Source organism: Thalia democratica, chromosome 8 (assembly GCF_965202585.1).
Source record: "Thalia democratica chromosome 8, ktThaDemo2.hap1.1, whole genome shotgun sequence".
Taxonomy (NCBI): Eukaryota; Metazoa; Chordata; class Thaliacea; order Salpida; family Salpidae; genus Thalia; species Thalia democratica.
Genome location: NC_139172.1, coordinates 20301339 through 20373427, shown reverse-complemented (window position 1 = coordinate 20373427; position 72089 = coordinate 20301339). Strand labels below are relative to the sequence as shown.

At 26.5% G+C, this 72089-nt stretch overlaps 2 protein-coding genes across 3 annotated transcripts in view; both read right to left on the bottom strand.

The window, feature by feature from the left end:
- Positions 1-735, bottom strand: part of LOC145842977 (peroxisomal leader peptide-processing protease-like) — a 1234-nt gene extending 499 nt beyond the window's left edge. Inside the window, exon 1 of the mRNA XM_082950448.1 lies at positions 1-735. This exon is cut by the window's left edge and continues 499 nt beyond it. Within this exon, the coding sequence (XP_082806574.1) occupies positions 1-608 (608 nt within the window). The 5' untranslated portion in view covers positions 609-735.
- Positions 736-36601: 35866 nt separating this feature from the next.
- On the bottom strand, positions 36602-62048 carry LOC145841877 (ubiquitin-like modifier-activating enzyme 1). Of its 2 annotated transcripts, none has more exons than XM_082949168.1 (22): positions 61996-62048; positions 51088-51214; positions 50818-50867; positions 48276-48444; positions 47537-47671; positions 46972-47172; positions 46751-46837; positions 45998-46144; positions 44495-44644; positions 43475-43651; positions 43084-43182; positions 42452-42709; positions 41785-41950; positions 40981-41177; positions 40174-40380; positions 39785-39913; positions 39559-39706; positions 39239-39375; positions 37965-38144; positions 37604-37708; positions 37314-37531; positions 36602-37027 (listed from the first exon to the last, which is right to left on the bottom strand). In XM_082949168.1, the coding sequence occupies exons 2-22, from the start codon at positions 51199-51201 to the stop codon at positions 36889-36891; spliced, it is 3213 nt and encodes a 1070-aa protein (XP_082805294.1). In that variant the 5' UTR covers positions 51202-51214; positions 61996-62048; the 3' UTR covers positions 36602-36888. The 2 variants fall into 2 exon arrangements, with proteins under 2 accessions (XP_082805294.1, XP_082805296.1); XM_082949170.1 differs by having other exon boundaries at positions 51088-51204; positions 61996-62010.
- Between the last annotated feature and the right edge of the window lie 10041 nt (positions 62049-72089).

Here is a 72089-nt window from a genome sequence, read left to right as displayed (position 1 = left end):
GATAGAATATATTTCCCTTTGGTTACAGGTAGCCTGAAATGCAATACTGCTAAATCAAAGTACTTACTTTTAGACTTGTAAATAACAGTAGCAACAGAAGATATGACTGTATTGTTTTCAGATGTAAAAAAACATCCTAAAGTTTTGTCTAAATCAGTGTTTATAACAACATGATTACACGTAACAACATAAATAATACTTTGGTTTTCATCAAACTTTATGCCACAAACAACACCAGTACCTAAAGTCGAGCCTGTTTTTATTTTTACTACCATTGGTCCAGTTTCTCTTACACTAGGGCTTAAATTATTGTACAAAGACTGTTTTTTACTTAAACTATTTACATTTATTTCTGCATCTAAACACTTAAAAACTTCATATCCAGTACATCCTATAGAAAAACCACTTAGTTGTCCCGACTCAACATAGAGTGGGGAAATTACTATGCCGAAAAATTCCTTGTCTTTATAAATCAAACCACCTTCAGAACCTGGTAAACACCTAGCATCAGTGACAATCAAAGCGTTATCAATTAAGTTACTCACAATGCCTTTGCTACAACAACCTTGAAACACTTTAGTATGGTCAGATCCAAATGGAAAAGACATTGTTTTTACAGTTTTACCAGTGTACAAATTATTACTTAAACTTTTTGAACTACCAAAACTAAAGGAATCTAAACTACAGCTTTCAGCAGTTAATTTAATGATAACAAACCAACAAAAAAATCTAAGATACGATTCATCAAAACAGCTATTTTTTTGATCATCCAACATACTCATGTTTTCTTTAAGAATATTCTCTAGTCTCAAACTCTTAAATAAAATTGAAAAATCATTGTAAACAACCATACTAGATATTAGTTTAGATTTGTTTTTATTATCTTCTTGATTTAGTGTTGTGATACTAGTTTTGAGTCGTAGTAAATTGGCAGGTAAACTATTGGTGCTACTGTCATCTAAAGCACTGAGCTGTTGTGTTGTAAGAAGGCTTGTTAAAGGATGAAAAGTTGTCAACAAATACAATTCCTTTTCTTTAGCAATAATGATTCCACTCAATGTAACATTTTTCTCAGTTTTTAAGTTTTCAAAACTAACAGTACAAGCATGAAATTTAGAACTTGTCATAGCAATTATTTTTCCTGGAGTTTCATGTGATTAGTCATTAAAACTTTCAGCTCAAATGTACTAAACCTTTTTAATCAGCTTTTTTTAAATGTATTGTACAAACAATATATTTACTACTATTAATAGCTTCTACTTTATAGAAAAACTGCAATTAAATTAACAATATTTAGGTTAAACTAAAATATATAAAAAAAAACAACTTAAAGAAAAGCATATTACTTAATTATTTATAGTTAAAAAGTATAATCCACTTCACAAACTTAATAGTAATACAACAACAATGTTCTTAAAAATAATGTATTCATCATAATTTAATCTGGATGACCAATTTATAGTTAAATCATCAATTATTCTAAAATAATATTCAATATGCAAAAAAAAAGTTCTTAACTAATTTGAACTAGTTTCCAAAACTGATTTAAAAGATGTATTTAATCAATAAAACTAATAAACTACCTAGGTACATTTTTTTTGTGTTATTAACAACAATGCTCAATTTTATAAGTACAAGTCATTTATGCAGTTACAAAAAATTTATTTCAACAATTTAATTACTATTATATAAACAAGTTTAACTTTTTATCTAAAAAAAAAAAAGATGAAGTTCATTTTCTAAACATAAAAAAAAGAAAAAAACAAACAAAAATTAAAAACAAAAAAAGCTATCAAAGATACAAAAACCGTAAAAAGATAAATAGATCAGTTTTGGAAAAAAATATTTTAGAACAAGCTAAAACAACAATAATCAATAAATCTAATTATAATCTAAACAATAACCATAAAACTTTACTAATGCATGGTTTAAATTTTGTACCTACACCTAAATGGAATAACAATATTAAAGATAAAGAATGGCTTAGATTTATGAGACATATTAGATCTGTTGAATGGCAAAATGTTTTAAGTAAAGATAACCAAGAAATTGACTTAAACTATACTCACTTACCTGAAAAATTAAAAATGGAAAAATCTAATCGACCCATAAATGCTCTAGTTGATGAAAAAATTAAAACTTATTGCAGTATAACTAAAAATAAAATAAGAAACTTAAAAGTACAAGTTAAAGAACAATACATTAAAAGAAACAATTTAAATATTAAACTCAAAATAGCACTAACTGAATTAAATGAACAAGTAAGAAACAAAAATATAGTAATATGTAGATCAGATAAAGATGGTAAATTAGTAGTTCTGAACTTTAATGACTACAAAAAAATAATGGGTCGAAAGCTTGAAATGTTTAAAAAGTTAGACACACTAAATGAAAATAATATTAAAAAGCATTTTGAAAACATACGAGAAAAATTTAATGACTCGATTATAAATTTACATAAACTAAATTGCATAGATGATAAAATTTTAAAACATACAATCGGAATAAAACATAAAAATGGTATTTACTCAAAACTAAAAGGAACAATGGCCAACCACTTTCACTGTAACGAACCTGCATATGCTTACCCACTGTTTAAAACACATAAATTAAATAACTCACAAGTTTTGAATACAAACATTTTTGAAATACCAACTCGACTAGTACAATATGCAGGTAACATAACCACTTCAAGAGTTACAAGCTTTTTAGAAATGTTATTTAAACCAATAGATATTAAATTTTGTAAATATGATGTAAATGAATACTGTAAAGACAGCAAAAGTTATTTAGAAGATTTAGATTTATAGAAAAAAAGTCTACCACAAAATTATTTAAATAAACAAAAAATATTTTTAGTCGCTGCAGATGTACAAGGCTTATACCCTAACATAAGTCGAGAATTAGTTGAAATTAGTTTGTCAAATGCAATCGAAAAGTGCACAAACTATTCAAAACAAGTAAATAAAACTTTAGTCGATCTTACAATGTTTTGTTTAGAAAATGTAGTAGTGCAAAACGGAACATCATTCTATTTGCAAGTAAACGGAATTGTTACCGGAGTAACAATTCTGTTTCAATTGCCAATATTGCACTACATCATATAATATTACAAGTTAAAACAACTTTAAAAACATCAATATTTTTCAAGCGCTATATCGATGACATTATCTTTTTTACCCAAGCAAAAACAACCACAGATAATATCAAAGACAAACTTAAATTTGTGTTTCAAAAGTATGATTTAAAACTTATTTTTAGAGAAATTTCTCACCAAAGTAAAAACAAAGAGTTGGAGTTTTTAGATGTCAATCACATCATAGATGAAGGATAAAAAGGTGGGTTTTATGTAAGATATTACATAAAGCCTACCCCTATCAATAGGGTTTACATCAATGGAAGATCTTATCATCCTTGCTCAATTTACAAATCTATTGTATTTAGCAATCTATAAGATTAAGAAGATTGTGTGAACGGGATTGTGACTATTTAGAAGCTTTGAAACTATTAAAAGATAAGTGCATAAAATCATACTTTTGCGAGGGTTTAGTTGTAGACATGCTGGAAAAAACAGAAAAATGGAAAGATCGGTTCAGACCACCAACAAAAAGAAAAGAGGAAAGTAACAAAAACATAAGCATTTGGACTACAATCTTTCCAAACTTGCTTAAATTAAGAGAAAGAGAAAAACAACTGAATCAAAACGTGATGATAACATACAAACGACCGCAGACTATTGCAACTTTACTATCTAACTACAAGAATTTAGCTCATGAAGTTAATAATGAAGAAGGAATTTCATCCCCTTGTGGTAAATGTTTGCTTTGCAAAGATACAATGGTAAAGAAAACAAGCTTAGTAAAGTTAAAAAACAGAAAAACGATAAAATTGAAAAAAAACTTAAATTGCAAAAATTTTGGGATATATGCGGCAAAATGTAGTGAATGCGAAGAGTTCTATGTCGGCCAGACAATCACGTCCTTTTCGCAAAGATGGTGCTCTCACAGACACATCTGGAAGAGTACAACCACAGATGATGTTAGTGATAGAGCAGCACTTAAAATACATTACGCCATAAAACACAAAACATCAATAAAAGATTTAAAAGAAGATTTTTCAATTATCTTTGTGGACACCACTAAAAATTATTCAGACTTAGATTTTTTAGAAAGTAAATGGATCAATAAACTCGAAGCAACAATAAATATAAACAAAACTATATTACCACTTTACAGATAATTGACTAGGTTACTATTATTTAACATGTTTTAATGTTTATAAAGTTTTTTGATTATACATTTCTAAATAACTTAACAAGTTAAGGTTATACGCACTACTACTTTTATCGACTTATTTATTATGATTATTTACTCTATTTATTTTTGATTTTTTAACTTCAACCAACAATAAGCTCGATTACTATTTTTATTTTGATTTTACATTTAAAAGTATTATAAAACATTAAATCAAACACATCAAAGTTTAACAATTTAATTTAATTTAGTCCTTTGTCTTTGATTTGATTTTATTTTTTTTTTTTTTTTTTTATATTATTTCATTTAGTTTTTGCAAGTTTAAACTAGAGATACTAATAAGATTTACTATTTGAAAAACTTTTAAAAGACAGACTTTTAAAACAAAGTTTACCTTAAAACTTGATTTATAGTTACGTAATAATATCGTTTTTTAAACTTTTATATGCAAGAAAATTTTGAATTAATCAGTTCTAATTGCCTACTGAAGAAGAATTTGAAAGTACTTTAGGCAATATAACAAATACTAATAAGTTTGTAGATTTTTTTGTTAAATAAAAAAAACTTTTTTATTTAAAACGATCGATAAAGAAAAAAATTCACGAAGAACATCACACAACCAAGGGAAGATTTGAGACAGTTAAAACTAAAATATTCTTACTGTATTACTATTAGTATAACAAAGCTGCTATGCATTTTTTGTAAAAGATTGTTATTTTTTCAGTCATTTTGAATTATTCAAAATATTTATAAATATTCTATTTTATTCTTTTTTGTTGTAAAATTAAACTTAAGAAAGAAAAAAAGGTTTCAAAATATTGTTTATTTTTTATATTTTGAGTTCCTTTAAACATTTTTACAACATCTTCAATAATTACATCATAGTTGTTTTGTTTTGTGTATAACTTTTGTATTATTGTTTAGCAAAGTGCAATTCTATCAAACCTATAGCTGATGACTAAAAACCATTTTATTATTTTTTATGAACCGTATTTTAAGTTATTTTTTAACTCAAATTTTCTCAAAAAACTAATCATAAGCCCTCCAAGTAGGCTATGTGGAAATTGGTTCTGTTTATACAATCACATTATTTTCTACAGCATATATATAACTTAAGATTAGTTAATTTGTATTGCAAATAATAAATTAATTGATAATGAAAAATATATTAATTGTTTTTAATCATTCAAATCATCATAAAAATTTGTTATTTCACAAAGTAGTTCAAAACTCCAGGTTCAAAACGACCACCAAACATTACAGCAGCCAAAAAAAAAGTTAGCCTAAAGATTCAACAACACACGACCTAGCATGAAATTTATAAAAACAATAAAAACTAGCAGAGTTAGCCTCAGTAGTCTGAGTGTGTGACAACCCTGTAAACTTTTTTTGGCTATAGTTGTATGTGAGAGTTACTGATTAAAATAACAATTTCTCATTTATTATTAAGCTTACAGAATAATGTCAAACAGGTTTGCTGACTTTTGCTGGCACTTTAACAAACCCCCTAGTCGACAAAGATTTGCAAGAATAATATCAAACAACACTAATGTTTTTAACTGTACAGAAAATTGAGAAATTTTATGATTTAAGCCTGCATTTTTAGACTTTTCTAGACAAAAACAAACATGTTAAATCATGCACTAGTTTCAACTTTTATTAAATAAATAAAAAACAGATACTGTCTTTTAACACATTTACATTATAAAACAACAATTATATTGCATATAGTGTAGCCTAACACCATAAGAGGCTAATTGCAGCTTTTAAACTATATGAGCTAAGTTGAATTGCAAGATCAATACCCGTGGTTGACACATATACAAAAAACAAAAAATAGGTTAACAAAATGATTAATTTGTATGTACTAATTTTTTTTTGTTGACAGCTCAACAGCTTTATATAAAAGAATTTTAGTATTTATGTTAAAGTTAATAACTTAAAATATTAAATTCTACAACACAATGATTGTTAATAAGATTGTAAAGCTACCCTTGAACACAACATATACTACACTCAACTCTGAGTAATACCCTAGTATCAAACCAAAATTAGTTTTCAAAGGCTCATTTGAACTAAAGTTGTGTGAAGTTTTAGTTTTAATTCACAACCACAGCCAGCAACGGTACTTCTGTTAGATTTTACTACATAATGAAACTAAAATATACAAATACAAAAGAATGATTAAAAATTTTGGAGTGTCATGTTGCATGACATTTGTTGACATTTTATTTTAAAACAGGTATTGAAGCATTAATCAGTATTAATAGCAATGTTATCAAAAATGTAAAACCTTCGTATATATTAGCTCAAATGTAGCACATCATTAAACCAGAAATCAACGATTAAATTGATATGGCGTCAGGCACATTTGCTCGTCTGACTGCAAGTGATTGAGATAACTAAAAGTTTAGAATTCTCACAAATGTTAACGTTTATTTTGTTTGTATAAGCAGTCCTCTGCTTTACGATAGCTAAATTAATTATTGAACAACGTTAAGTGCTCAAAATATTTAGTGTAAGGAGCTGGAGTACAAAAAACTATTTTTATTCGATTCATACACCACGGTTACAGTATAATGTCTTGACCAGGACCAATGTAATGCCAAACGTGGACGTTTTCTGGCGTGAATAAGAATAAAATTAAAACTTTCCACTTACAACGCTTCTATCGTATCAAACAAGTTAGATGGCGACAAAAAATTACCAATGAGAAAACTTTGAGACATACTGGTCTCATCACTCTGTATTTATCCCTTAGACATCACAGGCTTTCCTAGCTTGGTCATATTCTAAAGATTGGCAAAAATTGAATCAGAAAGAATCTGTTGTACAGTAAATTGAATGTTGGCCGGCTTCTGTAGACAAATACTAAATTATGAAAGGTTCTAGAGTTTTACATTTTTTTAAAACTTTAATGTTTTGTACAATTCCTGAGTATTTGCAGTGTACGCAATTAAACAGGGCTCAAATATTGCCCTTATTATTTTTTACAAAAATCTGCCGTTCTTCGAAAAACTTATTTCGATGTCTCTTATACAAGAATCCGACATTAACAATTTTTTAGAGTTATGAAACGATGTTAAAAGAGTGAACTTTGCTGCACCGTAAAATCGATGAAAGTTAAATACTCAAGTTAGATCTGTTAGTGAAGGAACACTACTTTTAAAACTATTTATTAATAGACTTATTTTTACCAAATTTTCTTCAGTTTGATCCAGAATTTTGTTTTGTTTAAATCTTACGTCATAACATCTTGAATGTATAGTATAAACTATTCGCTCAGTAGCTAGTTGCCAAAGTTTTATTTAGCTGACTTTCAAAACAAAACAATGTTTCACTCTAGGTAACAAAAGGCGAATAAGTAAGACTAAAAATAACTTTAGTCTTTTTTTCACAAACAAATAATTTAGAGCACATTTATTTTATCGATATACAATGGAGTCCCATAAGGTGGTGTAATTGGTCCCCATCTTTTTACATTGATGTTAAAAGTGATATGAGTATATTAGCAGATGATACAAAAAATTTTAGTGAGTCAAACATCACTTTACAATCAAATAACTAAGATTTTAAAAAAACTCGATACTGTAAAATTCTAGCAATTAAGAAAAACAATCCGTTTGATCCGATTGACCTATTATTAAATAGCACTAAGATACCAAAAGTTAAAGTTTTTAAGTATTTAGCAGTATGTATTTCTGAAAATTTAAAACCGAAGGAACACATTAATTATTTATTTAATGTTGCACAAGTTTTATCCTATCAAATACCAAAAAGTTGTGAAACTAACTCAGCTAAAACTATTTGAAAAATAAGTTCGTTCTAAGCTTGAATACAATATCCAAATTTGGTCACTATATTTAAAAAATAATGATCAAAATTGAGTCTATGCTAAGAAATTTTAAACTTCTTATATGTAGTCGTTGTAACATATCCAATAAATCATATAATAATAGATTGGTTAAAATTTGGTTTAAGTCTCTAGAATATAGATGATTGGAATTTGAATTATTAACGCTTTATAAAATTAGTCAAATAGAAGGTTTTTTCAGTCAATTTTTCAGTTTTTTCCGTAATAAATACTAGTTAAGAGGAAATAATACAAAAGTAAAATGTAAACATAAATTTGACAACAGTCAGTGGCAAGGTTCATTTTTTCACAGAGCAATGATAATGTGGAACAAGTTATCACAGGATGTGGTATCGTGTGTGAGAGGGTAAAACATTTTCGCTTAAAACTAAAAATATTAAATTTAATTAGTATAAATATCAGTAAAAATCAGTAAACTTCCACAAAAAAAAAGAAAAAAATAAACTAATATATTTTTTATGATATTTGTCCCATCTAATTATACTACTGATTTCTTCATTTTTCAATTTGTAATATTAATTCGTTTTATTTTTCTACACCTCCCCCCTAAAATACTATTAATTTACTTTATTAATTTTGTACAAATGTCGTACAAAGTTATTGCCTTTTATATCAAGTAAATCAGTTTAAACTTCTAATTAACATCTTGTATAGTTTTAACTTTATTTAATTTGTTTAATGAACAATAAAAAACGCTCAAAAAGTTTGGTCTAATGGTTTGGTTTTAAAGAAACTTTTCGGTTGTTGAGTTGTACACAACATGCTTTTAAAATTTCTTTCGAGCTATTACACTTAGTTTTTTTTTATCATCTAAATGTTTAAACCTTTAGTAATAAAACAATCAGTTAAACGAAATTAAAGAAAAAACAGACCTAATTCATAAAGATTAGCGTTTCTTAAACTTTTTTTATGTTTTACCTCTTTTTGGAAAGTTACTAAAAAATCTATTCATTTTTAGTAGGTAATTACCAAATTTACATTCAATTTATAGAAAAGTGTATTATTTTGAAGAAGAAAACAAGATTTTTTTAATCTTAAGCTTAACAAATGTAAAAATTGTAAAATTTGAAGAGTTTACTTAACTTTAAAAAAATTACAGTTAAAAACCAACTTATAGAATAAATAAAATAAACAAAATTAATTGAATATTGTATTGAAAAATGTACTTAAAAAATTGTCTAATAACATATGTATATAACTTTAAACTAACTTATAGAAGGAGATAATCAATACAAATAGGAAACATTTGAAAACTTAGGTGATAAATTACAACTTCTTTAAAGAAGGTAAAAATTTAGTATGCTGAAATATTTTTACGTAAAATTTTATCAGTATTTTGTGCTAAAAGTGTTTTTTTTTATTGTTCAATAGTTTTACTTAAACAGTAAAATATTTTACATTCAAATAGATAAATAAACTATTGTTTAATTTTCTAATATTTTTAAAGAAGAGAATTCTACCAGAACTAAACTTAATTTTTATAAATGAAAATATAAAGATAATTACTGTAAAATTTATGCACTTCATAAGAAAAAAAAAAACAATTTTAATTGAAAATGGTAATAACTGCAAAAAAATTTCTTGATATAAAAGTATTCTTTTTTATATTTTAAATATTTGTCCTAATTTTAAAATTGTAATAAAAGAAATCAAACAATTTTTGCAAACATAAAAATGAAAAACTTTTTTTTTTAAATGCCTTTAAAAAAAGATCTTTAACATAAGTCTGCACAGTTATCTCAGCTCAGTATTTAAATACTTAATTTTTTGTTAAAGTGTATACATCTATAAAAATTTTTTTTATATCGGCGTGCTAGAAAAAAAAAAAAAAAAGTTTGTTGTTATTCTGAACTTGATTCATAACATTAATGGTAAAAAAACAATCTAAATAATAATCAGATAGAAACTACTGCAGTCTAGACTAAACCACTGTTTTTGTAACCAAAAAAATCAACTTTTAAACAAAACAAAATGTTGGGTATTAAATGACAAATACTATTATAACCTTAAACGAAAGTAAATAGATGAGTAGCAATGATCACTATTGACTTTGATAATCACTATTTAATAAAAAACTTTCAAGTAAGTACTGGAACTTTTCAAAATGTATTATATTTTTTGATAACAATAGTAGCTTATACCATAAATTACTTTCTTGGTAGAATAGCGATCTATTATCTATTTGCTGTAGAATCTAGGTAAGAAAAAACTGTTTCTGAAGACTTCGTATGATAATTATGGACAATTTTTACACTTTTATAGTAATTATTAAAGTTAGCTGATAACAAATTATTGTTAAACTCAACATAAATAGACCTAATTCATAAAAAGATCAGCGTTTCTTAACCTTTTTTTCATGTTTTACCCCTTTTTGGATAGTTATTACCAAATTTATTCATTTTTAGTAGGTAATTACCAAGTTATAAAAAAAGTGTTTAGTTTTGACGAAGAAAACTAGATTTTCCAACCTTAAGCTTAATAAATGTGAAGAATCGTAAAACTTAAAGAGTTTACTTAATTTAAAAAAAATTACAGTTTACCAACTTATAAACTAAAAAGACAATTGATAAATATTAATTTTCACAACTTGTAATTAAGAACAATTTTCCCCCTAAAACAAGTGAATTTACCTCAGGTTAAGAATCGCTGATGTAGATACAGATTTTTTACACCTAATATTATTTTCTGAGTTTTAAATTCTCTTACACTATAATCATATTTCTTATAATGTTTGCACCTAAGTGCTTAGTTTATGAGAATATTAATATCATTTATACACTTATTTTTGCACTTCCCCACCACAACAAGCCATACCTAACATTGCTCATAAGCAAAGAATTGAAAATCAAATATAATGATTTATCATTTAAAAGTGTCTCGTTTTATTTAATACACCCAATGTTTTTTGTAGTTTTGTTTTTATAACTTCTATGTGTTCTGACCATTTTAAATTTCTGTCTATAACTATTCCCAAATATTTATAGCTTTTGGTGTTTTTTATTACTGTTTTATCTATTTTTACATTAAGGTCAAAATTTTTTCAAAAAAATATTTGATTCATGTAGAACCATGCTTCTGGTTTTATAAAGGTTTAGTTTAAGTTTGTATCCCATAAGCCAACCTGATACCTTTTTTAGTTCTGTGTTAAAAATCTTATTATTATTTTAATATGTGTTTTTTGTGAATGTTTTGTATAGTATTTTATCATCTGCAAAGAAGTTGAGGACGGTAAGACTAGTGTTATTCTGTAAGTAATTTATATGTATTTGGAATAATAACGGCTCTAACACTGAGCTTTGTGGTACCCCAACTATATTTTTTTCACAGGTTGACTCATATCCTCCAAAGCTAACGAATTGTTTCTTTCCATCTAAATATGAGCTTATTAGTAGATGTATATTTCATCTCGCATCATAAAATTCCAATTTCCTTAGTATGATAGTTCTACCTACGCTATCAATTCCTTGTTGATCCAAAAAGACTGCACAAACTGCCATTCCTTTATTTAAGTTAGACAGAACCCCTTTAACAAATTCTGACAGAGCAAAGTAGTGGAACAACCCTCATTTTAACCAAACTGAGAATTATTTAAAACTTTATTTTTAGAAAAAAACTGTACCGGCGACCATAGATGACTTTTACAATTATTTTATTTTAATTAGATAGAAGTAAAATGGGTTTATACTTTCCTGGTAATGTTTTTAATCCTGATTTAAAAATTGGTATTACTTTTGCTCGTTTTAGGCTAATTGGATAAAAAACTTCATAAAATGTCGGTTAATTAATTTGCTTAGTACTTGGGATATAAAATACCAGTTATGTAGTATTGGAATTTTTTATAGTTTTATATAAAAAGTATTTGGTCATAAATATTTTTTAAAATGTTAAAAATGTTTGTTCACATACTTATAAACTAGTAAGTGATTTGCTTTTGAAACATTTAATTAAAACTTGAACATTACAACTATAGACAAAATTACCAATAAGCATTACCTTTTTAAACTAAACAAAGGTTAATTTATAAGATATATCAAAAATATAAACACATCGAAGAAATACATTTAGAAAACTTTATTTAAAACATATAATAAAAATAAAAAACGACAAGAAAAGAAAATTTCTGATATAAATATGCTACAAGTTTGACCTAGCGGGGGGACGTTTGCCTTGATTTAGAAGGTCCTTTAAAATCATGTAAACTTTTGGCTCGAGTGTGCAACCCGGGTAAACGAAAGTTTTCAAACTCAGCTGGACTGGACTCGGACATGGAACAGCAAACATTATTGTTGGTTGCAAAATTAATGCGCATAGAAAACCCAAAGTGTACGTTTTCTTTGGTCAGTTCTTCCAACGGAAAAGAAGTGTCTAATTCAAACTCTTCGATCTTACCAGATCTATCTGGGTACAACGGGGGCGAAGCTTCATGGTGAGATTTCCTAAAAAAAAGTAAGAATTTAGAACTTTTTTTAAAGTAAAGTATCAAGCTAAATATAAGATTGTATTTAGCTTGTCATGTAAATGAAAAACATGAATCAAACCATTGAAATATTTTTTAGCATAAACAATCGAAAACAGTCTTGCAACATGCGTATTAAAGTTACTGAATGAATTCTAAAACTTTTTGTATAAATCTCGTGAAACTCTTGCAAAACATGACTAACCACCAAGGCAACCTTGTACCAGTAGCACCTTCAAAACACGTTTTCTTGTTAGATGTATTCTCTTGATGTAATTTCAACTTCTCTCCACTTATCCATTCTTTCAACCACACGCCAACATCTGTGCGCACAACTTTTTTGTAGCCGTTATCAAAGTTGTTGATGACTGGAAACGTCAGTTCTGGGTTGTGGTAAGGAGTCTCACGCATGAAAATGTTCCACTTACGCCCGGAATACTTTTTCTTACTCCCTTGCCAATAATTGTAATACTTTTGTTCTCCAAACGTGCATTTTGCGTATCTGGATACATCTTGTATGACTTGCTTGTACGCCGCCTTTCCAGCCTCTTTCGGAGACCTTTTGATCTTGCAGCAAAGCTTATTTCCATTCAACATAGTGCTGTTGCCGTCTTCGAGTGTGAGCATCAGCCCCGCGCGGTCATTTCTGTTCAACGAATGGAAATTTGTTTGGAAGTTAAGATGGAGTCTCCAGTCCTGATCGTTGATCACTTTTTTTTCTCTAATGCTGACGATGGCCGCCGTATGAAAATCGGACCACCTTTGAAAATTTAGTTTTTTATCAAAATTTTTGTTGTTTTTTTTTTTTAAATGTCTTAAGTTAAACTAATTAAAAACCAAGGCAAACTCGAACCTTCGTTTCCTGCAGACCGTGTTTCCGTTATCATCCCTCGCTCTCTTGTACACGTCAATTCTCATTTTGCCCGGGTAGGCCGGCACGTTGACCAGGTTGGCGCGACCGAAGATATTCCTGTATCTGTCCTGGTGGAGGTAAATGCTACCGTGGCCTGGAACCTCGCATTCGCCCCACAACGGCGCCGTTTCTATCGCTTTGAACCTGTGGAAACCTCTGGAAGATTCGGTCTTCTCGATTGTGCAGCAGTGCTTTTCGCCGTCGTCAGTCGTCAGCAGCAGGCCCTTACCGATCATTTCCGTCAGCGACATTTCCGCGTCAACTTTCCAGTCCAAGTGCCTGAGATGGACGCCGTACTCTCGGCGGAGATTGGCGACCGTCTTCACTACTTTGGACGTGCTGTTTTTTTTGTTTACATTTTTTTTCGGGTAGAATAGTTCTTTTTAATCTTTAAGTTTTCTTAGTTTAATCTTTTTTGAATATTAAAAGACTTAATAAACTTAAATTTTACTCAAACTCAGTCTAGTTTTACGTTTAAAGTTGTAAAGTAAACAAAAACACTTAAAGAAAAACTAACAACTTTTCGGCTTCACATTCGTAAAACTTGGGATCTTGAAGCACTTCAGGATTATTTCCGCGGTAATCTTTGTAAAAGTTGTACAGTGGGGGCGCTCTCCCCACCAACTCCACTTTAACGGTGCCTGTCATCCTCATTCTAGGGGTGAATTCCCACCACAATTCGGCGCGCCCGATTTTGTGCTTCAAATAGTTTTCGCTGAGATGCAAACTGCCGTGCTTGGGTACGTGGCAGTCGGCGTACAGATTTTTTTCTTTTGCTTCCAATGTACAAAAACACAAAACAAAAGCGAAAGCGGACAGCTTCAGAGAAAGACTGCGCATTGTATCGGTTTAAACTTTGTTACAACCTGGAATATTATTTTTATATTACGGTCAATAAAAACAGACAAGTTTCTCAACAAATGTTTTAGTTTTAAAAACTTGTTTTCAGTGTACAATATTCATTTTAGATGGCTCTTATATACAGATCAAACAATGAACAGCGATTTTAAGTTACAATTAAAGTAATGCTTTTTTTTAATTTGGGATTAGCAACAAAAGTATACGAGCATTCAAATTACTATTTTCAAAATTAGTTATGCAGTCAAATTTTTTGTATTTTAAAAAGTTTGCTGTTGCTAATCCTTAAACTGCAGAAGAAAACACTTATTATTATAAAATAGTATTAATAAGCTACTTTTGCATAATATATTAATAATGAGTAAAAATAACTAAACCAAACACAATGAAAATTCAAGAAAGTTAGATTCTTCAAAGCATTTAATTAGTATATGAATTTATATTACTAATATAGTTATGCAACAAAAACTATTGTATGTAACATAACAGCGTTTTCACTAAACCATAATCTCAACAATAAAAAAAAACTTTTGTCCAGATAGTCTGTGACTGATAAAAAATAATGATACAATGATTTGACTAAACTAGCTATACAATAAAATTGTATGCTTAATATAGATTGTTGGTAATAGTATACAGCTAATACACACAGTTAATGAGCATAATTTAGACCATTGTCTAATTAGTATATATAGATTGAGCTAGCAAATGTTTTTCAAGAATCGTTTAATGACTTTATACAGGTTTAAACTTTATTTGTTTTTAAAACTTGAGTACTTGTATATTGATAAGTGTTTTGGAATATTTTGTTTCAGTATGTATTGAACTGTTAACTTTAATAGGCTTAAAATAAAATTTAATAAGAAAAAAAAAGCAATTAAAATTAAAAACAATTACACAATGCTCAATAGCAGTTGCTTTTTAATATAAACAGCTGACAAAATAACCTTTGACAGCAAAATGACCATGAAAACGAGCCGTGTTTTGCTGATGCTCGGCTTTTTCGCGCTCGTTTTGAGCGGACCAGCGACAGCGAAGAACTTATACGCGAAATGCATGCAGCCTGCTCCAGAAGGTTATGACGATCCATTCCTCATGCGAATTTTTTTGAGAGAAGACGACAACGGAGTAAAGGTTGGCAGAATCAAAACTAGGTGGACTTACGCGCCCACGGGCAAAACGAAGTTGCATTTGTTTGAAAAGGGACAACACATGCCTGTTAGACAAGTCGAACCCTTTTACGCCGGCTGTTTGGAACCGAGGTAAAGCAAAAATTAAAGAGTAAAAAAGTATTTTATAAACGTTTAAAACTGTTTTACTTGATTAAGTGACAACTGTTTAACCAAACATAACCAAAACAATACTTTATTTTCAAATAGCAAGCTACGCTGTGTTACCTTTTCCAGTTACATGATAAAATAAAGTTACTCAAGTTTTAACTATAGATATATTGTAAGTGAAAACAACTCTCATAATTTTTTCAGAGTGCCTCAACGTGAACACATCGCCACTGTAAACACTCGTTATTTTATAGTTACACAAGACATAGATTTTCCCGTCGACACTGAAAGATCTTTACAGTCGATGATGAACAAACACATTTTGTTGACAACAGAAGACGGCAGCAGCATGATGTGGCATGATACAAGTCATCGATATTGTTGCACAATTGAACCGGCCACAAAAGAAGAATTTGATGACCTGGAAATTTACTCGACTCCGGCATCGAAGTGCGAGTTCAAAGGGTACGAAGACAAGTTAACTCTTCGGATCAAGGGGTTTCCTTATCATTCCAGTTTGAACAAGCTCAATTTGCCCGACGTTGGACCTCACTTTGACACTGGCTATACCAGAATCGTAACATCGAACAAGTACATAAAAAAAGAGTTCAGAGATGCTATTAGAAATTCTACACTTAAGCTGTACAGACGCGGGTTTCCAGAACGAGGGTGCCCAGAAGACATTGATTAGTAAGAACATTTACATTAGTTTATTTTAGAAAACGTTGTTTAATTAAAAATTTCTTTTTTATTGTTTACTTATTAATAGTTAAACACTAGCTAATTTTTTTTATTTTAATTAAGTACGAGAAACGAAAAATGTTTGAGTTGTTATTATAATTTCTATTTAATAATGGCTAAAAAGTATTGCTAGTTAACTAAACCTTATTTTATATTTGCAGTCTAAATTATGCCATTCTAAGCGATCCGATCACATTCAATAAACATAACGCGATTAAAGAATTGGTGACAAAAACATCTGTGAAAGTTTATGATTTCAACGACGAAAATTTTAATAGAGGCATATCACTCACAGTGAATAAACACGGTAGACGCTATGAAATGTGCTGTAAATTCACGGATAAAATAGCTTTTTAGACTCGTATTGGATGCTGACTTTAACGTCCTCTCCCAACAACGTTCTATTTTTTCTTTTACTTTCAAAAGTGTTGTAGTAATAATAAATAAGTTGTAATTAAACATATCATTTTGTTGTCTTTCTTTTTTAGTTTTGTTAGTAGATAGTTGTTTGATTTTAAAATGGTATGTAGGTGGGAACGGGTTAGAATAGCACGGCGTCACTTTAGCACGGAAGTGGTTTTGCATTGTTATTTTCTTATGCACGTATAAGATTTTTACGACTATGTTTAAGTTTATAGAAACGAAGTATGCAAATTATTAAACTAAAAGTTAACAAATGTCGCTAACCGGGCTTCCACTTATACAGTATTATTGGCCTGGTTTATAACGCAACGTGCGCTCTAGCTTGTATAGTAATGCTCCAAGATAACGCTTAAATTATAATTGATTTAATTAAACTAATATGCCTTACTTACTATTTACTAAAGGTTTAATAAATCAGTTACTTATACTAATTTAAGCGTAGTTCAAATCTGTTATAAAGATTATATTTACAATGAAATTGCGACACGAAAAGATGATAAAATACTGCACAACATAAAATAATAAATCGAATTATCATTTCTTTTAAAAGACGACAATGCTTGAAAGAAGCTAAAAACTAAACGTTTAAACCAAACTCAAAAAGTGTACTAAAATCGAAATAAACTCGACAAACGAGATTGAAACCATTCACAACTTAAGTGCAGCGAAAAGCCGCACTGACTTCAGTTTGCTGCAACGCAGCAGATACTAAAAGCCAAAATTATGCGCTATACTCTTAATTTATACTACGCTTAAAGGAAAAAAAAAGAATGTAAATAAGAGACAATTACCACGAGAGTGGCACACAAGCATTAAAAGAGTTACTAGTCCTAGCTTCAACTAAAACTTCGTGTTTAAGTTATACTAATATTTATTTTAAATCAAATCTTAACATTTTGTTGTTAAGAAAAAATAAACTTATAAGTTTTATTAAATTCATTTAACTATAAAAGTTTAAAAAGAATATTTTGATATATACTTTTTTTTCAATATAAAACCTTTTTTTTGGTATAGCAATACATACGAGCTATAGTTTTTATCAAACTTTTGTGGTAAGCTGAAAAATAGTCTAAACTTTTTTTATTACGTTAAATTTTAAGCATAAAATAATAAGAAGTAAAAAATATTTTTATTAGTAAATACCCCTAATCAGTTTATCTTTATTTTTTAAAAACTCTAAAAAAATTATATATTGTTAAAAATAAGTTTATTTTATTTTTAAATACGTTAGCTTTTAATATCGCATTTCAAAAACATGTTAAGTATCTCTTAATTCTACCTGCACGCGTATCGCAATTTTTTTTTTTGGTTATATTTGGTTAATAAACTTTATAATAAACTTAATAATAATAAATATTTATAATGTTGTAATATAATAATGAATAGTAATAATAATAATAAAATTTATAATAAACTTATTCCAAAGATTTTTTTGTTTAATTAAATTTTTACTGTTTAAAAAATATATATATAACTTAGTTTGTTAGTCTTACTAACAAAAACTTTATTTAGAACATTATTTTGAATACAGCAACTTTAATTTTTTTTTATGGTTTATTAACGGTACCTTTCATTTTAATTTATTTACTAGTTTTTACTATACTGATCAAAGCTTTAGTTGTACCTTGAAAAATATAAAATTGCGATAAATTTGCATTAAGTCTTATATAAATGTCTGAAAATGATTATTGTTAAAAATTATAAAAATATAAAAAATGCTGCTTATTTCTTAAAATCTGGAGTCTAAACACATAACAAATTGTTGAAAATATTTTATACTTATTGACGAAGTAAAACTTTATAATTAATTTTAAACATTTTTTAAAATATAATCTTGTTTTTATTAATCTTAAAGTATTTTTCGTGCTTAAGTAAAGCTAAAAGCAAAAGTGACTTTCCATGCTAAAGTGTCGCTGTACGATTCTGATTCCTACTTTTAGTATCATTTAAAATTAAGAAACTTACCTTTTTTTTTTTACTTTAGCTGATATAAAATATAGAATTAAAAAAGTCTTTAGTAAGAAAAAATCTTTTAAGTTTAAAAAAATTTCACTTACAGAAAGCAACTTAATCATCAAAAGTCTTTTTTTCATTTTTTAAATTGAGTGTTTTAATAATAGTTCAATTTTTTTTTATTAGACAATAATTCACACAAATTTTGTTCACAAAAGCAAGGTAGTTTTTAAATGAACGATATTTATACTTAACTTTTAATTAACTTTTCATGAGCCATAAAGGTACAATCTGCTGTGTTAGAGCATTTACTAATAAAACTAAAGTTAATATAATCAACGTTCTCAGAAGTGAAGAACTTTGGTGAGTTCATTATTAAAGTTGAACAAAAGTGTAAGTAACCTAAAGCAAAGATAAAACAACATCTTTAGATGTATTTAAAAGATTTTTAAGCGTTTTCATGTTTAACAAAATTAGTTTTCTACCTGTTAATTTTAAATATTTTTTAAAAGTAGAAATTTTTTGTAAATTATTAGAATATAAGTAGATATACCACAGATGTTCTTGTGCTAAAACTTTATTTCAACTAACGGCGTTTCACTGCTCTCAAATAAATTTAAGAACAGATCTACGGAGTCTATAAAATATTAACACACATTAGAAAAAAAGCAGAAAAAGCATGTATAATTATGTATAGTGTTTATGTAGGTAGTAACTATAAATGAACTTTATGGTTTAAAAACAAAGTTTGGGATAAAAACATAAAATTGTCTACAAAAAATACAAATTTAATAAAAGTAGGCACTAACCTCAAAAAGCTCTAAGAATAGGCAAGTTTTTAAAATGAAAATTAAATTGAGTTGTGCAGAAATGTTACGTCATAATAAATTTAACAAATCGGTCAATAATTTATACAGCTTAAAAACATGAAGTATTAAGCTTGCAAGTGTATGTAATTGTAATGTGAGTGTTGTGAAATAAATTAGTACATAAGTAGACAGAGTTATTTAAAGTAGAATCGTCGGTTGTGGGGACAAATATTCGATAAATCTTGTCGCTTATTCAGAAGTAGGTCTTTATCTTCTGCTGCAATTACTGCTCTTTCTGTATTGCAAGTTGGGCAAATTCTACTTACTCCGTTGGATGCATGTTTGATCTTTGAAACAATACTCCTTTCCATGTTTGGCCTTTTACCGAACCTGTGAAAAAAGCTCCAGACATAATTCGATAAACGCGTGCTTTGTTTTTTATTTATATTTTTTAAAGTATGTTTATGGTTAGCATATCTATCCTTTAAGCTACCTGCTGTACTTCCGATATAAATTTTATCTGGGCCCTTATTTTCAAATTTAACTTTATAAATTACATTTTTAATTAAACAATGACCTTTTAATGGGCAGTTAAAAGTTGCCTTTCCCGACTAAAAAGTCGGCATCAATCTTTTGTAATAGACGGATAAAATTCGACGATATCAAAGCTAATAAAACGCTTACTACTTTTATTGTTAATATTATTAAACCATTGTAATAGTTCACCAGTATTTTTCCATTGGATTAGACTAGTGGCTGTTCTTACGTCTTTAATTATACTAGTTAAAATTTGTTTAGATATTTTACCAATATACGTTTTACTTTTACTTATTAGTTTGCACTTGACTGTTACAGGAAAATTATCTTTATGATCCTTTACTGTTATATACGCTTGCGATCTTTCTAACTTAGGTATACGTTTACCAGTAATATTGTTTTCATTTAAAAGTTCTTGTGCACGGGAGTCTATCGTATCAGCCGGATTATTGGTACATTTTTTATAGTTTTTTGTGATATTGTCTAAAAGTAACTTATCATAATTTTTTGGACTGATTTTATACATATTATTAGTTTTGTCTGCAAAAATAACAAGTTTATTAGACTTTATTATAGAATTAATCTTGTTACGTAAATTATATTGAAATTTATTAGTTTTACCGGGTTTAAGTTAAATTTTAATAATTAAATCAATTAATTTAGATTCAAAAGGTATTAATTTTACACAGATTGGTGCACGTTGCAGCATTTAGTGTAGTATTCGCCAAGTATTCGATGTAATTTTGTTTCGGAGAATTCTAATATAAAGAGTCAAAGTTGGTCTAAAAAAATGGTATGGGCGTCTTCCCTAAGGTCTGTAGTTTTGCAATTCAGTCTTTGATTTTTAATTTTTAACGTATTTTTTTCAAAAATGACGTCACAAAAAAAAGTCATTTTTCGTCATAAAAAAATAGTTTCGGAGAATTCTCGTATAAAGAGTCAAAAATAGTCTTTAAAAGAGGTATTGGCGTCTTCCATAAGGTCTGTAGTTTTGCAATTCAGTCTTTGATTTTTTATTTTTGACGTATTTTATTCAAAAATGACGTCACAAAAAAAAAGTCATTTTTCGTCATAAAATAATAGTTTCGGAGAATTCTTACATAAAGAGTCAAAAATGGTCTTTAAAAATGGTATGGGCGTCTTACCCAAGTTCTGCAGTTTTGCAATTCAGTCTTTGATTTTGATTTTTTGACGTATTTTTTTTCAAAAATTACGTCACAAAAAAAAGTCATTTTTCGTCATAAAAAAATAGTTTCGGAGAATTCTCGTATAAAGAGTCAAAAATGGTCTTTAAAAGAGGTATTGGCGTCTTCCTTAAGGTCTGTAGTTTTGCAATTCAGTCTTTAATTTTTCTTTTTTGACGTATTTTTTTTCAAAAATGACGTCACAAAAAAAAGTCATTTTTCGTCATAAAAAATTAGTTTCGGAGAATTCTCGTATAAAGAGTCAAAAATGGTCTTTAAAAGAGGTATTGGCGTCTTCCCTAAGTTCTGTAGTTTTGCAATTCAGTCTTTGATTTTTATTTTTTGACGTATTTTGTTCAAAAAAGACGTCAAAAAAAAAAAGTCATTTTTCGTCATACAAAAATAGTTTCGGAGAATTCTCATATAAAGAGTCAAAGCTGGTCTTTAAAAATGGTATTGGCGTCTTCGTCTAAGCAAGTTGAAATAAATAAATGTTTCTGAAACCTATAAAGTTATCAATTTACTACACAATATTGTTGTTCATATAGTATGTATATTCTTTTTGTTGTTAAGTACTTTTTTTCGTAGATAAAAGAAAATTAAAATACATGTTACAAATAGTTTACTACCATCCGGCTTTATAATAAATTAAAAAACTAAGCTTTTAAAAGCATTTTATTAACAATAAGTTAGTTGGAAATTGGTTTGTTTTACTTAATTATTAAAATCAATCAAAGTTTAGCATTTAAAAATCAATGAATTTTAAAATAAATAAAATTTAAAGTAGCTATAGTTTAGTAAAAATAAAGAGAAAAATAAACATCAGTAATAACTTTTTGTAGATATAAAGTTGACTTAAAATGTAAAGAAACTTTTAAAGCAATTAATAAAGAACTGCTTTAAACAGTAACTTTTATTTTAAGACACTTAATTTGTTTTCAGAAGTAAATAATAACATCAAAAATTCTAAAAATAATACAAAAAGGAATTTTTGATTGAGAATTTCACCCCTTCAACATAAAACTCTGTAAAAATTAACTACTACAGTAGAATTTTTTGATATGTTTGATCTTTTATAAACATGACCATAAAAAAAACACCAAAAATCTACTTCTTTGTTCAAAAATAAAATAAATTTCAACGACCTAATAAAATAAAAAATAAAGTTCTTCTTAATACATTTAAATATATACAAACAAAAAAAAGCATTACTTTAATAGCAGCTATTTAAAAAAATCAACAATGTTTATAAATTTATAATTATTAGAAACTTAAAATAAAATAAACTACAAAATGTAAACTTACTTGCTCATCCAAAGTATCACCAGAAGAACATTCTTTGTCATAACATTTAACCTGTTTTTGAATTTTTAAAATGTCTTCAAATAGCTCTGTTTTATCAAGTTAGCAAAACAAAGGTATAGAAGAGGAAATTCAAAGTCTTAAAGATTGAAAAAAATTATTTAACATAACTACAAAAAACTATATATATACACAATTACTAAATATTTAAACATTCTTTTATATATTTAGTTGAATACTATTAATTTATGTTTAAAGTGTAGAAATTTAAGATAAAAGTTTAAAAATACTTTGAAAATTTTATAAACATTGGTTAAAAAAATTAACAAACTTGCTCAGTTAAAATTTCAGCAGATGGAAATGTTTTTGAATCACACACCTGTTAATAAATTTATAACAAATGACAATCTTTTACCATAAATATTCTTAAATAATAAATAATGTTAAAATATAACATATTAGAAGCTGCATTTATTGATATTTAATACACTTTTTAAGAACTTACTTTTGTGATGTTTTCATTCTGCCCTCTTTGCTTGATTTTCTTTTGAAAATCTTTTCCATTCTTCTTCCAAACACGTAAAAATTTTTCAATAAATCTTCTCATAAATTCTTTGGATCTTTTTCCTTTAATTATTGTTTTTAAGAACACTTCTGCAGCTGTTCTAACACTACAATTTTCTATGTGATATAGTAGAGAACAGTCAATAGCTGTCTTAATAAATAGCTCCTCATCACAAAGTTGGCTCAATGGTGAAATATTTTTTTTTGGCATTTTATTTAGTTCTTAAATGGATCTATAATTTTTTAACAAGTATTATTATTATATAAAAAGCATAATGTTGCTAAAAATATACTTTTAGAATTTAAAAAACTTATAAATTGAATTTAATAAAGAAAGTTTAGATTGTTTACAAAAAATGTTTACACAAAGTTAAGTTAGAGTTTGTTTTGCTGTGGCAACCAAGAATCGAAAAACTATGGACTTTAAAAAATATGTTTTTGTATTCAAAGCAGAAATGTAAAAGTTTTGATAGTATAAGAAGGTTATAGTGATATAAAATTTAAAAAAGCTTTTATAACTTATCGCTGATTAATTAGACAAGTTATTTAACAATAAATTTTCAAAAAAAAAAAAAAAATGAACATATAAATATAGCATCGTCAGTAAAAATTCCTCTGACATTATAGTTTTTATTTTTATCGTTTTTAAAGAACAACAAAAAAAGGAAACTATACTTCTTATTTTAATTTTGCATAAAAAAAAAACATGATAATCAAAAATTTGTTTGTAAAACTATTTGATTACTGAAAGTTTTAATACAAATTACACCACAATTTATCTAGTTTGTTTTACAAACTATAATTATCTTTTCAAACGATTATCAGTTAATAGCTATTTACAAAAACCAAGTAACTTGTTTTAGTTAACTTTAATCTGAATTGATTAAATTAGTCAGTTACTCTATTAACTATACTTTTATTTTTAAAATTAATTTTAAATGTTAAAACTTATTGTACTAGTGTTTTGAAAACTATTTTAACTTTGACAAATACATATTTTATTAACTTATTTTTATAACTAGTTTTATGTTTTTTTTATGTGCCGTTTCAACTTTTTTTTGAAAATTTTTGTAATTAAACTTTATTTTATTGAATAGAGTAAATTAATATTATTAAAAATTGTATAAAGAATTAAAACTTAAACAATCTTTTTGGAAATTGTTATTTAACCATTAAAAATTATTCAATGTTAAAAACTTTATAAGTCATTTTATATTAGATTGGCTTAAAAATTATATTTATAATCAATTTAGGTTGAACAAACTAATTTAAAACTTAAAGATTAGTTTGAAAAACTATTGAGCAAAAAGAGGACGGAACGGAAATACTTTTTTTAAGAAATAAATTTAAATTTTTTAAATCTAAAACGTCTTTAAAACAATCAAAAACTGATTTGCAAAATTACAAAACTTGATAAAGACTCTTAATCTTTTCTTATCACTTAATATTTGTTATGAGTTAATACACTTAAGAAATAATTAAAACAAGATTATTCTTCTATGACTTAATTGTAATAGAATCGATAAACAATAGTCAATTTTCAAAAAAAGAAATCTTGAAGAAGGAGCCTATTCTATTCTGAATAATTAATTTTAATATTTCTAGGAGAAATGTTCGAAACAAGTTTTTTAAAGCAAAAAATGATTATTTTGTGACGTCATTTTTGAAACGTTTTTAAAACAATCAGAAACTGATTTGCAAAACTACAAAACTTGAGAAAGATTTTTAAGTTTTTTTATTACTTTATCATCATTATTAGGAAATACTTTAAGGAAGTGTTTTAAAAACGATTACTTTTACATGAATTAATTTTAAAAAAATAGAAAGTCAAAAAAATTTCAAAAATAAAATTTTTGAATAGATGCAAATGCCCCATACTATTCTAAATTAAAAATATTGCCTATTTATAAGAGTATTCTCCGAAACAAGTTTTATAGAGCGAAAAATGACTTTTTTTTATGACGTCTGTTTTGAAAAAAAACACGTCAAAAATTAAAAATCAAAGGCTGAATTGCAACACTACAGACCTTGGGGAAGACGCCAATACCATTTTTAAAGACCATTTGTGACTTTTTATAGGGGAACTCTCCGAAACACTTTTTTTAACCACAAAAATAACTTTTTTTTGTTACGTCATTTTTGAACAAAATACGTCAAAAACTAAAAATCAAAGACTGAATTGCAAAACTACATACCTTAGGAAAGACGCCCATTCAATTTTTAAAGACCATTTTTGTCTCTTTATATGAGAATTCTCCGAAACTTTTTGATTATAGCAATTGTTTTCTTTTTCTTTGTGACGTCATTTTTGAAAAAAAATACGTCAAAAATTAAAAATCAAAGACAGAATTGCAAAACTACAGACCTTAAGAAAGACGCCAATACCTCTTTTAAAGACTAACTTTGACTCTTTATAAGAGAATTCTCCGAAACAAAGTTTTTTTAGGATATCAAATAGAGAAAAATAATACTACTATTGTGACGTAATTTAAGGTAATTTAAAACTTATATACTTAAAAATAAAAACTGTATTCTCAAACTTCAGACCATCCAGAAAAAGAAGGTACTTTTTTTTTTGGTATATACTTAACTTTTATATGATAAATTATCTTTTTAAAAAAACTTCGAATACTTGGCGAATACTACACTAAATGCTGCAACGTGCACCAATCTGTGTAAAATTAATACCTTTTGAATCTAAATTAATTGATTTAATTATTAAAATTTAACTTAAACCCGGTAAAACTAATAAATTTCAATATAATTTACGTAACAAGATTAATTCTATAATAAAGTCTAATAAACTTGTTATTTTTGCAGACAAAACTAATAATATGTATAAAATCAGTCCAAAAAATTATGATAAGTTACTTTTAGACAATATCACAAAAAACTATAAAAAATGTACCAATAATCCGGCTGATACGATAGACTCCCGTGCACAAGAACTTTTAAATGAAAACAATATTACTGGTAAACGTATACCTAAGTTAGAAAGATCGCAAGCGTATATAACAGTAAAGGATCATAAAGATAATTTTCCTGTAACAGTCAAGTGCAAACTAATAAGTAAAAGTAAAACGTATATTGGTAAAATATCTAAACAAATTTTAACTAGTATAATTAAAGACGTAAGAACAGCCACTAGTCTAATCCAATGGAAAAATACTGGTGAACTATTACAATGGTTTAATAATATTAACAATAAAAGTAGTAAGCGTTTTATTAGCTTTGATATCGTCGAATTTTATCCGTCTATTACAAAAGCGCACTAGATTATGCATCCCAATTTTCTGATTTTAATAAATCAGATACAGACATTATATTTCATTCGTGTGACTCTTTGCTTTTTTCGGGTGATGATGTATGGAAGAAAAATGTTACCGATACTTTTTTCGATATACCAATGGGTAGTTTTCATGGAGCGGAGGTATGCGATCTTGTAGGGTTATACATCCTAGATAAACTCAAAAGTATTTTTGATAATTGTGGATTGTATAGAGATGATGGACTCGGTGTCATTGATCTTTCAAAACCTCTTGTTTACGAAAAAATTAAAAAGTCAACGTTTAGATTGATGTCTGATATCGGTTTTAAAATAACTTTAGAAATAGGAGCGCAAATAACGAATTTTTTAGATGTTACTTTAAATTTATCTAATAATACTTACCGTCCGTACCGTAAACCGAATTCTTTATTAAACTTTATTAATATTAATTCTGACCACCCTTATCATGTAAAAAAATGCCTCCCGGTAATGACACAAAAACTTTTAAGTACCCTCTCTTCAAATAAAAAGATATTTAACGAAACAAAAGCACCGTACGAAAATGAATTAAAAAATCGAGGTTTTAAATGTAAATTAAAGTATGAAAATTTAGATGTGTATAAAAAACGCAAAAAACTGCGTAACCGACATATAATGTGGTATAATCCTCCATATTGCTCTTCAGTTAATATAAACTTAGGTAAAGAATTTTTAAAGCTAGTCGATAAACACTTCCCCGAAAGCCACTTTTATAACAAAATTTTTAATAGAAAGACAGTTAAAATTTCTTATAGTTGCATGAGTAATGTTAAAACTTTAATACAATCGCACAACAAAACAGTAATTTCAAACTTTAAAAATATACATATCAAAGCTAATACAAATAATAATTCTAGTAATAAAGTTAGTAATAACGTAGATATGTACAATATTTCTAATTATACTAATCATATTAATAGAAAAAGTTATAATAAAAATAATAATCTTAATATAGTAATAATAACCGTAATAATAATGATAATCCTAATAGTAAAAATTTTAATTATGGTAACAATAATGTAAAACATATTAAAACTTTAAACATTAAAGATATAAGCTGTAATGATAACTTTAATATTAATGATAATGAAAATATCCATATCAATAGTACTAATAATAGTGTAGATTATAATAATCAACGTATAACTAGAAGTATTTCTAAAATGATAAAAGAAAACTTAGAACAAGTAAGTGATAATAGCGCTAAAAGTATAAGCAAAATGCATAACAATAAAACTATAAATAAATATTCAAAACCAACTAACCCTAATAGTAATAAGTTAAGTAATATGCCTAAAACATGTAATTGCCGTAAATTAAACAAAGATAACTGCCCATTAAAAGGTAGTTGTTTAACTAAAAATATAAATAAAAAACAAAGCACGCGTTTATCGGATTATGTCTGGAGCTTTTTTCACAGGTTCGGTAAAAGGCCAAACATGGAAAGGAGTATTGTTTCAAAGATCAAACATGCATCCAACGGAGTAAGTAGAATTTGCCCAACTTGCAATACAGAAAGAGCAGTAATTGCAGCAGAAGATAAAGACCTACTTCTGAATAAGCGACAAGATTTATCGAATATTTGTCCCCACAACCGACGATTCTACTTTAAATAACTCTGTCTACTTATGTACTAATTTATTTCACAACACTCACATTACAATTACATACACTTGCAAGCTTAATACTTCATGTTTTTAAGCTGTATAAATTATTGACCAATTTGTTAAATTTTTTATGACGTAACATTTCTGCACAACTCAATTTAATTTTCATTTTTAAAAACTTGCCTATTCTTAGAGCTTTTTGAGGTTAGTGCCTACTTTTATTAAATTTGTATTTTTTGTAGACAATTTTATGTTTTTATCCCAAACTTTGTTTTTAAACCATAAAGTTCATTTATAGTTACTACCTACATAAACACTATACATAATTATACATGCTTTTTCTGCTTTTTTTCTAATGTGTGTTAATATTTTATAGACTCCGTAGATCTGTTCTTAAATTTATTTGAGAGCAGTGAAACGCCGTTAGTTAAAATAAAGTTTTAGCACAAGTATATCTGTGGTATTTATTCCGATAAGCTTAGCTTATCAGGATCTCCAGGATTTAACGCCTTTTAACGTTACATCTTATATGTAGATATAATTTTGTTTAGGTGAATTTAATAATGAATATGGTCATAAATTAACTTATCAAGGTAAGGACGGGTTAAGTATGCACGAAAACAATTTTGCTCGGAAGTTCATTTTTGCACGAGGGGTCACTCTTGCACAAAGACGTTTGTGCACGACCGGTTATTTTTGCACGAGAGTAAAAAAAATCAAATAAAAAGAAAATATCAAGAAATTTTTAAGGAGTAGAATAGTTGTTACTTTATATATGAGAGTAATTAGTTTTTTAAGTGTATTGATTGGTTTTAATAACATTGGTTCAGACTAGGTTTTAGTAAGTTATAATAGGATGTTTGTCTATTACTATATTATTTTATTAAATAGCTAAAAAAATTATTAAATTAATTTACAATGCTTTATATACATTTTATCAAAATAAATATACTCAAATTGTAGGCTTAAGTTACTGAAAAAATGAAAAATTTATAATCAAAATTAAAAAAAAAACAATAAACTATTTTGAGTTTTCTTTGTATCCGTTTACATTGTTGTTTTGATTAAAATTAAATACTTAGACTTAGATGTTTATTTAAGGGAAAAAACTAACAATTTTGAAAGAGTGGATTTACTATCTTACCTTTTTTTGAATGTTACAGCTTTAAATGTTTCTTTTTTTAGAAGTTAAAACCAGCTTATTTTTAAATACATATTTTTTACTACTAAAACTTCTGTTTTCATCTAAAATTGATAAAAGGTTAAGTAGTTAAAATATTTGCTAAAGTTACTGATAAAATTTTTACTCAAAAACATTTAAGGTTATAATTGGACCTTTTATAGTAGAATTGACTAAACATTCTATATTTTTTCAATGTAAAATAACCTTGTATATCTTATTATAGTTTAAATTATTAGTCATTGATAAGCATTTTACGTCTACTGTATTTTTAATGTTATTTTTTGTTTACATATTTACTTAAAATTGTAAAGTTTTAGAGTTTAAAAGATTTAATTTTTTTTAATGTATACTTTGAAATACTCTTGAAAATTAAAACAAGCTCAGATTATGGTTTTTAAAAAGGTTTTGTTTAGTATTTTAAATGTTTTTTACTCAAAAAAAAAAAATTTGATAGTCAAACTATAGCTAAAAGTACTGAAAAAAACTAAGTTTAAAATTTTTCAACTATTAGATAATAAAATTAACATCTTTAAATAGTTTTATCTGATGTATAGTACTTTAAAAAACCTATTTTTCAAAGAAAACTTACAACGTTTTTTTCTTCTTTTTATTTCCATTAAGTTAAAGTTTTTTTTTGAAAACGTTGCTAGATTTGCAAATAGTTTTATTGCATATTTCAAGATTTTTTTCTAATGTTTCCTTATATCAGAAGTCGGCATACATTTATAAGGAACGGGCCGTATTTATAAAAAAAATCTTCTTGGTCCATAGTGTTTTCGCATATTTTCACTCTCAAATGTAAAAACATATACAAAACAAGAGTAATTTTGGCACAGAATAAACTTAGTTAAAAAAGGTGCAGCTAAGTTTACAATAGAAACAAAAAAGGCATACTTGTAAAAGTTTATCACAAAGAAGATTTAAGCTGCTGTTAGCTGTTTTCAATTATGGAACACCAGTAGGTTAGAAACTTTTGCTTTGCCAACCACATCTGGTTTCCAATCCCTGCCTTGCTGACTTTTGAACATACAAATGTTAGTAATAGAATTGAAATACATAATTGTCATCTTTCATGACAATACTTGCCTTAAAGAGGATTTCTCAAAGTGTGGACTAGAGTTTTTGAGGACGGCGTATCTCAAAAATTGAAATTTGTTATTTAAGTTTAGTAAAAATTCAAGTGAAGAGAACTATATTTAAAAATAGCACAATGAAAATTACCTTTTTAGCTGCTAGCTAATTTAAGCTCGAACAAAAACTTTTCTGGGTAATTTTGATAAGCAAAATGAGGATCTTTTCAGTTTTTCTTTTTGTAAAAGGTTATTTAGCTATAAGTTGATTATTACATTTTTTTTACATAAGCTTATTTTTTAAGATTTAAGCAATCAAAATTGAAAAGTTCAGTTGTTCCTGTGTAAAATTATAATAAACAATGAACTTCACCGCACGACCAACAACAACAGTATCCTACGACCGGTTTTGTCCTTTTTAGGACTCATCAGGCAGGCTTAGTCGCGAGAAACCGCTGTTGTGATCTTAACCAAGAGGGCTTAATTAAAACTAAAAAAGCAATTTTATTCGAACTTTAATAATTATGTTTATATTTAATAATGAACTTTTTTTTGGGAAAAGTTATAGAAAATATTTAATCTAATTAAAATAAAGACAAACTAATATCACCACGCAGAAGAGACATACTTATAAGATTTAAACATTTTTGGCAAGTTTCAGAAATAACAACTAAGTTGAAAAATTCTTAATCGAACTGTTACCGGAGCTAACAACTGTCAAATTGCAGATCCTGGTTTTTTTAAATAATTAGATAGAAAAGAAGACTAGTTGAAAAAAAGGGAAAAGTTAAACTATTCTTAGAAATTACAGTTGTTAGACTTTTTTATAACTAGTGTAGCCATAAATTTTTTAAAGTCGATTTTTTTTTGTCAGTTTAATATAAAACTAAGTAAAATTTGTGTTATGTAGTCAAAAAAATTGAAAACATATTGAAATTCAACTTTAAAAAAGTTATAATAAATAAAAATTTAATTGATTAAATTAGTTAAACTTGGATTGAAATCTCTTGAAGATAGGAATTTGACTATTTAACTCTTTATTAAATTATTCATGGCAAGTATATACATTGTTTGTTGAACGATAAAAAAAAAGTGCTCAAAAAGTTTGGCTAAGGACTTGGTGTACAAAAGAACCTTTCGGTTATCGAGTCGTACATCACGTACAGTCGTATAGGGTCTTTTCAATTAGTTTTTCATAAAAAATATAAGTTAAGATGAAATAATAGAATAAGAAAGTAGATACACAACTTTAACAACAGTCAGTGGCAAGGTTAATTTTTTCACAGATCAATGACATTTAAAAACAAGCTACCACAGAATGTGGTATCGTGTAGGAACGTGGAACTTCTCGCTTAAAACTAAAAAAAAAAGTGTTAATACTAAAAATATCGGTCAAGTTCAGTAGTTTCCCTTTAAAAACAAAAGAATAAAATATATTTTATATAAAAAAAATTTAATATTTTTTTACTACGGATTCTTTTTTTCAATTATGATATTAATTGTTTTTAGTTCCCTAGCCTCCCGCCAACAAACTATAAATTTTGTATAAATGTGTTATGTTTTATATAAAATATTTCTAGAAAACCATATATTTAGTTTTACTTTCTTTAAAATGTGCCTTTACTTTTAATCTTTGTGTGTACTAAATTATCGCCTTTTATTTTAAACAAACTATTTTAAACTTATTATATAGTTCTTTATATATTTAACTTTGTGTTATTTTCTTTACGTTTATTTTTTATCTTAGATTCGTGAATGTAAGTTTATCTTATTTTTCTTACTGTGTGTCCTGTTTAAGTGGCTCAGAGTTCGATGCCTGAGTCTACCATTGCACAACAAACAGTATAATAGTAATAAAAAAAAAATTGTTTATCATATATATTTCAAAAATCTAAATTTCGTTGTTTTACGTTTAAAACTATTTAAAATTCCAGGGCGTTTTTGCCAACACTTTCATCCAGGTTGTTCCACATTTTATGGCAACTCTGTAAAAGCGACATTTCAGAATAAAAAGTCTAGTTTTAATCTGAAAAAGTTACAGGATTTAGGTATTACTTAAAAAAGCTACATGAGCGTCATAAAAAGTGAAAGACATAAATGCAAACAAGTAGACTAAATGACTTTGCAAAATATGGCCTAAAAATACTGAAAAGAAAATGAAAAAGAAGCTTTAAAAAATTCCGTACTTATAGAACAAAAAATATAATCTAAGTAACTAGCAATTTCTTCGAAGTTAGCAAACTAGAAGAGTGTCTAGTTGTAGTTTTTTATACAAAGCGAACATTAGTATAACTGAGAAACGCAAGTTGAAGGTACGCAAATAAAATTTAGAAGCATCTTGCTTAAGATAAATAGCAAGTAAAGAAATTTCTGACAATCCCCTTGGTGATTCTCGCTGTTCATATTAGAATGTTAAATCACTTATTAAACCTAAAAAAACATAAGAACAAGCTTGTCCAAACAGTTGTATCATTTTTTTCACCTACTAACTTCCTCTAAGACGACAGACTAGTTTTCTTTTCTAGGCTAAATTATTGTTTTCATTAGTGGTGGAAAATTAAATATTGTCAATTTTATCAATCAATCGTACGTATTTTCAAAAGCGCTTTATAACTAAAGCAGTATCTTTTACCAGCAGAAAAAAAATGACTGCTTCAAAAAACCTTCTGGTTTATTGGAAAGACAAAATTAACACAACATTAGATGGCTTTTAGAAGGAAAGTCGTTTGTCGAAAGGAGAGTAAATGATGTTTTATGAGCTCTTTCGCAAGAAAATAATTGCAAAACATTTTGTAAAGAAGTGATGAACCTTTTAAAAAAGCTATATGAACAGCATTTACGGTTAAGTTTCTGACTCAACGAACTGTAATACAGGGCAAATTTTAGGTGCTTGTGTAACCTTATGAAAGTTTGTTGGTATGCCAATTTTTATGCTAGCTGTAGGCATTATGTACCAAAAGTGCACGACAATTCGAAGAATTTAAATTCTTTAAAAAAAATTGAAAGGGCCACAACTAAAAAAGTAATGTATATTTGTCACATATAAAAAAAACATACAAAGGTCATATCAATATTTACAAGCTACTTTTTTATTTTTGCAAAACATTAAATATTTTTTGAGATATGGCTAAAAAAAATTAAAAAATATAGTTATTTTTATTAATTTCAGAATATCTTAAAAATATTTAAGATTTTGCAAAAAAGAAAAGGTCGGTTGTAGATATTAATAAGATCTACATATGTTTGTTTTTTTACTATTGTTACTTCCTGAGATTTATTCTTTTAAATATTTTTTTAAGAACTTGAAATGTCGGAATTCGTGTTGTCCGAATTTAAATTGTCATGTACAAAAGCTAATATACAAGTTTAAAACTTCTAAGATAGAAATCATTTTCAAAAAATTAGAAATCATTAAAATGATACCTAACAACGATTTGATTGTTAGAATTAAATAATTTATCAGTTTATTTGTTACTTCTAAAACTCAGCAAGTGTTTTTAATCGTATAAAGTGCTACTTCTTCGTGAAGATAATAACTTTTTTCTCAATAAACAAAGTTGACTGAAAAGGATGTCAATTGGCATTTGACTACCAAAAAATTGTTTTGGGTGAATTGAAAATAAAACAACGTCTACTAATACTTAGTTGGAAAAAATTGGATTTCTAGTTTTTAAAACTTGATTAGTTTTTTTTTTTTTTTGCTTCAAGTATTTCAGAAATCCTTGTTTGAATTCGAATTTTGCAAGTTTTTGCTACTTTTCAGTTAAAACATTACAGAATTCTTCATAATTTCTATCAATAAATTACTAGCAAGTACTACACAAAATATTCTGAAGTATGGTTAATGGTAGTACTTTTAAAAAATAAGATTAGTGGTTTGAAAACTCAAATTTTAACATTTTTATTTAAAAAGAAACCGTAAATACTCATTAAAATATTGCTACAAAACCTTAGTAGAATTTGTTCCTTAAAATCAAAGTTTCAGAATTTTTTGCAGTTTCTTTTTAAATGTGCTTTAGTTTGATAAAAGGGGAAAGTTACTTTTTTGATAATTGAGTTTACCCTCAGTTTTATTTTTAATTCCCAAAATAATTTTCCAATGTATTAACAATAAAAAATTTTTAATTTCAAATAACTTATACTACTCTTAAATGGGAACTATACCATATCAGATAAAGATAATTTTGGGAAAGATATCAGAAAGTATTCCAGGTGCATTTTACTAACTATTTGACACTTTAATTTTGACGTTAAGTTCATCGCGTTCTACTTAATTTAATTGATGAAAATTTAGTATATACAGTACACTACCGCTTAAGTACGCAAATTGAACCCGACCAAAAAGTGCGTACTTAGCACGGGTAGTGCGTACTTTTTGACGACATAGTATAATATGAAATTTAGTTGTTTGTTTTCTTTCTTACAACTAGCCACCAAATAATTAAGCCAAACAAACAAGTCTTTTTATTTTAAATAACATTTAATACACAATTCTAATTTGTAAAATTTTTTAATAAATTTTAAAATGATTTATTTTTTCTATTAAAAGTTTCTACATAATTAATACATACATTTAATATAGAAAGTCAATGTCAGTCAATGATTTAAAAAAAATATTAAGCTACATTTTGTTTTGTTAGAGGAAAAGTACCAAACTACATTGTGTTTACCAAACATTTCCAAAACATCAATGTATGTACATTTAAATTAATATATGACTTAACTATTTTGTATTTGTAGGTTTTCTTAACTTTGTCATCTAGATTTATTTATTTTATAGCATTACAGCTCAAATATCATTATTCTTTTTACTTTTCTGCAACCACTACATAAGTATTTAGTTTGTTAACATTTAATAACAGGACTGTCATAATCTCAGGTTACTTTAGACTACTCAGGATTACTCACCCTAGTTTAAAAGTTGTGAAAGTCTCAGGCTAACTCAGCAGGTTGGCCATTCTACCTGGAAACATAAAATAATCTGGAAAAACTTGATGATCGAAAATTTAGGCAAAAAAACTGGAATTTCTTATAAGTTCTAGTATAACATCCTTTACTTTGTCTTTCTGGATAAGTGCGTACTTAAGGCGTGATGCGTACCAAAAAAAGTGCGTACTTAAGCGGTAGTATACTGTAGTTGTATAATCCGATTTATCGGCTAAGACGGGTCATTAAAAGCAATCTTAAATAATAAAAAAGTCGCTACTACAGATCAAATTCTTATATATTCAACAAAATTACATATTTTGTTTGATATATTATTTTACACTGTCCAGGTTAGAGAGTTTTTTTTGGAGTCACCGAAAATTTTTTTAGAGTTCAAGACCAAAACAATGCTTTTTTATTATGGATTATTCTAATAATCATTTAGTAATCGAACTCATCAAAAAAGTATTAGTTTAATTCTCAATCAAAGCTTTTAATTTAAAGAGCTTTCTTTCAGTTTATTTTTTATTCTTAAAGACAGCAAAATTTGCTTCAAAGCGCTTTACGACAACTGGGTTTTGTTGCAGACAGGAATTGTTAGTTTAGTTTGAACTTTAATTAAAAACTTTGGTTTCTGGCTACCATTTTTTTTTCCAGTTGCAGGCCCACCGAGTTTGAGTAGATTAAAAATTGAAACCGCAATATATAAAATTCACTCAAAACTTATCTCCTGCTTTCTTAAAACAAATGACTTACAATTTTAAACTCATTTTCTTATCTTTATTATAACGAAATTGTAAGGTTCAAATTTTTGAATCAATTTGTATGATAAAAATAATTAAGACTTTGTTTCCTTCAAAAAAAATGTTAATATCAATTTTATTTTCTAAAAACTTGTTCGTAATTTTTAAAATACCATGCAAATAAAATTTTGAAAAAAAAATCCGAAAAACTGTATTAGATAGATTTGGAGATACATTCTCTATTTTCACCTCTTCTAACCTTAAATCGCTCAAGTCTCAAAAGTTACTTTGAATAACAAACAGTAAAAAGTCAATGGTAGGAATTTATGTAAAAAATCAGAATTTTTTACTCCCCATGGCCTTATTCGCTTAATATTGAGACCATCTTTTAGTTTATTTATCCTCATTACGCTTTTAAAATATTTTAAGTCATTATTCAATTTATGTTCGATCTTATTATTTTTGAGATTGACAGCTGACACTTAGCGTGTGCGTACTTATCTATGTCACTTCAATATCTTTAGACTAAATTTTATGCGCTGTATTTAAAAAACTTTTTTTTTTTTTATTTATACATTCAGTAGCATTTGAATAATAATTCAAGTTTTGATGTAATTTGATACACAAAGTTTATTGATAAATTACAAACGAAAAATAAGAAGTGAAAGTTTTAAATTATTAACTGGGGTTGTACTCTTGCTTATTTGTCAAAAAATCTAGTTTATATAACTGAAACAATCTATTTACATACCAACTTAAGATTTCAGTATTACCTATCAAAAAGTAAACAACAAATTCAAATTGAAACGCAAAGCTCCTCCAAAGAGAACCAATAATTACAAGCGACACAACAAAAAGTACAAACTTTCACGTAAATATATATTATTATCAACTAAATAAATCAATTAACGACGGAAAACGTATCTGACGTAGGGGACGTCGACGTCCTCTCCATCCTCGTCGTTGCAGCAAATTTCCACTGTGAGCGCTTTCACGTGGCTGCCGTGCTTCTTCTTCGACACCTTCTCCACCACCTCGCTGAACCTGACGTTTTTGTATACGTTTGATTGCATTTTTGCTTCCTTGACTTTTCTGATTTGGAGAGACAAGAAACAAGACAACAAATTTACTTTGGTGGAAAAAGTCACCGTGCAAATATTTATTATTATTTTATAACACTTTTAATGAGTTGCACAAATTTATTGCTGTAAGCGGAGTGTTGTAGTTTTTTTTTGTATCAACTAAAATTGTCTAATATTTAAAAGTGACTGTAAACCTGGTACTACTATATATTTTTATTTGAAATTGTTCAACATAAATTCAAACATACTTTGCATTCATTCGATCTTCCCTGGCCTTCTTGCTCATGAAAAACGAGTAAATCATGCTGACTCCGGAAGACAGCATGGTCACCTCCAGCTTGTGAGTTTTCTCGAAATAGTCGATGAACTCCTGCAGGGTCATCTCCTCCTGATTGTGCTTCGCCAGCTCCTTTGAAGTGCCGTCCACGTCGAAACGATCCCAGCTGGACCACTCGATGTCGTAGTACTGAAGAAAAAATATGTATAAAAAAATTCTTAATCTAATTTTCTACTTGTTTTTAATGCAACAGTAACTAACTTTGTTTTTAGGCGCGGCGATGGGCTCAGAAAATCCGAAGAAAGGTAAGGCTAGGTTGATGAAGCCGTTCTTGTAATGGTCGAGCTTGTTGAGACCAGCTACCAACTGTGAAAATTATTAGTTGGATAACTTTTACTTACTTGTATTAAAATTCTCAATTCAAGAAATTTTTATACAACAAACGTATTTGAATTTTTTTTCAAATGTAAACCGTTGATGTAAAACTTAAATATATTCATAATATAAAAAATTATGATAAGGATATTTGAACTATCCATTTAAAACAATTGTTCTAGATAAAACGCTTTAACTTTTTCATTTAATATATACAAAATTTAGTTAAGATGCAATATGAACAAACCTTGTACATTTCCAAGCTGACCAGTCCGGCGACAAGAGCTGTGGTGGTTGCGATAGCGGGGATTATTTTTCCTGCAATCAGCTTGCTCCTGTGGCGGTCTGCCGGCTCGATGTCGTAATTTTCCGCCCTCAAATTTGAGGTGGCCACGATGAAGTCCATGTGGAAGTTCGTGTCGTCGTCCTGTAATGATTTGATTTTAAGACATAATTGAACTGTAGTTATTTAGTATTTTTAAAACAACCGGGATTTAAATAGATGCCAGAGATCAAACTAAAATTTAAATTTTAAGTTAAAGAAATTCTTCCAATACTAAATTGTACACATTCATACCGGATGAAAACTAGACTGAAATAACTTGATTTTAATTTTTTTTTTTGTGTTTTTGAATAAATTTTTCAACAAATTAAGAAAGCTGGAATGAAAGAGAAGGATTCGATGTACCTTTTCTTTTATAAAACTCTGTTTTAAAAGCACTTAAGATGAAATAATTCGTAGAACAAATCTCAGAACTAGGTTCGATTTATGCTTAAAATCTGAAACAACTTATAAAAAAAATTAGAGTCTTCATGTTGTTATTTTTATTAACCTTGTAATCATCTAATAAAAACGAATTTTAAGTTTTTGGTACCTGTTTTTAAACAATTTTAATATTTTATGGTGATGCAGAGCATTTTAACTATACTTGTAAATAATATATACTAAAAATCTACAATAATCAAATTACTACTTGCTTATTTATATACAAAAAGTACTAATAATATTTTGTTATCATAACAAACACGGTACTTCTATTTTAAATAGATTTACTAGGACTTTTCATAATAAATTAAATTAAACAGCTAGCGCAAATCCATTTCCTTTTTTTACCGCTTGATCAGCGATTATCAAACTGGGGTAAAATTACCCTTAAAGGTAAATTCCCTTGCTTTAGGGGGTAAATTTTCTTTATTACATGTTATGTAAATTTTTGTTTACTTATTGTATTTGTAGTTTATTAGTAAGTGTTTAATTGTTATTTTTTAAAGTTAATTTAACTGTTTAATTATTATTATTTTTTGTATTTAATAAGCATAAAGTTCAAAAAATCTAGGTTTTTTCCTCAAAATTAAAAACCATTTTGTAAGTTAAGGGGAAATTTTGGTTATTATCTTCCAAAAAGGAGTAAATAAAAAAAAAATCAAGAACCGCTGCACTAAATAGTTGTACCTTCCGCTTTATCTAAAAGCTTTGATACCATAACACCTGCACAAATTGTAAACTTTATAACAACAAACCTTTTCAAAGTCAGCAGGTTCCATAGTGAAGCTACCGAATGTGTTGGGTGCCGGAGTTTCTTCTTTCAAACGTTGAACTTTCTCATCGTCATTCTCCTCTACTTGGTTCTGTGCCTGCGCTTCGGCGTCGTTTGCAGCTGCAATTTTCAATTTATTTAACTAAAAATATTTTCCGATTAAAACATGACAAAAATATTTTTTTACAAAAACTTGCACTTAAGTTTTTTTTTTTGAAAATAAGTCATCTATCAAATGAATTCATAATGTTTATTTTGGTTTAAGTTTTCCCGCCGTGTATATTTAATTATCTGAATACTCACCTATTTTGACATTCTTTTTTGGCACAAATTCTTTGATGTTCATAGAATTGACGACCTTCTTCATTTGTTCTCGGTCGGTGTGACCCTGCATTTTGTACATGAAAGCGAACATGTTGGATGTGGATTCAATGTAGTCCATGTGTAAAGACTGTTGAGAAAAATTTATTAGTTATTTCAAGTACTAGCTTATTTTTATTATTAACTATTTTTTTGCAAATTTACTTACGTTTTCAGTGTTGAAAACGATGGGATGGGGGCAGCGTTTGGGTCCTGACCAGAAAAGAGCGCCGCTGTCGGTTGTCTGATCGGCGGGAAAGTTGTACAAAAGTTGTTTGACGTTGTTGTGGTATAATTGCTGTGTAAAAGGTTTTCATTAGAAAATACTTTCTAGTTATAATTTCAGAAAAAACTTCAAAATACAAGTTGAAATATTTTTTTCATAAATTAAGAAAACTTAATGTTAAATATAAATTAAAACCTTTTTTAATTATAAGATATAATGATGTTATAACATCCAATTAGAACTAATTAAACCATACATTATAATAAAAATAATGTTACTAACTACTTAAATATTCTAATTAATTACTAAATATGAATGTTATTATAACGTACTTGGAAGCGCATGCGAGCGAACTTTATGCAATCGTCAAAACTTTTTGGTTTGTTTTGCACCAAATAATCTTGGATGGTTTGCATCGTGTTCATCGGTTCGCTTCCTTTCAGTCCTTCGAGGTATTTGTCGAAACTGGGATCTGTGATGTACTGGTTACACGAATCAGCAGTGTTTTTGAACAAACCTTCGAACTCGTCACGGGCCCACTATAATTTGTTACAAATATTATAAATATGTACGTTTCCTTTTATGTTTAATATTTAGTTTTTGTTGGTAGTTGAATTTAAAAATAGCTTAATTCTTTTTGATTTGTTGTTCATTTCAATAAATTTCTAAATAAACTTAGAATAGCCATCAAAATTTATTGTAGATATTTAAATAATATTAGTATACCATCATAAGCTATTAATTTTAAAATCAGAAAGATTTTTGGTCGTTTTGAACTACAGCAAAGTTTAGCTACGATGTATTAAAATTGCTATTAAAGTTGCTATTAGAATTAAGTTTTTAAAATTTAAGTAAATTTTAACTTCAGATATTTTAAATGTTAAGCTTTTAGTTTTGCTACATAGTTCTTTAGAAATGCAAAATATTTTATAATTTCAGAGTTGTATGTCTTGAAGCTTTACACAAAGTATTGCTTAAAATTAATCAGTACAACAACTGTAAAAACAGAATTGAATGTAGTTGTTCTGATCATTGTTTCTAACAATTTAAAAAAAGAAAAACTAAATTTACAATCTAAGTAAGACATTTTGACTTATCTTGTGTTATATGCTACATGACTCGAACAATCTAAAACAAACCTGCAAAGTGTGTTCAATAGCATTTGGGAAGTTTTTCAACGTGCAAATGGGGATGGACTTCTCTGGAGGATCGTGTGATTGTGAGTAAGACTCGCTGAGGTATGGAAGGACGACCTGAACGTTTCCTTTGGTGCCTAGAGTACCGGACTCCAGCAGTGGAATGCGGTAGTAGACACATCTTCTATCCATGTATTGACCTTTTTGAAAATGTTAATATTAAATTATATGAAAAATAATTAATTAAATAGTTATTTCATTTATAATATTTTTTCTACCGCTCACCTTTTTAAATATATTAATAATACTTAATGATTTTAAACCTTTATAATAACTACATTTATTATTTAAGTTCTACGTGAACTTTTTAAATGTTATTGTTAAAAAATTACATATTTATAATAAATTAACTGTGCTTTAGAATTAATTTTAAGGTCAAATTTTTTTGTTATTATCCTCATAATTTCTTATTTAATTTTGAATTTCGGTACATTACAGTTTAAGCTTGAAATTACAAAATAAAAATCTTAGTATAATGTTAATCACTGTTATGCTCAACTACACTTGATCTTAGTAGTGCTTAATTGAGTGAACAAAAAAAAAACCGTGAAACACTTGCAAAACAAAGTACTTCAGTTTGAAAAAAAAATCAGTTTATATTTATAAGACAACTTATATTTATTAACTATAAATTTACAAAACTTTAGACGCGTTTCAATCTACACTTTTACCATTATTTTAAGAACCATTTTTAAAGGTTGGTTAAGAGCATAGCAAAACTTTCAACAAAACTTAAGTGAGACTAACGGGCATTCACGTTGTCCAAGGCATTTGCAACTCCGTTGAGTTTTTGAAAGAAATCATCGTTGTAAACTTTTTCGGTTTCTTCTCCAACTCTGTCTTGGAAGGGGGTGATTCGAGCGAGAGGGTTCATCACTTTTACCGCTGCTGCAGCGCAATCAGACTTCATTTTCTAAAATAAAATGTGTTAAGTTGTTAACTATATGACGACTTTAGTTTGGCTAAAAATACTTTTTTTAATTTTGTTTAAATTAAATTGTAGCTTAATTCAACTTAACATGAAGTTAAGACATAATAAAAAGTTAACTGTTTTGTAACAGAGCAATAAGTAAACTTCAAGAACTAATAACAAAAGAACTTTTACATGTGTTTTTGCAAAACATTAATTTCTTTCAGTAGTGTGCAGACTTTATTTTGTAAACTTTTAAACTAATTTATTCAGTTTTTGCTAAATCTAGTAATCATTCAAAATCACAATTAATTTTGAGTTGTATAATTTATATTTTACCCACAAACTAATCAGTTATTTATAAAGACGTTGAATCAACAAAATTTTAAGTAAGTCTACCAATCTACTTGTCAATCAAATAAATCGTTAAACGATTCAACAATATATCCGCTAAAGTATAATTTAGTTCATCCAGAACTGACAAATATTTCAAGAACTACAAACCTGCACGTCGCGGGGACGGAACAAGAACTGCCTGTTCAAGTTGCTTTTCTCGATGGTGTCCATGTCGGTCACGTAAATCCTTCCGCCGTCCTCACTATCATCAGCGTTCAGCTTGCACCCCAATCCCATCATGGTGAAGTTCTTGAGCAGCTCGCAGCCGATGGCGCCGGCGCCCACCACGAACCACCGCTGATCGGACATCTTCTTCTGGAATTCAGGCCCGAACACCGCTTCCTGGCCCGCGTACCTCGAAGGTTTCTGTTGATGGTATTTGATTTTGTTATATTTAACATACTTTATATAGTTTAAGCGACGGTCATTTAAGTAGTGAAATTGTGCGCTTTTAAGTTAAACAGAGATATATATTGGAGGCAAATGCTTCCATTGATTATGTTTAAGTTATCATAAATAGTTATTACTAAATTGTTGAACAGAAATAAATCTACACACATATAATGAAAAAATACGATTATTCATGGGTATGAAATTACATTATTACAGAAGTCAAAAAAATTTATAAAAACAAAAATACATTTGACTCTATGTATGTTTATTATTTGTAGTAAACTAACAGATATTTACAAAAAAAAGATGAGTATACAAGTATAGTTAAAATTGTTAACAATACTCACAATTTCAGAAGCAAATGGTGCCATACCATCAGCATCTAGGCACTCAAATGCATCAAAGTACATGAACTGTTTGATTGGCATAAACTTTCCACTGCAAGCCTGTAAGAAAATTAGTAATAAAAAATTTACTTACATATAAGTCAAATATATAGCTCCTGACGAATATTTATTCAACTTATGCTTAAAACCTAGCTACAATGCAACTACTTATTTTAAAATAAACACCAAAAAGTTTATTGAAACATTTTACTAAATTTAAGTTACTTTGAATACAATATATTCTTACTAATTGTAATAATTGAGGTGATACAAGAATACTATACAAATCTAATTCATACAGAAAGAGTTGGTAAAATTTAATTCTAAATTTAGTAAATGTTTTTCAACGAACCTTCATAACTTCCTGGGCAACAATTCCTCCAGCAAATCCTTGCATGGGGCACAAGTCACCGCGTGCGGTGTAAGAGAACTTCTTGAAAAGATCTTCATTCAAACTTTCTTGGCGAGTTGCCTCTTCAAGTTGGCTGTTCACAGTTTTTGCTACCTCAAAAAACTTGGCTGCGTCTTCCTGCGGGTTTTTATTTAATAGAGATTAACTCCAGATTAAACATTATCTTTTTTAGATCATAGTATAACTAAATTTTTTAAACGTTTTTATTATCTACTTACTTAAAACAATTTTTGGGTAGAGACTGCCCAAATAAACATTTTATGTTATATATAATACTTGAAAATTGTTGCATCAAATAAAGCACATATTTTAACTTTTTTTTCAGTTCAATATAATTTTTTTATTTAATTGTATTATGTAATTAAATTAAACTCTTTTATATAACTACAAAGTATTGAGTTATATAAAAATTTGTGTAATAGAAATAAAACATCGATTCATAATTTCTTTATGAGTGTTCATGGTTAAAATGTTGTGAAAAATGAACAACTTATATATATGTATAAAATATATAATTATATATAATTAACTAGTTTTTATTAAAACTTTCATGCTTTTTTAGTAAACAAATTGTTTAATTTGAAATATATAACTGTTAAAAATTTAAAACCTATAAGTTATCGTTTATATTTGTTTAAAGCAGGAACAAATGACGAAAAGTGATGAAACATTATGTCAACAAAGCAGACAAAAAACTATTTTTAGCAATTTATTTCACTTGAATTACAATAAAATTTTAGACATCTTAATTAAAAGGTAAGCTTATTTTAAACTTTTGGTTTTCTTCTTAAGTTTGACTTGTAATTCATAACATAAATTATACAATTTTTTTTTTATTAAATATAATTTTAAGGAAAGAAGTGTGCTACTTTAAGCAAATAAGATTTTTTGTTTAAAAAGCTTTGTTTTTTAATGTTACAAGACAATTTAAAACCAAATTTTAAAACAAAAACAACTTACCTGGTTACGAGTGCGGGGCAGCTGACCGTTGTTTGCTTTGCGAAACTCGTGAAGTGCCAAAAATGCCACGTGGAATTGACCTGGTCGGTCAAACTTGGCGAAATCTGTTACTACAAACTCCGGCTGCTGGTAAGCGTCTGACAGGTTTTTCTGTTTTTAAATGGTTAAGTTTTATGAATACTTCAAAGTGACACTTTGAAACTTAAATAGCTCAATTAAATGCTAAAAATTTTATTTTTCTTTCTATTTTGAATAATTAAAAGAAATTTAATAAATTGTCCCGATTCATATGTCGATATAATTGCAAAATTTTGTAAGCATGTCCGCTTTAACAACTTACTTCTAACAATATATATCAAACGTGTATACTAAGTTATTTTAAGCGAATATTTAAATTAGTAAAATAGCCCCATACTTATAATATATAACTGCGGTGAATGTAATTAGCGCCTAAATAAAAAAAAATAATTTAATTACTTAAAGCTTTAACATAGTTTTTACACTACTTTTAATGTTATGTAAAATCAATACTTGGTTTATTTTGAAATTAATTATTAGTTGTTTGAATTTAGTTAATTATTTTATTTAAACTTAGTATTCAATTACTATTTTTAAAACCGTTCAACTTTTTAATACATTAAAACCTCACTAGCACTGATACAACTTGTCTTTAAGTTTTTTTTTTGATATCTAGTTTTGTAAATTAACGACATGTTCAAGTTCTGAAAGATTGCCGGTAATCTTTTTTCTATTAACTTGATAATCGTTTTCTGAGCTTTAAAACAAAATTAAGTATGGAGTATTTTTGCTCACTGAAATTAACCTGCTCAACTGATGAATAAAGATATTACAACTTAAACTTTATAACCTTACACTACAGTAAAATTTTATTCAAGTGATAACTATTTTATTAATCTAAATTCTAAATAAACAGTTGCAAAGCATGTACCATAAATTTAAAAATATAATTATTTCAATTTATTAAATCTAACTAAGTAGCTATGTATGATCTTAAATCATTTGATTAACAAAAAAAATTGTTTTAAATGTTTAATAAAAAGTTTGTAATATCCTAAAACTTTTATTATTTATATTTATCAGATTTAGGTTATATCTAATCAAATTTTAAATTTAAAGAAATCAAGGTGAAATTTAGAGTTTGTAATAATTACATTTTGATAACTTCATATTTATTTCTTGTAAGTTCATTTTCAATTTAAATTTTTTATGATCTACACACACTTTATTTTATGAAAGATGAGTTTAAGTATTATAATTTATTTAGCAAATGCTAACACAGGAGATAAATCAACTGGAGTTTTGTATTAATCGTAAGTATTAAGCATCTAAATGAATCTTAATTTTATTGAAATAGTAAAGTAACTATTAGATTACTTTTGATATCTAATAGTAAGTTGTTGATACTTAAAACGTTCTTTTAAAGCTTCCAAAGTAATGTATATAAAAGTATATAAAAACTCTGATTATTTTTTTTTAACTTACAAAAGCAATCTTTTGTGGCATTTTAACTTGTGTTGCTACTCCACCTCTCACATAAGGAGTCATGTCTGCAACACTTCCAATGCTGAATGTGTAAGGTCCCAACACCTTTATTTCGCGTGGTTCCGAATCATTCAGTCCATTCATTCCCTATACAGTATAATATTAATACTGAGAAACTTGATTTGTTTTATTTAATTAAAAATTGTACAAAATCTAATGAGAGATAAAAATATAATCTTTAAATAAATCATACAAAAATATTGCTATACCGCTATATGTAGATATGTAATTTTAACTTTTAACTACTACAAAACATTTAGCTCGTTATCTAATTTAACAAATTGTTTACAAGCTTTTTTTTAGTTATAATTGTTTAGATATAATGACTTGCATCTTCAGATGTTGAACTTTAGCCTTTCATAAAATATGTTTACTGTTTTTTTTTTAAATCACAAAAATATCAGCTTTTTGTTGACTCTTTTTAGGGTTTAATATAAATTATCTAGTTCGTTTAAAAATAGGCAAGTTTATACAGTATCAAGCATGTAACATTTTCTTCTTAGATTAGCAGTTTAGTTTTGTATGAAATACTTTTCAAACACATTCAAGAGTTTTGCTTAAAATGAGGCTATAACTTAACACTTCTGTTTTACTTTATACAAAACTACCAAGGTGTATAAAAAGCTTTAAATATCTATTGCTTACACGCACTTGCAATCAAAAATTACTATACTTAACAAAAAATTATCAAACCTGGACTTCTTGAAATTTAATGAAATCTCCATTTTCAAAACCATGACGATGTTCATCCAAACATGCCACTACTCCTTCACCTTGCTCCTGTAAAAATTTCACCAACATTATAAAAAATTAACCAACTTAAAATTGTGCAGTTGTAAATACTTTCATGCGAAATATAATACCCATATGATGATTTATGATTTTTATGTATCATCAATACTGTTAGAACTTACATTGACAGTTATGCCAGAAACCATGACGCTGAGAGGCTGTTCACCGTTGGTGTCGACCACAACGAATTCTGGACCGAAGCCGCAGAAAATTTGGGAGCAGAGGCCTTTGGTGTCAGCAACTATCATGAGCTTGTTGTTGTTGTGAGCATACTTGCTAATTCTTTGTTGTTCATCAAAACTTGAATTTGTCAGGACAATTACCTATAATTTAGTCTTTGTTTAGTAGAAGCTAAACCAGCTAAGTTTATTATAAGAGAAAATTGATTATAAGCCATTAAGTTTTATCTCTAACTTAATTAAAAAATTTAAGTATATTGAATACTAACATTAGATGCGTAAAAAAACTTTATTATATTTTTTAAGTTAACTTACTCTTTCAAATTGAAAATAAGGTTGTTATATACTGAATTTAACAACCAAGTTCTAACTTAAATTATAAATTTGCTTTTTTTTAACCGTCTTTAGTAATAATATGAGTAAATTTAACTTAGTATTATGTTATTTACATCCTCCAACTCCTGGACTAAACTAGTAAAAATTAATATAAATCAATTTTATGCATTACCTTGAACTGAGACAAGAAATCTTCTGAAAGATCTCCAGCGTATGACTTTACTAAGACGTAAGGATTTAGCTCGCTAATGTGAGAAGCAGAAACTTCAGCTCTGTTCTTTCCTACTGATTCTTCATTTAGAAAGTACTGGAGACAAAATTTTAGTTAAATTAATTGAATAATTTAAAAGTCTTTTTTCATAGTATAAATTAATATCAAAAAGTAAAAACTTCAAGTTAGTTACTTTCTTTTAGTTTGAAAGATCAACTAATGTTTAACTAGTTAATTTAATAACTTGCTGATTATTTGATACTACTTCAATACATCAAATTTTATAAGAATAAAGTACTTTTACCTTTAAGCTTAAATGAAGATTAACTTGCAAAAAATTATACATATCACTTTAATTGTACTCTATTTGATTTAGGCAAAACAATATCATTCAAATATATTTGAATTTTTATACAACAAAATCATGTATACGAAAAAAAAAATTGTTTTTTTTATAATTTCAATAAAATTACGTTGATATAAAGTTTAATCAGTTTTTCAACCAGCTATCGTCTAAGTAAAACATGAGAAAGGATATAATTACTCATTATTATAGCTATGCATAATTTGGTGATAATAATTAGATATAACACACAATAAATACAACACTTATAATTTTTTTTGTAAATAACTTTATTTACAGCAATTTAATGAGACATTAATTAAGCGCAAATACCATACAAAAAAGTTCCAAACAAACCTGCGAGCTCAAATTCTCCATTTGGACTGATTCTGTGTCGTGAACAGTTACGGACTTGACTCCGCCGAGCACCACGTTTTTAGCAATTTCAACTCCGAGGCCGGACATGCCGCTGACGAGCACGTTTGATGCTCCCATGCGCTTCATTGCTTCGTGGCCCAACACGTACCTTCAATAACAATTGTGTTTTAAAAATTTTTATATATATTTAAAATCGTATAAACTCAGAAGGCTTTTTTGCATGGTATCATTAGTGAAGTATTAAATAAATGGACTTGGGAATAGTTTACTGTTACATATTGTCTACTCTTGTTTCAACTTTTATAACAATATTTTTGGATATACAATTTTCTAAGAGTCTTTTTAATTGATTCAACTATAACGTAAAAATTACCAACGATAATTTTTTAATCAATTCTTCTAGTTACATTTTAAAAATGTTTATTAACAAAAAACACAATGATTATTTTAATTTATTCTTATTTTAAAATTATAAGTTTTTTGTGGCATAGGGGGGGGGGGGTTTATTTAACTTTTGAGATATTGAAAATTTTATAAAAAGTTTCAGATACAAACGTATGGACCGCAAATTTTTCGGGGTCATATTTCTTTGAAATTTAAAAATTACTTAAACCCTATCTTCTCCTTCATTTTTTGAGCTAGGGACCTCAAACTTTCAGGAAACGTTCCTTTTATAGTATACAAGACTTAGAATGTTGGAATTTAAAAAATTCAAAAAAAATAGGTGGTTTATTTCTTTTTAATAAAACAGTTATTTTTCAAAATTTTAAAAACCCTGCATTCAATCTTTTTAAATTTAATAATACACTTTCTGTATAAATTTGAAGAAGATTGCTTAAAAAATAAAGAAGAGATAGATTTTTAGTGAAATAGTCTTTTTTCGCAGTTATAGTTTGTGCCTTCCATTGGGAACTTATTGAGGTCATCAACTTTGATCTCTCATATCTCAAAAAATACTAGTATTTCTTTCAAGCGGTTTAAATTGTCTGGTAGCTCAGATAAAACTCTATAAAACAAGATCAACTTGTAAAACTCAAGGTGGACCCCCCTATGCCCTTTAAATAGCTTTCAATATCATTTTAGCTCATACATACTTCATCAAGTGTTTTCTGATTATTTTTATTAAACAAACTTATTAGTTGTAACTTGTAAGTTATATTTTCTTGTTCAACTTTTAGTAGCATTTAATACAATCTTTTTATTCTAGTTTGTCTTGATAATTCTACACAAATATTGAATGTAAATTTACTTGTTTTATATTCTAAAATATTTATTTTCTAGTTTACAACAATACTTTCAATTTCAAACAGCTTTAAATGTATTTTTCAGAACTATTTGGTTAGTAATATTTCTTTTATATATAAATAATATAATAATTTAGGGTGAAACATTATACTGCAGCTTATGTAATGTTTTAGTATAAAAACTTCAAAAAACTTGAATAGTTATCTGTGCGTTAGGTTTATTACAAAATAATGAGCAAATACAAAACTATAATAAAAATGATAGATCTAGAATTGATCATTAAATAGTTATTTTTTTAAAAAGTTTTAGGAATAAAAAATAGCCTTAGATTTAAAATATCGAGTCAAATTTTCTGAACTATTGAGGTGAACAAAAAAAAAAGAAAAAAAAAAATAGTTCTTTAATCTTAAAATTACAAGTATAAGTTTATAGAGAACAAATTTTTTCAAAAAAAGCTTGAGTGAAATTAAAATTTTAGCAATAGTTTTGAATTATTTGAAGGATAATTGAGAATTAGTAACAAAATTCAGAATATTTTAGTGGAAAAACTTAGTTGTATCTTGTTAATACTATAGATCCTAAGGCATGAATGAAGTAGTTGACAAATAATAATACCTTTTATTATTCCTGAGTAATGAAAAACTATTTTGTGATTTACAAATTTTTCATCTCATCAAATTTGAAAACTATAAGAATTCTAAATCACTTATTAAAATCAACCAGATAAACAGAACTATACATAAATAAATCTTGTAAATAAATTATCACTCAAGGCGAACAGGCTTGTTTTTAGAAGTTATTGAAAATTTGGAAAATTTAAAATGAACAGACCATTTGTTTTTTTTAAGTATGTCTAAGATAATGTTCGAACATATGACTTCAAATACTCATTATAATTGATAAGTTATAATTGATACTTTAACTCGATAATCAATAAGTTAAAACGATAGTAAAAACAATTAGAGACTAAATATGTCATTAAACACAAAACATCTTCAGTATTACTTAAAATAAATTTAGACATAAACTTAATTTAAGTCTTTACAAAAACATTTGAAGCAGCATTTCCAATGAAGCCATATAACAGTTTTTTTTTAATTGTTTTCAAACCCTTTTTCACCATATTTTTTAATTAATTATATACATATGTAAAAAGGTTTCGAACTAAGACTGATAAATATAAAAAAAGTTACTTAAAACAAACTTTCCAGTTATTCATCTTCAAAATATAATTTTATAATAGTTTATATTTAATGTAGTTTATAATTAAACTTACAATTGACGAGAGTAAAGACCTTCATCAATTTTATTTGTTCCATTTTCAGTCTGCAGAAAGAATTTTTTTTTTTTCAAACTCAAATAAAATAAATTTTGTTGTTTCATAAAATGCTTTAAGTAAGATAAATCAATTGTCTGTGGGTAAAAACCAAGTTCTATTTCTAAATAAGCTAACTTTTTTTTTAATTTAAATTCACTATACATATACAATTAAAAATAAATAAAGTTATTTGTTAAATTACAGAAATAATTACAAATTCTTACTAACTTTTACCATTTTATTAGAAGATTCGTGTGAATTAGTTGAAGATTCTATTTTTCTCTTTTTAGACTCAGGTGAACTTGTTGGAAATGGATGTTTCTTTTCAGTCACAGATGACATTGACTACAAAAGTCTAAAAATTAGTTCAACGCATAGTAAAAAAAAAAAAAAAGCAAGTAAAAACTCATAAACAAATGTTATTTTTTCAAAATTTATTAAAGTTAAAATATTCAGTTTAAAATAATAAAATTATTATATTTATGTCAAGGTTACACAAACATTGTTAATTTATTAGCTAAATATATTAGATTTCATTCTTTCAACTTAATTATTTTTAAAAACTAAGTTGTTTATTATTCAAAGAAAAAAAATCATAATTTAAATCATAGATTAAAATTGTAGACAAAAATCTTTTTAATTTAATATTACTTCAACTTAAAGTAAACTATGAGCTTCATTTTTTGTGTTTCTTTAAAAATAATAAGTTTTTAACAGCTGACAACTACCAATTGTCTTTTCCAGGAAAATAAATCCAAACTCAAACAATAAGTGGTAACTAAAAATAAAAAAAATCTGTATCATTTTAATCTAGGACTGTTTTGGACATTTATATAGCTTCAATTTCTAAAAAAAAACTTTAGCTCCTGCTTATACAGTCTAAATTTCTATTTAAGGTTAAAGCCATAGGGCGCGTGATTCATGTTTCTACAAGTTGATCTTATTTTATGAGTTTTTTCTAAGCTTCAAGATGCTTTTTATCTTTTTAAAAAAATTGAATTATTTTTTGAGATATGACAAGTCAATATGGGAGCGCATAATAGGTTCCTTATGAGAAGGGAAAACTAAAAAAGCAAAAAAAGACTATTTCATTTAAAATCTATCTCCTACATTTTTCAAACAAACTTCAAACTTTTACAGTCTAATCTTTATAGAATAACAAAAAAAATTTTCCTTAGGACTTTAAAAAAAATTTAGTAAAAAAAATTTTTTTAAGACTTTTCTTTAGTTTTTGTCACAAAACTTTTATTTTCTCAAATTATTAAAATAAGCAATGTTTTTCATTAGTAAATTTTTAATATAAAATAAAGAGATAGATTTTTGGTGTTTTTTAAAATTTCCAAGAAAATTGACCCTGAAAAAATTGCGTCTATATGTTTGTATCAGAAACTTTTTACAAAAACTAAATTATCTCAAAAGTTAAATGATATATTTGAATTCTATAAAAACTGGCTTGTAGTTTGTACTCAAAGCTTTCATAAAGAAGCAAAAATTACTTTTTGTAAAATTTTTGTAAACCCCTATGGCCTTAAACAATGGAATATAAAAACTTCCTTTATATACAGTGGTGTTTTTATCAACATGCTAAACAAATTTTTGCAAATATTTTGTACCATTTATAAACAATAGCTTTTTTTTATCTAGCATACTTGTATTACTAAAACGGAAGTAAAAATTATAAATATTTTAACTTTCTTGTAAAAAAATATACATAATACTATTTTTTGGAAGCAAAAACTTTTCTCATTTAAATCCTCAACTTTTATCATCTACAATTGCACAGTAACCAATATAGTGGTAATTGTGCTTTATAATTATTATTTTTTGATTACACATAAATTAGTTATGCTTAAATAAACTTGGTATAAGAAGCTTAACTTATTGTATATCTCTAAAATATAACAAGCTCATATGGTTTCTTATGTTGCAAAAAAAAACTTTATAATATATCACGTTATATCGTTATTTATCTCATTTATAACAAAAAATATTAATTTATAACAAGTTTAAAACAAGAAAGTTATACTTTTATTTACTACATTTTAATAATTGCATTGTTTTAATAATGTTTCATTTAAAAAGTCCTTTTAGTTTATTGATGTTTATATACATTAACATATATTTAATACTTGAAATATTTTGAGTACATCAAATACATCAACAACCAAAAAATTTCAATACTACAACTGGCAAAAAAATCCATCAAACCTTAATATTGAGAAAATAAACAAAAACAGTATTCAATTTTAAATAGAGGCACAAATTAAAGAGCTTTTACTTAGTTTGAAAAATTGGTAATTAAAAAAGCTTTATTTTTCCTTTTTTTAATGTTAACTTTATTTATTATCCACAACATTAACTATGTGACAATACTATACAATGAATATTTAGAGCATTTGAGGGTCAACCTTGAATTTTTTATTAAGTTAATCTTACTTTGTATTTTAAATGCTTAAAAAAATTCAAATTAACTTATGAAATATAAGCAATAAAAGATAGTGTACTTTATAGGTTTCTTATAGTAGGTGCAAACCAAAAACGCAAACAAAACTATTTCATCAAAAAATCTATCTTCTCCTGTGTTTTATTATTTATCTTTTTTAGTTTTCACATAATGTCCATTACTAAATTTTTTATAGATTTAATGCAGATTTTTTTTCTATTTTGAAATACAGAACTTTATTTTTTTTAAAACCAGCCATATTTTTTTTATGTCCAGTTTTTATTTTTTAATATTTTTTAGATTGCAACATTTAGTCTTTAAAACTATAAAAGGAATATTTCCTGAAAGTTAGACGTCTCTAGATAAAAAAAAAATGCAGAAGATAGATTCTTTGTGATTTTTAATATTTCTAATAAAATTTACCATGACAATTTGCTGTTCATACATTAGTATAAGAAACTTTAAACAAAAATTACAATATCTCAAAAGTAAAACATTATTTTCAACTTCTATAAAAGCTGGCTTGTAGTTTATACTTGAAGCCTTCATATAGAGCCCATGTTATTATTGTAAAAAAATAATTATAGACTTTAGGTCCTGCTGCATGTTTTGTCTGGTAAAAAATTACTTTTTTACAACTTAACTGCATATAAATAAAAATTATTGTATCTAATTAGTAGGATGGCAAATAGTTTATATGCTAATTATGCCAATTTAGGACTTTTATGATTTCAAACCCACAATATAAAAATTCTAACCTTAAAAAAAGATTCATGAGCTAATTCATACAACAGAAGTTTAGATTAGAATGTTAAGAGTTAGAGATTAAGTGTAAATATTTTGCTATTTTAGCTTTTAGAACATAAAAATTTATTGATAAAAACATTGATAAATACATTGATAAAAACTGATTGTCCGAAACCAAAACTTAATTAAAAACCTACATAATTAAAATATTTAGATTAATTTTTAGAGAGGGCTGAATAAATGTAATCAATTTAAGTTCAAGTAGGTTTTTTATTATTTAAATATTAAATGGCCAGAACTATTGTTGGCCTTATATGAAAAAGTATTTGTTATAAAAATTTCTAATTGGGAAATTTATTTATCTTGATTCTTGAAACAAACTTAAGTGGTTTTAGAATTTATGTTCTAATAAAAAACTGAATTTAAAAATATTATTGAAAGTTTTTGAAAATTTTCAAGATTTATTGTTTTTTACATACGTTTTTCTGAACTATTTAACTAGCTAAGTTAGCTGTAGTGTATAAAACCCTCTATACCAGGGTTTCCCAAAGTGGACCAAATGGCCCCCTAGGGGGCCATGACAGATACTCAGGGGCCACAAGCAGCAAGGGGGGAAGAGGGGGGCCATGAGCAGTAAAGGATCCACAGGGGGGGCATGAGCCCATAACTTGAAACTTACACTAGATATTTTTGAGTTGCAGATGAAGAGCAAAAAAAGGTCTTATGTGTATTTTATGGTAGTTTAGAAACTTACACTAGATATTTTTGAGTTGCAGACAAAGAGCAAAATAAATAAAAAAGGTCCTTGGTGTTTTTTATCGTAGTTTATGAGTAATCTTGTTGAAGGGGGCCATTGCTTTTTCAATTTCTTTAATGGGGGCCATTTGCAAAAAAGTTTGGGAAACCCTGCTCTATACTAAACTTTTTGTTATAGACTAAGACTATAGGTCCTGCATCCAGCTTTGCTTGAGAATGCATTTTGTTTAACTAAAAGCACTTAAATGAAAATAACCTAAGATTTATTGTTTTTCACAATATTTTTTTTTGCTGAACTTTTAACTAGCTTGAGTTAGCCAGTGCGTGTGGCAACTCTGCTAACTTATATTGAAAATACTAGGCCTTTCATCAACTATAGACTTTAGGTTCTGTTACAATCTTTGCTTGACACAAAATGAATTTAAAATAACTTGACCTACTTCCTTATACATTAATTTTATTTTCTTGGTACTTATAAGCCAAATTAGTTTGTTAGTGTTAGTACCAATAAAATATGTTTTTCAAACTAATTAGATTAAGTATTCATAATTATAAACCCACTTTACAAAAAAATAATCATTACTCTTACCATACCATAGATCTTAAATTTCGAATGTGAAGAGTTAGAGATAGGATACAAAAATACTAGTGATAAAACTTATAAAAAATTATTTTATTTAATCAATAACAATGTACTATATTTAACTTAATTTATTAACAATCTTTAAAAGGAAAATTTAATTTATATTTTAGAGAGAGTTGACTCCATATAATCAAAACAAAAATAGAAAACTATTTTTAATTAAGCCTCAACTGACCAGGGATACCTTCTACAATTTAGGTAAATATTGTGATTATTTTAACTTATAAGATTAAAAATAATTTTTAAAGAAAATGTCAAATTTGGAAATTAGTTCATTTTGATATGACAAAAAACTCCCATAATTTATTTGGTAATAAAAAAAACTGACTTAAGAGTAGTAGTGCAATTTATGTAAAAATTGTCAAGATTTGTTGCTTTTTACATAAGGCTTTCTGAACTTTATTAATTAGCTTGTATAAACTATATATGTAGCATATTAAATTTAACCATACTAGGTTAAATCTCTTTTTCAACAATATATTATATGTCTTTTTACCAGTTTTTCTGATAGGCAATAACTTTTTAAGAACTTAATTGTATTTAAATAAAATTTTATTTCATTAAATAAGCCAAATTACTCCATAAGTGCTGCTTATGCCCATAAGTTTTTTATCTATTTGGATAAATGATACAAATTTAAAAAAATTTAAAGTTGTTAATTTAGTTTATCTTAACACAGACTCAAACTCACAGAATTCATTTTATTATAAATTCAACTTTAAATGATGTTAAGAATAGTAATTAATGAATAGCTTATACAGTGCTAATTCACTTATCTGTACAGTTTCAGTCAGGAAGAAAATTAAAAAATTTAACTCAAACATTTTTGTGTGATACATACAAATTTATAATTTTTACACTATAAGAAAACTTATGTGTTTTATAAACTCTGCAATTTAATCCATTGTTATGATGTAATAATACTACTAGAAAGCTTACATACAAACTTGTTTAAAACTTTTTTAGTTATCAAAACCCTTTATTTGTGAAGTACCTGCAGTTATTTTTATTTTGTTTAAACAACACTATTTAAAACTTGACTATAAGTTTTTTGTTACAACTTTTTTTTTATCTGGTAATTGATTTAATTTCAAGTTTTTTTTAGAAAATGAATGTATGACAGTTCTTTCATGTTTCATTTTTAATTCAAACTATATTACAAAAAAAAGTTAATTCAAACACTTTTTTTTCTAGATAAGGTGCATGACAATATTCTTTATTTTTAATAGAAGTTTGACACACTCAACATATCGAGTTTTAAAAATGGAGAAGAAATCAAAAAAAAAGAAGTTGCACTAACCATTGAAAATAAACTAGAAGTTTATAAAATAGTAAAAATAATGTACTCAAGTCTATCATAATGAAGCAGTTTAGCATAGGCAGGTCAACTTTGTAGACATTTTGAAAAGTAGAGTTTAAAGCAGAACAGGAGGAGCTGGGTTTAATTAAACCCACCAAAACAAACAAAAATAAGAGGGAGGCTGGTTTGACAAGCTGGACAGGACCCTTTATACCTGGTTTTGTCAGGAACATGAGAAGAGTAGTTCAATAACTGTTCCATAATTCATAGAAAAGGCCTGAGTTACCTGATTAAATTTAGGGTGAACCTTCTAGGTCATTTTTAGCAAGCACAGGGTTTCAGTATGGTTTTAGCAAAATGTTTGACTTTAGAAATCTCTAAATATGCCATGAAAATTAAGTTAAAATACCTTATCTGCTGAAGTATTTATTAATTAATGAATTTATTGGCATGACAGAAGGCTACTCCAAACATCAAACTTTTAATCATGATGAAACTAGATAATACTTTGCATCAGTAAACAACCGGCCAGATGGAATAAAGAAGGCAAAAGACATGATAAAAATAAATGCATGTGTAAATGCAAGTGGAACAATAAAGCTATCTTTACTCTTCTTAAGTCTAAATTCCGCGTTGCTTTTGCAATCTTAACAAAGAGGCACTGCCAGTTGTCTACCAAAATCAAACAATACCTGGGTAAACCATGATAATTTTAAAGATTGGTTTTTTAACAGTTTTGTTGTGATGAACACTTGGACAAACAAGGTATTGTTTCACTATTTTCCGGTAAATATAAAAAACAGACTGATGAGGAGGTTGCAGACAAAAATGATGATCAATATACACCAAAATGCCCATACATTCACAGTGAAGCAATGCAGAAAAAAAACGAGTTTTTAGCTTATTATCAGTGTCAGTAAGAAGCCAGAAAAAGTTTTACAACTTATTAAATCCCATGAGTTTTGCTACTATTATAATAATCCCAGGGATGCCAAATGTTTGAAGTAAATATTCTCCAGGTTTTAAAAATTTCTTCTAGATTTTTTAAATTACACGCTTTGGGGTCTATTTCTAGTTTAAATTTAATTTTAACGTAAAAAACTGTGTTAAATAGTATAATGACATAGAAACAACATCTTAAAGCTTCTTTAAAAGTTTTTTTATATTTACTTTATAAATAGATGATTAAAAACTTTATTTACATAATAGAATTTTTAAATCAAATCAAGTTTTACTATTTAACATATAAAAATTGTTTTAAATTCCAGGTTTATTAGTTATTTTTGTTCAAAACTCCAGGTTTTTTTTTCAAAATTTTTCAAATTCCAAGTTTTTTCAGTCTGAATTGTTGAAAATCAGGTTTTTCCACGTTTCCAGGTTTCTTGGTAACCTTGTTATCCAGAAAATGTTGATCAAAACATTTTTACAAAAAAATCTTTCCCAACATGTCCTGATAAGTAAACAAGTACTGTACAACATGATTAAGAAAATGAAGCTCAAAAATATGTGAACAGGAAAGATTTACTGCTTTTTTTAATAATAAGTACTTATTACAATCTAAAAAGTTTTCAGATATTCAGTTTTGTTATTATAAAGTTCTTAATACTAGGAGCTTTGTTAACTACATACAAAAATTATAAACAGGGTTGCCACTCTATAATTAGAACTAAAACATATACTGTTCAGTTCAGATTTATTGTGGTTTTAATATTTTTAAGATGCTGATAATTACTATTTTTGGCTTGTATATCCTCAACTTTATTTTCAAATCACCAACAATTTCTTCTTATATTTATCTTGAAAAAAAAACAGATTAAAAAGTACTGGTGTTTTATTAAGTAGAACTAGGCAAAAATCTTTATCCAAAAAATTTAAATTTATACCTAAAATTTAACAACAATTAAACGGTAGAACATAAGAAAACTACAAAATATACAAGTATTTAGAATTGAATCAATAACAACTCTTTCAATTTGTAACAATAAACTATTCTAAATTAAAAAAAAAATCTTTCAACTGGTATAAGTAGCATAAAACACTGGCCTACATACAATACAATCCTGAGGAAAATTGCAAAACAAAAATCAACTACTAAATTTTTCTTTTCTTCAGTTTACACATAAATATTTCAATTTTTTTTTTCTAGGTTGAAACGATATTTTATACTTTTTAAGTTAAAATGTATAATAGTAGTGTTATGTTCTATGAAAAAAATATTGATAGTTTTAATGACATGATTAGTTTTTCTACCACAAATAACAACAAGTGTTTAAAAACATATGTATCAGTAAGTATCAAGCTAAAAAGCATAAAGGAATTGATTACAATTTTACCAGCATTTTAGTATGTTACCTAGCTTATTGTAATTTATTTCTATTTATATTAGAATCAAACAAAATTAAAATTAACTAAAATAGTGTGTTAGTTTCAAGGGCATAGAGGAGGGGGGTTAAACACTACTTTTCAAACTTAGTCTTATCTTTTACATAATTAGATAAGCTACTTGTTACTTCTTACTGCTTGTTAAAATTAAAGGTAAATTAAGAGAAGTAAGAAATCAAAGTTAGAGCCTTCAATAGGTTTTTTATGGGAGGCACAAACTAAAAAGGCAAAAATTGCTTATTTCACTAAAAATTTATCTCCTCCTTGAGTTTCCAAGGTTGCAACTTGTTTTTACAAAAATTTTTCCAGGTTTTTCAAATTTCTTCGGGGTTTTTAAAAGTATACATTTTTGGGTCTATTTTTAGTTTATAATTTAAATTAAGTTAAGAAACTGTGTTAAATAGTATAAAAAGATTGAAAAGATACTGTAAAGCGACTTAAAATGTATTTCTAAATGAAAATTTTTTGGTGATAACAAAAATTTCTCATGTATATGATAAATTTTTTGAGTCAAACCAAAATTTTACTACTGAACATGTTAAAATTCTTAAAAATTCCAGGTTTATCCAGGTTTTTTTTTTAAGGGCATAGGGGGGGGTAAACACCCTTTTTTGGTTTTTTATTTTATTTTATATAGTTTTTACTAAGCTACAAGATGCTTTTTACAGATTTAAAAAATTCAAAATATTTTTTGAGATATAGCCGGTCAAAGTCGGAGGCAACAATAGGATCCTTATGGGAGGCGCAAACTAAAACGGCAAATAACTAGAAATTACTAAAAATCTATCTCCTCCTAGGTTTTTTGAGATAACTACCTCAAACTTTCAGGAAATGTTCCTTGCAGTATTTAGAAAATTCTGTCGGAACAGAATTTGAAAAAATTAAAAAATAAAAATTTTATAACAAAAAAACAAAAAAAAAACTGTTTTTTTTGTTTATTTTTTATAAAATTTTTTTATTTTTTATTTTTTTTAAAATTCCTTCCGACAGAATTTTCTAAATATATCAAGGAACATTTCCTGAAAGTTTAAAGTAGTTATCTCAAAAAATGTAGGAGAAGATAGATTTTTAGTGAAATAGTCTATTTTTGCCGTTTTAGTTTGCGCCTCCCATAAGGATCCTATTGTTGCCTCCGACTTTGACCGGCTATATCTCAAAAATTATTTTGAATTTTTTAAATCTGTAAAAAGCATCTTGTAGCTTAGTAAAAACTATATAAAATAAGATAAAAAACCAAAAAAGGGTGTTTACCCCCCCCTATGCCCTTAATTTCTTAAATTCCATGTTTTTTCCAGGTTTTTTTTGCCTAAGTTATCAAATTCCAGGTTTTTCCAGGATTCCAGGTAAGATGGCAACCCTAAATTTTGAGTAGTTGTTTTTTTATATTTTTGAGAGTATTCTTTAATAAATTCAAAACAACTTGAAGAAAACAATTATTTAAATTCTTGTAAAAAATAAATTTTATAAAAATTAAACAAAAAAGTTTTTTTTTTTCAAAATTTGGTCATAAATTTTTTTATGATTCTTTTTCAAAAATCCAATTCTTACAAGTTGTTTGTAGTATTGAATACTACATTTCTTAAAATGAATTAAATTGCTTAAAAGTGTATGAGGAGCTTGATTTTTAGTAAATTTTTGAAAAGAAAATTTGGAGAAAATTGGCTTTGAAAATTTTTGATTCCATATGGTTGTATAGGAATTTTTTTACAAAACTTATTATATCTAAAAAATTAATTGATTTTTTTCTGTTAAATATGAAGTATCTTATAGTATATTCTCTCAAGCTTTGAATTAGTGCTAGTGTTAATTTTTGTTTAAAAAAAAAAGTTTAGACACCCCTACGCCCTTAGATTTCACAGGGTTGCCAAATGTTTTTGGCTAATTTTCTCAAGGTTTTCAAAATTTTCTCTAGGTTTTTATAACTACACATTTTTTGGGTCTATTTTGAGTTTAAAGTCAAGTTTAAGGTAAAAAACAGAGTTAAATAGTATAAAAACATTGTTAAGATACTGTTAAGCTACTTCAAATGTGTTTTTAAATAAAAAAATTTTTGATGACAGCAAAAAATTATATCTGTATATAATTAGATATTATATATTATTTTATATATTTTATGTGTCAAATCAAAAATTTTCTACTTAACATGTAAAAATTATTTAAAACTTTAGGTTTTTCCAGGTTTTTTAGTGATTTTTGTTAAAAATTTCAGATTTGTTTTTGTTTCAAAGTTTTTTGGCAACCCTGTTACAAGTATAAAATGAAGTATAATTTTACTTTGCAAGCTCAGTTAATACAATGTTAATAATTAAATTGGCATGATCAGATTAGAGCATTAAATGCATTGAGTGTTTAAAAAGTATATAAAGAAATTTACAATGCTGAAATAAATTTAATTTTCTTTTATAAATTTTACAACCAAACATTTGGTAGTTAGTATATTTAAATCCTAGAGTGATAAAACTAGACTTTAGATTACATGCAAAATAAACAGAGTTAATGATAACATTTGAAAATAATTAATCAATAGTAAGTTAAGTTCAAATTGTTATTTATCTTGAAATTGAAAATTACTACTTATTTACACCTAGTATAAGATCAAACAAATAAAATTTACAATTTTAAAACTTAATATATGGCTTATGAATTTGAATAATTACTAATGCATAAAAATGTTATTAAAACAAGACTAAAATGTTTAACTTATTTTATTTTTATTTTATGAGCTGTTACTGCTATCTTAGAAGCAACTTGAATTGAACTACTGTAAATGTTAACAAGCTAAACTTGGGTCAAAGTCTACTTATCTAAAAAAGTATATTGCACAATAAATTTCTGTTTGAAAAACTATTCACTAAAAAAACATACCTTGTGTTACACCAGACAGACAACAGTAAAATAGTTATAATTTTCGAATATTTTTTAAAACCAAAATCTATTGATGATTAAGCTGATTTGTTCTATCACATAAAGCCATAATAGTCATTCATATAGGTTGTGGTGGTAACATCTAAACTTTTGTTCTGATTGTTTGTTGCTAAAGTTTTTTGCTTTATTTATCACAAAAATTGTGCAGTTTTTTTTTTTGACTAAAATATTCCTAAAATTTCAAATTTAACTTTTTTTTTTATTATAAGTTAAAATATCAACGCTATCGACGAAAAAAGCTATAGGTATCGTAAATAGAAAAAAAAAATATGTAAAGAACATGTAACAATATAGGCAATAACAAACACAGTAATGCAACAAATAATATTTTGATTAATAAACAACATATAAAAAATTGATTGCACAAAATTTTAATTTTTTTTTTTTGCTTCAGTTTCTTAAAGTGTTGGTTTTCCATTTTTTTCAGTCTTTTGTATTGAAATCGATTGTAATTTGTTTTGGTCATTTGCAAGCTCTTCCTACATATCAGAGATGTAATCAAGCTCTTTAGATCGCGCCTATAGGCGTTCTTGAAATCCAGCGTTGGACGACCGCGATTGCGTTTACCAAACACTAGCTTTACACAAGGACAAGACAGACATTATAATTTTCTCTTTACCCATCCTTTACACATGACCAAGCAAGCGATACCTGCACTGGCCGAGGGAATAGAATATGGTAATGATATCAATACGTCTTGTCTTAACACTTTCTTGTAGGTGATCATTTGTTGCGATCGAGTTCTAAGGAAAGCAAAATTTTTTGATAACGTCCACGTTTAGCTCCCGTTTAGCCGATCACTGCATAAATTGCATAAACGTTAGCCTTTGTGCGGATGCTTAACTATCCCTAGGTTTAAAACCAAACTACTGCAGTCAGACGCGCAAACGTGCCTGACGCCTTACCAACTCGACCAGTTGTTTATGTGCGCATTTAATGTATCATTTAAGCAAAGTAGACAAGATTTATCGAATATATGTCCCCACAAACGACGATTCTACTTTAAATAACTCTGTCTACTTATGTACTAATTTATTTCACAACACTCACATTACAATCACATACACTTGCAAGTTTAATACTTCGTGTTTTTTAGCTATATAAATTATTGACCAATTTATTAAATTTATTATGACGTAACATTTCTGCACAACTCAATTTAATTTTCATTTTTAAAAACTTGCCTATTCTTAGAGCTTTTTGAGGTTAGTGCCTACTTTTATTAAACTTGTCTTTTTTGTAGACAATTTGATAATTTTATGTTTTCATCTCAAACTTAGTTTTTAAACCATAAAGTTAATTTATAGTTACTACCTACATAAACACTATACATAATTATACATTCTTTTTCTGCTTTTTTTCTAATGTGTCTTTATATTTTAAAGACTCCGAAGATCTGTTCTTAAATTTATTTGAGAGCAGTGAAACGCTGTTCGTTATAATAATAATAATAATATTAATAATAATAATAATAATAATAATAATAATAATAATAATAATAATAATAATAATAATAATAATAATAATAATAATAATAATAATAATAATAATAATAATAATAATAATAATAATAATAATAATAATAAAAATAATAATAATAATAATAATAATAGTAATAATAATAATAATAATAATAATAATAATAATAATAATAATAATAATAATAATAATAATAACAATAACAATAATAATAATAATAATAATAATAATAATAATAATAATAATAATAATAATAATAATAATAATAATAATAATAATAATAATAATAATAATAATAATAATAATAATAATAATAATAATAATAATAATAATAATAATAATAATAATAATAATAATAATAATAATAATAATAATAATAATAATAATAATAATAATAATAATAATAATAATAATAATAATAATAATAATAATAATAATAATAATAATAATAATAATAATAATAATAATAATAATAATAATAATAATAATAATAATAATAATAATAATAATAATAATAATAATAATAATAATAATAATAATAGTAATAATAGTAATAATAGTAATAATAGTAATAATAGTAATAATAGTAATAAAAGTAATAATAGTAATAATAGTAATAATAGTAATAATAGCAATAATAGCAATAATAACAATAATAGCAATAATAGCAATAATAGCAATAATAGTAATAATAGTAATAATAGTAATAATAGTAATAATAGTAATAATAGTAATAATAGTAATAATAGTAATAATAGTAATAATAGTAATAATAGTAATAATAGTAATAATAGTAATAATAGTAATAATAGTAATAATAGTAATAATAGTAATAATAGTAATAATAGTAATAATAGTAATAATAGTAATAATAGTAATAATAGTAATAATAGTAATAATAGTAATAATAGTAATAATAGTAATAATGATAACAATAACAGCAAAGTATATTTCACGCACAAAAAAGTGTTTTGAAATGCTTTGCCATACCTTTTAAAACTCCTAACTCCATCTTGACAAACCCAAAAGATGTATACAGTACATATAATGCCTTTAAGTTTAATTATCGATGTATTTCAGTTTAAATTTCATCGTTAAGAGATCGTTCGACTTAAACATCCAAAAAGTTTAATAAATAAGTTCGTTTTTTTTATTATAAACGGTTTTTATGAAGATTTTTCAAGTATTTTATAAAACTGACACTTTTTTGTTTGTTATTAAACCTAATAAAAGTGTCTTCTACGCAAATTAGACAAACTCAAGGTGTTTTTGAGCTAAAGTAAAACTCGTTCTATTGAGAAACAAAAATGTTAACTGAAATTTTATCTAGAAACCCATTGCTACTCCATTTATTTGTTAGTACATCCTACTGTTTAACCAACTCAACATTTAGAACGGCCATGTGTCGCATTTCATTACATAAACTTTAGAATTTGAGGATGTATGAGTGATAAAAAAATCTTAAGCGAATTTCAATAACTTGCATTACTGAAATTTTAAGAAATAAATAATTTATATGTTATGTGAACATTTTTACAAAGGATTTTTTTGTCATACAAAATCGGGTTAATGTTTTAAGCATTAAAAATGTACTTAAGCTTTGAATTTTACAATTTTTCATGATAATTATTGATGTTTTTATTCAAAACTATGATTTTTTTACGACCAACATAACAAAGTAAAAATAACTTTTTAAAAATGTTTACGACTATTTCATAATTGTATTTCTCTTATCATTTAGCTCACTGATTAGGCATATAATTACAAAGTTTTGCGTTTAAATTCAAATTGTGTTTGCTATAATTTTGTGTAAAGTTTTACTGAAATTCACATATTTTTATATTAAACTTAGTTTTAAAAATTGTAAAGTTTTTTTCAAGTTTTACTAATCAGGTAGGTATAAAATTAAATACAGTTTTTTGTTCTTTCGTACTTCTTAAAACTTGACAGAATGATTTTTTAACTATAATATAACAATGAGTTTGGTTAAATTATTAGTTTTTAATATTCAAATTTTAAGCAAATCATTTTCATCAGTCTTTACATTATTCATTCAACCTTTAAAGTTTTGGCTGGAATAATTATATATTTGCCAAGTATAAAAACAAAAAATTCTTCGGAATTTAAGAAGATATGAAGAAAATTTTTAGGAGGCTTTTCATTAGTTTTTAAGATTAACGAAGTATAATGAAAAATTTCAGAAAATAAAAAACAGCCTCCTTGAAATTTTGTTCAAATCGTCTTTAATTCCGCAGAATTTTTTTTTTCTAATAACTGTTAAACTATTTCCAGCCAAAATCTTGAAGGGCGAATTTTCAAGGTCCTATACAGATTATATAGGAGTTGTTCACCAAAAAACTGGTCTCGCCTCGAAGTACGCTTCAAATCAGCTAAAATTTTGCACTAAGTATTTATGTGATAATTACCAAATATAAAACAGTTTATAGCTTAAAACTCAAAACTGAAATGTTCAAGCACCGTAATATAAATATATATATGTGTAGAACTATAATACACAAAATAAACTTTTGCTTGGGACAACTGTTTCTGCGTTTAATACGCGTCTTTAGCCAAGTTTTATTCAATAAAAAGCAAACTTTTAAGTACAGCAATAAAATTATTTAAAATTAGGTATTACGTAATGATAGAATAGTTAGTTGATTTTAGACAAAATTATTAGAACAGCTTTTTTCCGGTGCATAACTTACTAAAAATATATAACAGAATACATTTCATTTTCTTTAAATTTATTTAAGTACTTTCAAGTACGACTCGTCAGAAATAGTTTCCTACTGAATTGGAATAAATACAAATTGAAATAAAATTATACTGCAGTTTAAAGTTTTAAGATATAAAATGACGTAATAATCAAATGTTAAAAATTAAATAAGTGCTAATGCTAAACAAATTTGGTATACTAATAAAACTCGGTAGAATTAAAACAATCTAAATAAAGAAGCGATAAAAATTTTAAATTAAAACTATGCTTAAAAATAAAGTTTAACAAGAAACTAATTACTTTAAAATTACTAATATAAGGATTTAAAAAGTCAAGTTTGGTAAACGAACTTTTTCTGCTTACATAAACTTGGCCTTTAAGATTGAATACATTGGCTCTTTTCAATTGCATATTCTGGAAGCCTTATGTATTCAATCTTTGAGGCCAAGTATATGTAAGCAGAAAAAGTTCGTTTACCAAACTTGACTTTTTAAATCCTTATATTAGTAATTTTAAAGTAATTAGTTTCTTGTTAAACTTTATTTTTGAGCATAGTTTTAATTTAAAATTTTTATCGCTTCTTTATTTAGATTGTTTTAATTCTACCGAGTTTTATTAGTATACCAAATTTGTTTAGCATTAGCACTTATTTAATTTTTAACATTTGATTATTACGTCATTTTATATCTTAAAACTTTAAACTGCAGTATAATCTTATTTCAATTTGTATTCATTCCAATTCATTAGGAAACTATTTCTGACGAGTCGTACTTGAAAGTACTTAAATAAATTTAAATAAAATGAAATGTATTCTGTTATATATTTTTACAAAATTATTAACAGAGTTTTTAGATATATTGTTTACGATAATGTATGCAGCCAGTTTGTAATTCGTTTCTTTTTTTAGAGATCCAGATTTTTTAACTTTTTAAATTTCGATTTTTTCCGCATTTTACAATTTTCATCCGTTTATTAAACTACATTTATTTTTCTTTCTTGTTAATATTTCCCACTGAAATTTAAAATTAACTTCGTTATTTTTTAGTTTTCAAATGTACTGCGATAAAGTTGTCGTGTTTTTATGTTTTTCGTGTTTGAAGCTGTACTTGTGCTTTGTGTAGCGATTCTTGAACGATAGTCCAGTCGAGCCAACATAAAACTTGGTCTGGTTTTCAGTTATGACTGTCGCTTTATATATAATGTTTTCTTTAGGCAACTTTCATTTACCGGGCATTCTATATGTATATATAGTTTATTGAAAATATTTGAATTTAAAAAGAACAGTTCATATGTTTCATTAAAACGACAAAACTGTTTTTAATCCTCAGCTGTAGTTTGAATTGAATCATACTTTGCTAAACATTAATACCAAAAAACAAAAACAATGTGACGTAATTATGAAATTTTGTAGAGGAGAAATTTTCAGTGCAAAAATTTAATCTCCTTCTAAAGCTAAACAAACAACTGAAATTAATAAAACCACAAATAAGTGACTATAACATTAATTATTTTAAAATTATTTAATTTCAAGAGGAACTTTTTCATATGTCGGCAAGACGATATATATTTATATTTAAGTTCAAGCATTAAACTTAAAAAATATTTTTCATAAGAACATGTTGAAGAAATATATAAAATTCAACTAATATATTTTAAACATCTACTAGTTATGGTTTATAAAAGTAAACTAAATGTTGTTACCGTCAAACTTACTAAAATGTTAAAGAAATTAATGATTTGCTTAGATTTGCTGTCAACTAATTTTACACAAGTTTTAATTAATTTGTAAAGGTAGAAATAAAGTTTTTTATAATTAAAATTATATTTTTGGCGTATTAGTGTTAGTAATGATGTTTAGAATTATATTTATAGTTTTACTTTGTAATTAAACCAGTAAAAAGTAAAATTAATTATAAATACTTTGATTTTAAATCAGTTTTGCTTGACAGATAATTTTTTAGGCACACCAAGTTTAAATAATTTTTAAAATTTATTGAAAAAGCCCTTTTTTAGGCTTTGCATTAACTACGTAATAAAAAAAACTAGAGATACTGACTTTTTAACTTTTAAAAGAAGTGTAGTTTTAAATTTCCATACTTGTGTATTAAATTTTTTTAAAAATATTTAACTTTTTGGTAATTTAAAATATTAAAATCATAGTAAGTAAATGAAACATTTTTAATTGGCTAGTATTCTAAACAAATGCTAGTATACAGGATAACAAGTTTTATTTTACAGGGCGACCCTTGAAGATGTGCTTGCCGGTGAAGCTGCTAAACTTTATTTAGTTGGGCTGAAGTACAAGGATGAAGGTATGAATAAGTATGACAAAAAACCTGTTGTCTATGCGCATAGTTTTTCTTTCACTTTTGAAAGTGATAACAAATTTCTAGTAGTAGTTGCTGACACTTTCTACACTCTTAAAACCTCCAAGGGTTTTGAGTTACCGTTTATCTGTCAATAAGACTGAGTGTTTTGACTGTTAAGATTTATGCATTTTGCTATAAATATTTATTAAAAACTGCTGGTAGCTTGGGTAGCTGTCAAATTTGCACGAGCGTACAAAAATGCACGAGAGTACAAACTTTCAAGAGTGCACAATGCACGAAGGGTCACTTTTAGACGAGCAGACAATTTTGCACGGAAACATTATTACACAAGTTGAGTTTAAAAAAAATATTTATTAATTGGTTGGTAACTTTTTTTTTCCTTTTGTTTTTTTTTAAATAAATTAATAATTTTTTTTTTCTGTTTTTTTAAATGTATAAACATTTTTCTGTTTTTTTATTCTCGTGCAAAAGTATAACTCGTGCAAAAATAACCCTTTGTGCAAAATTGTCTTCGTGCAATTTTGTTCCCTCGTGCAATTTTTTGCCCTCGTTCAAATTTGTCTTCGGGCAAAAGTATCTTCGTGCAATTTTGTTCCTGTGCAATTTAGCCCCCTTGTGCAGTTTTGTCTTCGTGCAACTTTGACGCGTTCCCTGGTAGCTTAGCAGAGTAGTGTCCAGTAATCCGACCACCACCCAAAAATCTTCGTTGTCAATGTCGAAATGGCAGTGCGCGGCCGAGAGCACTTACAGTTTCGAAAGGACCGTCGACCCGCATCTTGTGTTTCCCCCGTCCGATATTTTTAGGAGAAACGCGTAGAAGGGGTATTACCTGCCTGGAACATGTTCGCCCCGATAATTCTTTCAGTATTTTCTTCGGCGGAATTTAAAACTGAAACTAGAATAAATGCAATATTTGCATTTTTGCTATTTGGCTAATTTTCATATGGACGAAAGTTTAAGTTTGAACTGAATGTCATTTTTATTTTCTTTGTTACCAGGTAACAAAGCTTGTATTACATGTCTAAGAATAGTTTTAAGCAATACTTATCCCATAGTGCAGCGGTTCTTAACCTTTTTTCCATGTTTTACCCCTTTTTTGAAAGCTATATTACCAAATATAGAAAGGTAATTACCAAATATACCCACAATATACAAAATAGTGTTTAACTTTGAAGAAATTTATTTATTTTTTCTTTAACTTTAAGCTTACTAAATACAAAAATTATTAAATTAAAAAAGTTTATTTAACTTAAAAAATACATTTAAATACTAACTTATAAATAAAAACAACAATTAATTGACATCAATTTACATAACTTGTAATAAAGAAAATTTACCCCCTGAGGTAAATAAACCCAGGTTAAGAATCGCTGCTATAGTGTGTACTTTCTTTTCAGTTTGTATAGTTCCTTAATAATTTATACTAATTCAAAAATTTTTTCCGTAAACCAGTTGTTAGTCTATTAATTGAAAAACAAACAGTCATTTAGGAAATTCAAATTTCACAGCATTTATAAAAAAAAACTTATAAAAAAAGTTTGGTTGGTGAAAGTTTTTTTTTATTCAATGTTTTTATTGTTTAAAAAATACTCTTGTATACTAAAATCAAAGACCTTGAGCGTTTATAAGAATTTAAATCAATCTAAAATAAGTTGATTGATGGTCAAAGTACTAATGTCAATTCGATGTTCTTATTTCGGACGAAGATTCGCCAAATCAAATAAATAGCATTTTTGCTAAGATTATAACAACAAAGGTTAGTAAAAAAAGCCCTAAAAAATTAAAGTTTGTACAAAACTTGGAAAGTTCATTTTTCTAATTGTTAATAAAAAATATTTTGTTTTTTATTAGCTATTAATTAATTTTGTTTGATCACATATCTGCACATTATAGTTTTAAATTTATTATTAATGGAGGTTAAAAAAAATATAATGTTTAAACTTCAATAGCTTGGCTTCAGAAGGTTTAATTTTGTTTTATTAAGTTAGTAAAATGCAATACGGTAAAATAATTTATAATTTCCTTGCAACCGAAAACAAAATTATCAATAGCTTATATTTTGCTTTTTTACACAAAATTGATTTAATTACTTTTGAAAATAAAACTGTTTAACATTTCTGTCTTAATAAGCTCAAAGTGATTAAAAAAAGAATATACTTAACCTTTATAAAAGCTACTTTAAACTGAGTTTTTATTGTTTCAAAAGAAAACTTAATCAAGAAGTACATATAAATAAGTACAAAAAGTAGTTAAGATCTATTTGTGAGTATGTTTACTATTTGTGATACAACCTCTTTCTGTATTTTTCTATTTTATCGAAAACGTTTACACCATATAATACTTTTAAGCATAAGGGTTAGATGCTGAGTTTTATTTTTTATTTTAAATTTATGTAACTTGTTCAAAAAACGGTTATTAGGATAGCACTTTATTGACTCAAACAGATTCTTTATTGGTTAATTGTAGTTTTAAGTATAAGTTTGTAATATAAACACTTTTTGATTTTAATAAATCGTAGAGAGTATATAAACTAAGCCGTATTTAGATACTTTAGAAATAGAGTTACCATTTAATATTTACCTTTAGATTTAAAAGAAATAGGTAAGTAAAAATTAACGTATTTTTTAAGTACTTTAGATTTTTTAATGTAATTAAAGTTAAGGCCATCAATGTTTATAAACATTACTTAGTTATGTTTATTCTTATGTTATCGTTTACCTTTTTATATATACAGACAGTTTGTATATCTTTTTTAATAAATGATGTTAATTTTTTTTTCATTGTTTTTTAACTGATTTTTTAAGCCACAACACGAATAAGTTGTTGTTAGTTACAACTTATAAAACATATAAATTATTTGTTTTATTAAAGTATCAGGTTAAATTAACTAGAAACCTTTATTAAAAGTATGAAGTTAGTTGTGTTTTTAATTAATGTATTAAATAAATCGTGTAACTAAAGCCAAGTATAAGCTACAGCCACAAAATATTTTTTGTATAAATAGCTTTATACACTTAGTTTGTTAGTTAGTATTTACTAAAATTAATGTTCAACAATACTAAAACAGTCTAAATCGTTTTTTATTAATGTTTATGCCCTAATACAATTTTTAGAATCATTAAAAAAAAAAAAAACTGTAATAACAAATTTAAATAACAGTAATTTAAAAAAGTGTGTTTATTTTACACATGTAAATATTTGTACGACAAAAATATAAATATAAAATGACAAAATATTCAAAATTTTAAGCTAATCGTATGTTAATAAAGATTTTAGGAAACATGTTCGCTGGAATATATAATAAAAACAAGTTTTCACAGTACTGTTTGTTTATTGAATGTATTGAGTGTATTTTGGATTGCATAACTCCAGAAACATATGTTAGTTCAATAAATAAAGAGTACTGTGAAAATCGTATCAATGAAATAAAATGTCATGAGTTTTTATTAAAAAAAATACTTTTCTTATCTTAATTTTTCTTAAAAAAATTATTGAAAGTAACAATG

Coding starts and splice junctions, on each gene's coding strand:
- LOC145841877 (XM_082949168.1), bottom strand. CDS start 51,201: ATGTCATCTGTGACTGAAAAGAAACATCCATTTCCAACAAGTTCACCT. Junction 41,951..42,451: donor TCCGTCCCCGCGACGTGCAG/GTTTGTAGTTCT, acceptor ATTTTATTTTAG/AAAATGAAGTCTGATTGCGC. Junction 41,178..41,784: donor CTTGGACAACGTGAATGCCC/GTTAGTCTCACT, acceptor ATTTTCAAAAAG/GTCAATACATGGATAGAAGA.